Consider the following 61344-nt stretch of genomic DNA (forward strand, 5'->3'; position numbering starts at 1 on the left):
TTCAGTACCCTCGCTCACAGCGCCCCCAGTGGCCAGGAGGAGTCAGTGCCCTCGCCCATAGCACCCCCAGTGGGCGGGAAGAATCGCTACCCTCGCCCACAGCACCCCCAGTGGCCGGGAGGAGTCACTACCCTCAGTCACAGTGCCCCCAGTGGCCGGGAGGCGTCACTACCCTCAGTCACAGTGCCCCCAGTGGCCGGGAGGCGTCACTACCCTCACTCACAGTGCCCCCAGTTTTTACACAGAGGGTGGTGGGTGCCTGGAACTCACTGCCGGGGGAGGGAGTGGAAGCGGATACGATAGTGAGTTTTAAGGGCGTCTGGACAAATCCATGAATAGGATGGGAATAGAGGGATATGGTCCCTGGAAGGGTAGGGGGTTTTAGTTCAGTTGGGCAGCATGGTCGGTGCAGGCTTGGAGGGGCCGAAGGGCCTGTTCCTGGGCTGGAATTTTCTTTGTTCTTTAAGATTGGCCGGTTCTGCTGAAGGTTTTTGTTTCATCAACTTCGATGTGGAATTCACTTTCTCAGTGGGGAGCAGGTCTTTGTAGCTTTAAAGGTACATGTAATTAGTCCGTATATCTAAAAATGTACAGAAGATATACTTATAAGTTAAACTAAGAAACTTAGATGCACAGTTACAGAGTGCCCTTTGATCCTAAAGACATGTTAGATACATCCCTTTAAAGCACCAACTGTTGGAATCACAGTGCCATAAAGGACAGTTCACTGCCTCATCCGAAACAACTCATACAAGAATGAGTTTTCATGAATCTGCCTTCACAGTTTCTAATCAAAACAGAATCAGAAAGATATTAATGTCACAGCTAGCGAAAGAGTTACGGTTGGGAACTTAGTGAGAACTGACAAGGATTAATGGTGATATGATAACACCCCTCAAAATTGTAGGTCGTGATAAAAAGCTCATCATTGGACTGATAAGTAATGTACAATGTGTTTCATTATGTGGGCAATAAACAGATTTATCAGGGTTAGAATCGGACAATCTCCTGAAGGCAAGATGAGTTCACCACATCCCTTAGAGACTCAGTTAACTTCACTGACAAGGCCATAACATACTCATGGCTTTAGTAGGCCCCTTTATCAATTAAAGGATGCCCACGCGAGACTGTTTTAGTGAAGATGTTTTGTGAGGCTGCTATCAAAATAGAGTCATGATGTCTGACCAAGAGACTAGAGTAAGAAGTCTCACACCACCAGGTTAAAGTCCAACAGGTTTATTTGGTAGCAAACTCCACTAGCTTTTGGGGTTTTCCCTTTTGTCAGGTGAGTGGGGAATTCTGATCACAAACAGAGCATATAAAGGCATACACTCCGTTTACAGAATACTGATTAGAATTAGTTAGAGGAGGGGGTTATGATGAGACATTGGGGTATCCATGAGGTATTGTGATCTCAGGGTGGTTCAGTATTTTCATTCTATTTGACCAATACGTAATGTATGTCATTTGTAACACTTTGGATGGTGTCCAACTGACTGTGAGCTGCAGAATTATATAAACCAGGGCGATTTTCTTTGTCTGGCAGAGTGGTGTCTCTGACCCGTTGCATCAAGGTCTCTCCCCTTCCCAGCAAATAAGTAAAAACAATTTGTCAGTTAAGTATCTTGTGTTTGTGTTCAGGTCAAACTCAGAAGTTGGGATTTCGACAAGCCCTACTGGGATATCCTCTTTCTCCAGCACTGCAATGTTCTCCTCCATCAAGACCAATTGTATCTTTGTCTCTATTTGCTGTGTTTGTGAACCCAGCTCTCCACTCACCTGATGAAGGAGCAGCGCTCTGAAAGGTCGTGATTCCAACTAAACCTGTTGGACTTTCATCTGGTGTTGTGAGACTTCTGACTTAATCAATACCACCACCCTTTCCATTTTTCTCCCTTTCCTCTTCCTCCTGAACACTCGAGGAATGTTTAACAGCCAGCCCAGTCCTTTAAGCTCGGTCTCTTGTACTTCAGAGATATTTTTCCAGGTGGCAACAATCTTGTTTGTTACATGCCATGCACTTGCCTTCATGCACAATAATACCGATTAAGACTTCTCTCTCTCTCTCACTCCGATTACTCATCTGTTAAGTTACTACCCTTATTCTAGTGCACCTTTGTATTCCTGTCTGATATTACAGCAAGGTGGCATAGCAGTTAGCACTGCTGCCTCACAGCGCCAGATACTCAGGTTCAATTGCTGGCTTGGGTCACTGCCTCTGTGGAGCCTACACGTTCTCCCCATGTCTGTGTGGGTTTCCTCCAGGTGCTCTGGTTTCGTCCCACAGTCTGAAAGACGTGCTGGTTGGGTGGATTGGCTATGCTGACTCTTAGTATCCAAAGATGTGCAGGTTAGGTGGATTAGCTGTACTAAATTGCCCCTTAGCGTCCAAAGATGTGTAGGTTTGGTGGATTGGCTGTACTAAATTACCCCTTAGTGTCCCAAGATATGTAGGTTCGGGGGAAAGCAGGATAAACATTTAGGGTTACAGGAACAGGTTTGGGTGGGATTGCCCCTTAGTGTTAGGGGGATTACTTCGGCTTACATGGATATAGGCCTGGGTGAGATTGTGGTTGGTATGGACCCAATGGCCTCCTGCTCTGTCAGGATTCAAGGATGTTTTTAGTTTTGATTTTTCTTTTAAAGGGGCAGCACAGTGGCACACTGGTTAGCACCCAGGGACCCGGGTTCGATTCCTGGCTTGGGTCACTGTATGTGCGGAGTTTGCAAGTTCTCCCCGTGTCGGTGTGGGTTTCCTCCCACACTCCAAACGACATGCTGGTTCGGTGGATTGGCTATGCTAAAAGTGTCAGAGGAACTTGCTAGAGTAAACGTATGAGATTATGGGGATAGGACCAGGTGGGATTGTTGTCAGTGCAGGCTCAATGGACCGAATGGTCTCTCCCTGTACCGTAACGATTCTATGATTCTACAAATATGGGCAATGAGGGATGGGCAATGAATGCTGGCCACCCAGCGCTGCCCATGGCTCACAAACATGGTTAAAATTCAGGGGAAAAGGAAAGTGAAGGTGGTGGATAAGATGAAAGAACAGAAATCCTGTTGGAGAGAAGGGCAGTACTTCCTCAGGGGAGGTATTCCTGGAAGTGGCGGTGAGTTCATTGCCAAGCTGGTGAGTAGTAAACACAATCTAGATTCTTCAACCACCCCCACCTCCTCCCCCAACCCCCCCGGACACAGCCCCAACCCACATTCCTGGAAGTAAATCCGAGTATTCTGCTGGCTCCTGGGGATCAGAGCTGTGGGGAATTTGAGTTTTGGAGCGAGATGTTACATCAGGATTCTGTCCGTTCTGCTCGATGAACCTGTGTACCATGCCATGGACCTCCCTCCCCCCCCGCCACTGTGTCCCAGTGTGTTATTCCCCCACCCTCCCGTGTACCACAGCAATCCCCCCCCCTCCACGGCGTGTCTCTACGCCCCCATGTCCTATGGCGTGTTCCTATTCCCCCCCCCCGTCCCAGTGTATGTCTCCTCCCCAACAGTGTATCCCACGTGTATGTCTCCCCCTGCCACCCACTGTGTCCCACAGCGTGTATCCTCCTCCACCCCACCCTATGTCCCCTCCCTCCCCCCCGCCCCGTGTCTCACTACGTTATGCTTCCCCCCCCAATGTCCCAGTGTGTGTTCCCCATCCCCCCCCCAATGTCCCACAGTGTGTGTTCCCCATCCCCCCCCCCCAATGTCCCACAGTGTGTGTTCCCCATCCCCCCCCCCCACAGCGTGTTCCCCATCCCCCCCCCCCCCACAGTGTGTTCCCCATCCCCCCCCCAATGTCCCACAGTGTGTGTTCCCCATCCCCCCCCAATGTCCCACAGTGTGTGTTCCCCATCCCCCCCCCCCAATGTCCCACAGTGTGTGTCCCCCCTCCCCCCCGTGTCCCACAGTGTGTGTTCCCCATCCTCCCCCCCCCCCCCCCGTGTCCCACAGTGTGTGTTCCCCATCCTCCCCCCCCCCCCCCCGTGTCCCACAGTGTGTGTTCCCCATCCTCCCCCCCCCCCCCCCGTGTCCCACAGTGTGTGTTCCCCATCCTCCCCCCCCCCCCGTGTCCCACAGTGTGTGTTCCCCATCTCCCCCCCCCCCGTGTCCCACAGTGTGTGTTCCCCCACCCCCCCAATCCCACGACGTGTCCCCCTCCAGGCTGCTGTCTCACTGAACTGATCCTTCAGCTGGCCATTCACCTTCACACTGCTGCTGGCCCTCGCTGTCTGATAAACGACTGTCACACACTGGGCTAACGGTAATCGCCCCGTACTGTCAGCGGAACATACCGAGTTATCGGAACCGGGAGCCATCGGGAAACTCGGGGCTCTCCCTGATTAAGGAGTGAGAGCGCGGTAAAATGTAAATTTGCTGTAATTTTTTGAAAAACGTGTCACAGTAATGTTAACAAAAAAATCTTTTAAAAAAGTTATACAAAAAGAGAGAGAAAGAGCCAGACAGATGTGTATAGCTACCAGCGTCATGACAAAACACACAGACATACACAATCAATCTCCTGCGTCCACAGCCTGGCAACCTTGGAATTCTCATACAACTCACGGGGTCACTAGCCACTGACCAGAGCTGGAGGGGAATGCTGAAGGGGACGAGGGTTGCAAACCTAGCCCCCACTCCTCGAGGAGACGTCCATCCCAACCTCTGGGGGTCTGACTGAAACTGCAAACCATTCTGAGGAGAATGATTGGGATTTGGGGTTCAGGGTGGCTGTTTGCCTTATGGGCTGCTGAAAGAGAGTGAAAAACAGCAGCACAGTGACACAGTGGGTTAGCACTGCTGCCTCACAGCGCCAGGGACCCGGGTTCGATTCCCAGCAGCACGGTGACACAGTGGGTTAGCACTGCTGCCTCACAGCGCCAGGGACCTGGGTTCGATTCCCAGCAGCACGGTGACACAGTGGGTTAGCACTGCTGTCTCACAGCGCCAGGGACCCGGGTTCGATTCCCAGCAGCACGGTGACACAGTGGGTTAGCACTGCTGTCTCACAGCGCCAGGGACCCGGGTTCGATTCCCAGCAGCACGGTGACACAGTGGGTTAGCACTGCTGCCTCACAGCGCCAGGGACCCGGGTTCGATTCCCAGCAGCACGGTGACACAGTGGGTTAGCACTGCTGCCTCACAGCGCCAGGGACCCGGGTTCGATTCCCAGCAGCACGGTGACACAGTGGGTTAGCACTGCTGCCTCACAGCGCCAGGGACCCGGGTTTGATTCCTGGCTTGGGTCATTGTCTGTGTGGAGTCTGCACGTTCTCCCTGTGTCTGCATGGGTTTCCTCCGGGTGCTCTGGTTTCCCCCCACAGTCTGGATGATGTGCTGGTTAGATAGATTGGTCGGGGTAAATTCATAGAATCCCTATAGTGCAGAAAGAGATCATTTGGCCCATCAAGTCTGCACTGACCACAATCCCATTCAGGTCTTATCCCCATAACCCCATGCATTTATATGAGCTCGTCCCCGTAACACTAAGTGGCAATTTAGCATGACCAATCCACCTCACCCGCACACCTTTGGACAGTGGGAAGAAACTGAAGCACCCGGAGGAAACCCACACAGACACGGGGAGAACGTGCAGACTCCACCCAGACAGAAAGCAGGAATCAAATCCAGGTCGTTGGCACTGTGAGGCAGCAGTGCTAACCCACTGTGCCACCCTATTGCCCCTTAGTGTTAGGGAGATTAGCAGGGTAACTATGTGGGGTTGCAGGAATAGGGCCTGGATGGGATAAGGTGTCAGTAGGTGGACTGTGAAACTGCCCGTGTTACCCACTCACTGGAACATCGGTCAAGACACAATAATGGATTCGGCGAATCTATCCATCAATTTGGGGGGGGGGGGGTGGTGGTGGTGGTGCAGACTAACAGGAGTCTGAGGACAGCTGACTGCATTAGGAAAAGTTTGTTTAGTCTGTTCTCTACTTGTTTTAGAAAATAAACTCTTTCTCTGCCCCTCTGAGCTGGGGCAGGGTTCACAGGCACAGGGTCCTGTGTTCCCCTGGTCTTTGCAGGAATCCTCCAGCCACCTCAGGCTGAGGCAGGACAGGTTGTGTCAAAGCCCAACCCCACAGTCTCTCTCACACACTCAGACACAAGGTCAGGAACACAGACCTCATGGCACCAAGATACTGCACACCATACCTAATGGTTAGAGATTTCACACAGACAGCTGACAGACACTGAGTTAAGACTTTGTGCCCTTTCAATAACCTCCAGTCTCCATTTCACCTCCACCTTTCAAATCCATATGGCTATTTACTGGGGACTTCTGTAAATTCTAAACAGGGGCGGTTCCTGCAGGTGGAGAAGGACAGACACACAGACACGGAGGCAAGTGTCAGGGAGGGAGGGAGGAGAGAGAAAAAGGGACACGAAAGAGCAAGAGACAGAGACAGAAACAGAGTGTCTGTGAGTGTGAGACAGATAACCAGCTCCCTCATTCCCCTGCCATCAGACACTGAGTAAAGACACATTGCATAGCTAATAGAGTATGTTGATGTGATTTCTTTCCTATATTACACTATCTACAGTACGTACACACTCATAGCTGGCCCATTCCAATCACAGCGCCAACTGCAGCTTCTGGGACACTGTCCTGTCACAACTACAATGGGCCACACTCTACAACAGTGCTCACTGCACGAGAGAAGGAGACAAACAGAGAACGAGTCAGGGAGTGAGAAAGAAAGGGGCAGACAGAGAGAGAGGACAGTGGGAAGAGACATCGAGACAGACCCGTCCTCACCAGCACAGTACCCCAGTGTTTTACAGCGACAGACCCGTCCCCACCAGTACTGTACCCCAGTGTTATACAGGGACAGACCCGTCCCCACCAGTACTGTACCCCAGTGTTATACAGGGACAGACCCGTCCCCACCAGTACTGTACCCCAGTGTTATACAGTGACAGACCCGTCCCCACCAATACTGTACCCCAGTGTTATACAGTGACAGACCCGTCCCCACCAGTACTGTACCCCAGAGTCATACAGCGACAGACCCGTCCCCACCAGTACTGTACCCCAGTGTTATACAGCGACAGACCCATCCCCACCAGTACTGTACCCCAGTGTTATACAGCGACAGACCCGTCCCCACCAGTACTGTACCCCAGTGTTATACAGGGACATACCCGTCCCCACCAGTACTGTACCCCAGTGTTATACAGGGACAGACCCATCCCCACCAGTACTGTACCCCAGTGTTATACAGCGACACACCCGTCCCCACCAGTACTGTACCCCAGTGTTATACAGCGACAGACCCGTCCCCACCAGTACTGTACCCCAGTGTTATACAGGGACATACCCGTCCCCACCAGTACTGTACCCCAGTGTTATACAGGGACAGACCCGTCCCCACCAGTACTGTACCCCAGTGTTATACAGCGACAGACCCGTCCCCACCAGTACTGTACCCCAGTGTTATACGGCGACAAACCCGTCCCCACCAGTACTGTACCCCAGTGTTATACAGGGACAGACCCATCCCCACCAGTACTGTACCCCAGTGTTTTACAGCAACAGATCCGTCCCCACCAGTACTGTAACCCAGTGTTATACAGCGACAGACCCGTCCCCACCAGTACTGTACCCCAGTGTTATACAGGGACAGACCCATCCCCACCAGTACTGTACCCCAGTGTTATACAGTGACAGACCCCTCCCCACCAGTACTGTACCCCAGTGTTATACAGGGACAGACCCGTCCCCACCAGTACTGTACCCCAGTGTTATACAGAGACAGACCCGTCCCCACCAGTACTGTACCCCAGTGTTATACAGCGACAGACCCGTCCCCACCAGTACTGTACCCCAGTGTTACACAGTGACAGACCCGTCCCCACCAGTACTGTACCCCAGTGTTATACAGCGACAGACCCGTCCCCACCAGTACTGTACCCCAGTGTTATACAGCGACAGACCCGTCCCCACCAGTACTGTACCCCAGTGTTACACAGTGACAGACCCGTCCCTGCCAGTACTGTACCCCAGTGTTATACAGTGACAGACCCGTCCCCACCAGTACTGTACCCCAGTGTTATACAGCGACAGACCCGTCCCCACCAGTACTGTACCCCTCTTGCAATGGAGATCAGATCAAAGAGTCAGTGCTTCGCCGAGGAGGATCCAGAGACCAAGTTACATCAGAGAGCGTTGCTTATTGTGCTGCCCCTCCCTCGTTCCCCGCGCCCCACTCACTCATTCCTCAACTTCCCTCTGACCGCCAGCCCCACCCCCACAAACACTGTACATCATGGATCACCCCAGAATCTGCCTCTCGCAGTGACTGCACCCCCTCTCACACCCCGACAAAACCAACCCTACACCAGCTTGATTTTGTTTAAAACATTCAATATATTTCTTCTTTTCGTAAAATAGGTAAATATTCACAAATATCTTTTTTTTCTTGTTTAAAAAGGAACTAAATGGTCCTAGGAACTCTCTCCCTCTCTCTGTCTCACTAACGTTAGGTGGTCAATTTAAATCTACAGACCAGAAGTTCAATAATACACAGTATTTACACTTCTTGTGTGCCGCTCTCTGCTCCCCCGTACCCCTCCCCTCCCCCCGTCCCTCTTCCTCCCCTCCTCATCGGTAGCAGAGATCGGCGAAAGGCACCCTGGGGGTGGGAGCGAGAGACTGGAGATAATCTGCATCCCCCCCCAGTGACGAAATAACCTTCATTCACCACACCCTCTCGCTCTCAGCAGCCCTGTTAGTTCAGCCCACCGTCATCTTGTCCACAGCCAGTCCGTGTAGTCGCTGCTTTGCTACCTGTGGGTACTGAGGGGGAGGGTGGTTGGTGGGTGAGGAAGGTGGGGGGGGGGGGGGCAGGGGGTTGTGCTTCCTCCCCTCTTTCCCCACCCCTCTCTCTCGCTTGCTCCCGACGCCAGCCATTAGAGACGGAATGAGTCCTCCACCGCGGGGTCAGGTAAGAGGGTCAGGTTGGGGTCGCTGAGCATGCTCAGTCCATCCAGAGTCAGGGGCTCGATCTTGAGCTCATCGTCCAGTGGGTACTGGGAGTCCATCTCGAAGCCTGGCACGCTGGCCAGGGCGCTGGTAATCTCCTTGGAGAAGCCGGGAGGGGAGTCGCCTGCAGGGTGGGGGGAAGGAACAGAAAGACAGGTGAGTGACTGCATGGCGCGGGGACGGAGTTGACAGCTCACACAGCAGGAAGCCGGAGGGAGGGGATTCATATCCAGACGGACCTCTCTGCCGCTGTCCTGGAGTTTGGATCTGCGGACAAGCTCTCAACACCTGAGCGTCAACCCAAAAGGACAACGGCAGAGAGTAAGGGTTCAGGCCTGCGACTCCCAATGAGAATCTATCCACGAACACCACCCCCTCCCCCGATTTAAAATTATTCAGTGACCGTCCCCCCCCTCCACATCTCCACCCCCTTCTGAAGCAGAAACATAGGAACACCGGAATTAGGGGTAGAAGTGGGCAAGTTCAGCCCTTCGAGCCTGCCCCACCACTTAATCAGGTCATGGCTGCTCTCAAATCCACCTCCCTACCCTGTTCCCCATATCCCTTTAACCTGCTTTTAATGAGAAATGCCTCTACCTCCTTCAGGGGAGCTGTTTTCACTGGTGGGTGAAACTAGAACTTGGGGCATGGCCTCAAAATAAGGGGGAAGCAGATTTCGGACTGAGTTGAGGAGGAACTTCTTCACACAGTGGGTTGTGAATCTGTGGAATTCCCTGCCCAGTTGAGGCTCCCTCATTGAATGTTTTTAAGGCAGGGATAGATAGATTTTTGAACAGTAAAGGAATTAAGGGGAGTGGGCGGGTAAGTGGAACTGAGTCCATGAAAAGATCAGCCATGATCTTATTGAATGGGGGAGCAGGCTCGAGGGGCCAGCTGGCCCACTCCTGCTCCTGGTTCTTATGTTCTTCTTAAAACTATTCAATGATTCAGACTCCACCCCACTCTGGGGCAGCAGCTTCTACAAATTCACCCACCCTCTGCCAGAAGTACTTTGTCCACATCTCAGTTTTAAATCTACCGCCTCTCAGCCTATACCTGCCCACTCTTGTTCGAGATTGCCCCATAAGAGGAAACATTTAATTTGATTTATTATTGTCACATGTATTGGGATACAGTGAAAAATATTGTTTCTTGCGCGCTATATAGACAAAGCATACTGTTCATAGAGAAGGAAAGAAGAGAGTGCAGAATGTAGTGTTACAGTCACAGCGAGGGTGTAGAGAAAGATCAACTTAATGCGAGGTAGGTCCATTCAAAAGTCTGACAGCAGCAGGGAAGAAGCTGTTCTTGAGTCGGTCGGTACGGGACCTCAGACTTTTGTATCTTTTTCCCGATGGAAGAAGGTGGAAGAGAGAATGTCCGGGGTGTGTGGGGGTCCTTAATTATACTGGCTGCTTTTCCCGAGGCAGCAGGAAGTGTAGACGGAGTCAATGGATGGGAGGCTGGTTTGCGTGATGGATTGGGCTACATTCACAAACAACGCTTTGTAGTTCCTTGTGGTCTTGGGCAGAGCAGGAGCCCATACCAAGCTGTGATACAACCAGAAAGAATGCTTTCTATGGGGCATCTATAAAAGTTGGTGAGAGTCGAAGCTGACATGCCAAATTTCCTTCGACTTCTGAGAAAGTAGAGGCGTTGGTGGGGCTTTCTGAACTATAGCGTCAGCATGGGGGGGACCAGGACAAGTTGTTGGTGATCTGGACACCTAAAAACTTGAAGCTCTCAATCCTTTCCACTTTGTCCACGTTGATGTAGACAGGGGCACGTTCTCCTTTACGCTTCCTGAAGTCAATGACAATCTCTTTGTTTTGTTAACATTGAGGGAGAGATTATTGTTGCCGCACCAGCTCACCAGATTCTCTATCTCATTCCTGTCGACATTTGGTCGATGTTTACTTTATGAATCACTTTTAGTATTTTATATCCCTCGATCAGATCCCTTTCAACCTTTTAAACTCCAGTGAGTACAAGCACAAACTGTTTAATTTCTCCTCATACATCAACCCTTTCATCCCCAGAATCAATCTGGTGAATCCCCTCTGAACTGCCTCCAATACCGGCACATCCTTCCTCAGATAGAGAGACCAGAACCGGGCACACTATTCCAGACGTGCTCTCACCAACACCCTATATAAAGTCACACATCCCCAGACAACGAATTCTCCTCTCTGTCCTAAAAGGATGATCCTAACTGTAAAAAAGTACCCATGTTCTGGACAAGAGGAATCACCCTTTCCACGTCCACCTTGTTGAGATCATTCCGGATCTTCTAAACGTCAACCAGGTCACCCCCATCCTCCCCACCACTCACTCTTCTTCAACTCCAGTGGTGACAAGCCCCCAGTCTGTCCAACCTCTCCTCATAAGATAACCAGCCCATTCCAGGTACTAATCTATTAAACCATCTCCAATGGATTCCCTGTCTACATCAATGAAGTAGAAAGGGTTGAGAGCTTCAAGTTTTTAGGTGTCCAGAGAACCCCCCCCACCATGCCGACACTATAGTTAAGAAAGCCCCACCAATGCCTCTACTTTCTCAGAAGACTAAGGAAATTTGACATGTCAGCTACGACTCTCACCAACTTTTACAGATGCCCTATAGAAAGCATTCTATCTGGTTGTATCACAGCTTGGTCTGGGCTCCTGCTCTGCCCAAGACCGCAAGAAACTACAAAAGGTCATGAATGTCACCCAATCCATCACGCAAACCAGCCTTCTGTCCGCTGACTCCATCTACACTTCCCGCTGTCTCGGGAAAAGCGGCCAGTATAATTAAGGACCCCACGCATTCCGGACATTCTCTCTTCCACCTTCTTCTGTCGGGAAAAAGATACACAAGTCTGACGACACGCACTAACCAACTCAAGAACAGCTTCTTCCCTGCTGCTGTCAGATTTTTGACTGGACCTACCTCACATTAAGTTGATCTTTCTCTACACCCTGGCTGTGACTGTAACACTACAGGCATGGCAGGATGGTTAGCACTGCTGCTTCACAGCGCCAGGGACCCAGGCTCGATTCCCAGCTTGAGTCACTGTCTGTGTGGAGAGTGCACATTCTCCCCATGTCTGCGTGGGTTTCTGGCACGTGCTCCAGTTTCCTCCCACACTCCAAAGACGTGCAGGGTAGGTGGATTGGCCAGGCTAAATTGACCCTTACGGTCAGGGAGATTAGCAGGGTAAATATGAGGGATTATGGGAAAAGGGTCTGGGTGGGATTGCAGACTCGATGGGCTGAATGGCCTCCTTCTGCACTGTAGAATTCTATGATTTTAACTCTATTCCAATACATGTGACAATAATAAATCAAATCAAATACATTTACACTTTCCACAAATAAGGAGAGTAGATCTGCACAGTGTATTGGAGTTGGGGTCTCTGCCCTGGCTGTGTAGGGAGCACATACCTGTGAGGATGATGTTGGGGATGGCTCCCATTCGACTGGAATAGAACATGTTCTGCTTGTTGAGGAGCTGAGGGTCCTGTAAAGTCTCGCTGCTGTCCATTGGGCCCATCACCCCAGCCTGGGTGAAGCTGCTGTTCTCCGTGTTACCGCTGAATACATTACTGTTCAAAGTCAGATCACCGACCAGGGCCTCCATGGTGCAATGAGCAGGGGGAAGGGGGGAGAGAAAGAGTCCAATCAATGAACAGTCTGAATTTCAGACAGCAGACACACACCCGGGTACGAGGACACTCGAGACCAACACATGCAGGAGGGAGATGGATCGCTGACCCTGATCCAGGCCCTGCTGGGACAGAGGGAGGGAAAGCAGGTTGTGACTCACCTGTTGGGACAGGTCACTTGTCTGCTGACTCGATAAGTGCTGCTCAAAATAGGGATCTGCAAAGAGATTCTTGAGAATGGAGGCTTGCTGTAGAGAGATAAAACGGCCGAGCATCAATAACAGAGCCCAAGGCAACTCAATCTTCAAACCTAATCCAACCCTTCTGCCAGAACACACTCTGCACTCATTGAATACAGGAGTTGGGACGTCTTGTTGAAGTTGTACAAGACATTGATAAGGCCACACTTGGAATACTGTGTACAGTTCTGGTCACCCTATTATAGAAAGGATATTATTAAACTAGAAAGAGTGCAGAAAAGATTTACTAGGATGCTACTGGGACTTGATGGTTTGAGTTATAAGGAGAGGCTGGATAGACTGGGACTTTTCTCTGGAGTATAGGAGGCTGAGGGGTGATTTTAGAACATAGAACAGTACAGTACAGGCCTTTCAGCCCTCAATGTTGTGCCGAGCTTTGTCTGAAACCAAGATCAAGCTATCCTCCTCCCTATCATTCTGGTGTGCTCCATGTGCCTATCCAATGACCGCTCGAAAGTTCCTAAAGTGTCTGACTCCACTATCACAGCAGGCAGTCCATTCCACACCCCAACCACTCTCATAGCGGTCTATAAAATAATGAGGGGCATAGATCAGCCAGATAGTCAATATCTTTTCCCAAAGATAGGGGAGTCTAAACTAGAGGGCAAGCTGAGAGGGGAGAGATACAAAAGGGTCCAGAGGGGCAATTTTTTCACACAGAGGGTGGTGAGTGTCTGGAATGAGCTGCCAGAGGTAGTAGTAGAGGCGGGTACAATTTTGTCTTTTAAAAAGCGTTTAGACAGTTACATGGGTAAGATGGGTATAGAGATATGGGCCAAATGTGGGCAATTTGGACTAGCTTAGAGGTTAAAAACTGGGCCACATGGACAAGCTGGGCCGAAGGGCCTGTTTCCATGCTGCGAGACAAGTGCACCCCTTATCCTGCACAGACCCCTTGCCATTTCCAGAATTTTCCTGAATTAAGAGGGGACACTGCTATCCTTTAACTCCTTTGTCAGTCAGGAATCCATTCCCTTCTGCCTACACTGATTGACTCAGCCTCTGGACAACAGCTCCAAAAACTCTCAGCGCTCTGAGAAAACATTCCTTCTCATCTCAATTCTTAAATGAGACCCCCCCTACATTTTTAAACTGTGTCCCCTCATTCGAGTCTCTTCCACAAGGGACAGGCACGGTGACACAGTGGGTTAGTGCTGCTGCCTCACAGTGCCAGGGACCCAGGTTCCATTCCCGGCTCGGGTCCCTGTCTGTGCGGAGTCTGCACGCTCTCCCAGTTTCTGTGTGAGTTTCCTCCCACAGTCTGAAAGACGTGCGGGTTAGGGTGCATTGGCCGTGCTAAATTCTCCCTCAGTGTATCCAAACAGGTGATGGAGTGTGGCGACTAAGGGAATTTCACAGTAACTTCATTGCAGTGTTAATGTAAGCCTACTTGTGACACTAACAAATAAATGTCCTCGTTTCTATCTGCTAACCAATTCTTTATCAGAATGTTAATGTATCAGCCCCAGTCCCATCAGCCATATTAACCTGGTACTCTATCGAATCATCTTCGGAAATCTAGATATACTACATCTACTCGCTCCTCCTCATCACCCAAGAAAAATACAAATAAATGTGATTTTGTAACACCTATGACATTTCCCATCCATCAGTATTCGGACATCAGACATGGACTGTCTGGTTGGGATGGCTTAACCCTCAGCTTGGTCTCTGTGTCGTTCCCAGTCTCTCAGGAAACAGGCTGACCTTCCAGCATCATCCATCCTTCAGTCCAACTTTTCTCAGTTACCCATAATGATATCCCAGTCACAGGAGACAGTCAGAAACTAGTCGGCACCTTTGGCAAGGAGGGGGGGGGGTGACTGAAAATAGCAAAGTAATCACGCAGCTGGAGTCCCTTCCTCACACTGCCCGCCCCAAATCCATCACCCTCGAGTCCTACATTCCCCCCCCAACAACACATCATCAATGTAGTAACAGTACGACTCACGCTGAGGGGGCAGGCACCCGGCTGCACGCAGGGCGATGATGGCTCTGGTTGCTGTTGCTGCGGGAGAGTGTTCTTCTGAGACTGCTGGTGTTGGTAGCCCTGTTGCTGGGCTGGCTGTGACACCTGGTAGCCCTGTTGCTGGGCTGGCTGTGACGCCTGGTAGCCCTGTTGCTGGGCTGGCTGTGACGCCTGGTAGCCCTGTTGCTGGGATTGTTGGGACGCCTGGTAACCTTGTTGCTGGGATTGTTGGGATGCCTGGAAACCTTGCTGCTGGGTCGGCTGGGACGCCTGGTAACCTTGTTGCTGGGACTGTTGGTAGCCTTGCTGTGGGGCTTGCTGGGATGCTTGGTAACCTTGCTGTTGGGGTTGTTGGGACGCTGGGTAACCTTGTTGCTGTTGGGATTGTTGGGACACCGGGTAACCTTGTTGCTGGGTTTGTTGGGATGCCGGGTAACCTTGTTGCTGGGTTTGTTGGGACGCCGGGTAACCTTGTTGCTGGGTTTGTTGGGACGCCGGGTAACCTTGTTGCTGGGTTTGTTGGGACACCGGGTAACCTTGTTGCTGGGCTTGTTGGGACGCCTGGTAACCTGGTTGCTGGGCTTGTTGGGACGCCTGGTAACCTTGTTGCTGGGCTTGTTGGGACGCCTGGTAACCTTGTTGCTGGGCTTGTTGGGACGCCTGGTAACCTTGTTGCTGGGACTGTTGGTAGCTTTGCTGTTGGGACGGCTGGTAGTCTTGCTGCTGCGATGGCTGGGTCTGTTGGGACGGTTGGTAACCTTGTTGTTGGGACTGTTGATAGCCTTGCTGCTGGGTGTGCGGGTAAGCTTGTTGCTGGGACGCCTGGTAGCCTTGTTGCTGGGACTGGGGGTAAGATTGCTGTTGCTGGGATTTCTGTTGACAGAAGGGGTATGGGGGCAATCGCTGGTCCATTGAGAGATTGCTGGTATCCAGTGGAATCCCCTGCAGATATAGACGGGGCAGTTAGATTCCTCGAGCAGTGTTTTGTTTCATTCCAGTGCAGTAGGTCAGGCAGGCCACACCAACACTGTCTCAGGGTTCACATTTCATTTAACAATGCCTCCAGCCCTCTGATCCTCCTCTAACCTGCTCCATCACTTACCAGTTACAACCCTGTCCCCCTATATTCGGGATCCCTCACCACAATCTCTCTCTGCACTGAAGTCCCAAAGCTTTGACAAGGTCTCATTTTGCCTGAATGTTTGATGTCTGCCACATATTTCACAGCAGCTACGAATAACAGCCCAACGAAGGAGATTGTCATCGACTGCAGGAAGTGTAAACAAGAACATGCCCCTGTCTACATCAACGGGGACAAAGTAGAAAGGGTCAACAGATTCAAGTTTTTAGGTGTCCAGATCACCAACCACCTGTTCTGTTCCCCACCCCCCCACGCCAACACTATAGTTAAGAAAGCCCCACCAACGCCTCTACTTTCTCAGAGGACCAAGGAAATTTGGCATGTCAGCTACGACTCTCACCAACTTTTCCAGATGCCAAAACCAGAAAGAATGCTTTCTGGTTGTATCACAGCTTGGTCTGGGCTCCTACTCTGTCCAAGACCGCAAGGAACTATAAAAGGTTCTGAATGTAGCCCAATCCATCACACAAACCGGCCTCCCATCCACTGACTCTGTCTACACTTCCCACTGCCTCGGGGAAAAGCAGCCAGTATAATTAAGGACCCCCCACCCACCCCGGACATTCTCTCTTCCACCTTCTTCCGTCGGGAAAAAGATACAAAAGTCTGAGATCACGAAAACCAAGAACAGCTTCTTCCCTGCTGCTGTCAGACTTTTGAATGGACCTACCTCGCATTAAGTTGATCTTTCTCTACACCCTCGCTGTGACTGTAACACTACATTCTGCACCCTCTCCTTTCATTCTCTATGAACGGTATGCTTTGTCTGCATAGCACGCAAGGAACAATACTTTTCACTGTATCCCAATACATATGACAATAATAAATCAAACCCTTTTCCTTCTTCCCTCTGTACTCTATGAACGGTATGCTTTGTCTGTACAGCGCGCAAGAAACAATACTTTCCACTGTATCCCAATACATGTGACAATAATAAATCAAATCCTTTTCTGTACTCTACCAACAGTATGTTTGGTGTGTATCGTGTGCAAGAAACAATATTTTTCATTGTATCCATATATATGTGACAATAGTAAATCAAATCCTTTTCCTTCTCTCCTCTGTACTCTATGAATGGTATGTTTTGTCTGTACAGCACACAAGAAACAATACTTTTCACTGTATTCCAATACTTGTGACAATAATAAATCAAATTCTTTCCTGTCTTTCCTCAGTACTCTATGAACGGTATGATTTGTCTGTATAGCACGCAAGAAACAGTACTTTTCACTGTATCCCTGTACCTGTGACAATAATAAATCAAATCGAATTAAACCAATGCTTCAATTGTAGTTAGATAAAAGTGTGCTCCCATACATCCCTGCCTGGTCTCTTACCTGTGTGATGGAGGAGAGGGTGGGAGACATTGTGGGAGAGAACGGTTTGCTGTGGGGCCTCCTGGAGTCACTGCTGCTCAGTGTGAGTGGGTTGAGTGGGCCCCTCCTTCGAGGGGAGGTGCTGATGGAGCCGGGAGGCAGCGAGCTGTTGAGAGAGGAGTGCAGCGAGGAGGCACTGAGTGGAGACTGCTTGGAGAGGGTGTTCACCACCGGCTGCAGCGAGGGGTTGCTGGGCGAAGACTGTAACGAGGGGTTGCTGAGCGACGTGCGGAGGGAAGAACTGCTGAGGGAGGACTGGAGGGAGGGGTTGCTGAGGGAGGATTGCAGCGAGGAGTTGCTGAGTGACTGGGCGCTCAGTGAGGACTGCAGCGAGGGGTTGCTGAGTGAAGACTGCAGGGACATGTTACTCAGGGATCCTTGCAATGAAGAGGACAACCCTTGGAAGAAAAGAGACAAGCTCATATTAGCAAATCAAGTCTATTCCGCACTTTCACCTTGGTCATTAGATAAAACCATTTAATAGCAGCATCTGTCGTGAAATTATAAAATGATAAGAATTGTAAAAATCCATGGTTGTGTTAGAAAAGGTTGTTTTTTTGTACTGAAGTAAGTGCATTAGTACACAGACTGAAACATTATATCAGAGGCAAAAACAGCAGGATTGCTTTGGTAACAAACTCCAGGCATTTGAATCAGAACATGTTTTTGACGTTTAACCATTCAATTTGAAATAGGTATTCAAATAGCAGCAGCCTATCAGATTTGAATTTTGATAACCTGCAAATCAATCCGAACGTAAGGAATTTTGGTGTGTCATCAAGGTTACAAAAGTCACAGTTCCCAGCTCCAGACAGCCGCTACCACTGTCTGCCACATTTCTCACACACACACAGCCAGCAATCGTCTAACAGTGCAACAGCCACTTTTATGTCTTAAAAGTAAGCCTCATCGCAATTGTGTAGGTACCAACAGAAAACAGAGAAAACAAAAGACAAAAGAAAGACTATTCTGGAAGATAGCGCCTGTTGCACTTTGAGTGTGACTAAAAATTCATTTTTTTGGTTAGTAAGTGGGAGCTATACTCACCTCAACAACAGTCCATTATAATCATGTGTTATTCGGCTTGTTAATAGTTTCGTTACTCTGCTCACTGTTAACTAGATAAATAAAGTGTTCCTCGTTTATGTTTTGAAAAGAGGGGAGAGATACAAAAGGATCCAGAAGGGCAATTTTTTCACACAGAGGATGGTGGGTATCTGGAACAAGCTGCCAGAGGTGGAACGAGAGGCAGGTACAATTTTATCTTTTAAAAAGCATTTAGACAGTTACCTGGGCACGAAGGGTACAGACGGATACGGGCCAAACGCAGGCTTAAAAAAAAGGGCAACATGGACAAGTAGGGCCGAGGGGCCTGTTTCTATGCTATAAACCTTTATGTCTCTATGAGGGAGTCTGAGCTAGTTATTCTGATTTGATGACTAAACATTGCTGACGTATAGATATTATCCCTTCGCACACGCACTTTAACAGATTATGGAGGGAGATACTTCTCTTTGACTATTAGTTCTCAAAGAGGAAATCAATCTTTCTCTTCGTAACACTCCCTACTGGGCAGATCGAGAATCCCTACAGTGCAGGAGGAGGCCATTGGGCCCATGGAGCCTGCACCGGCCACAATCCCACCCAGGTCCTATCCCCTTAACCCCAGGTATTTACCCTCCTGATCCCCATGACGCTAAGGGGCAATTTAGCATGGTCAATCCACCGAACCTGCACGTCTTTGGACTGTGGGAGGAAACCGGAGCACCCGGAGGAAACCCACGCAGACACGGGGAGAAGGTGCAAACTCCACACAGACAGTGATCCAAAGCCGGGAATCGAACCCGGGTCCCTGGCGCTGTGAGGCGGCAGTGCTAACCCACTGTGTCACCGTGCTGCTGGGAATCGAACCCGGGTCCCTGGCGCTGTGAGACAGCAGTGCTAACCCACTGTGTCACCGTGCTGCTGGGAATCGAACCTGGGTCCCTGGCGCTGTGAGACAGCAGTGCTAACCCACTGTGTCACTGTGCTGCTGGGAATCGAACCCGGGTCCCTGGCGCTGTGGGACAGCAGTGCTAACCCACTGTGTCACCGTGCTACTGGGAATCGAACCCGGGTCCCTGGCGCTGTGAGACAGCAGTGCTAACCCACTGTGTCACCGTGCTGCTGGGAATCGAACCCGGGTCCCTGGCGCTGTGAGACAGCAGTGCTAACCCACTGTGTCACTGTGCTGCTGGGAATCGAACCCAGGTCCCTGGCGCTGAGAGGCAGCAGTGCTAACCCACTGTGTCACCGTGCTGGTGAGGAAGAGTCACCATTGGCAGGAGAGTCGGTAATCAGAAGGGCACAGATGGAAGATAAATAAATCTTCCCTTTTATTTTGCCAGTTATGTGTGGAGTTGTGATCTGGTACACAGTGGGCACTGGGAGCAGGTCCAATAATAACTCTTAAAAAGGGACCTGTATAAATACAGAAAGAGCAAAATATTTCACAAGAAGGTGTGGACTGAGCAATGGGAGTGGCTCAGCAGCACAGAAAGGATGGACTGAAGGGTCTCAGGATAGTCAGATGCTCTTTCCTAGGGTAAAAAAATCAAGTACTGGGGGACCATGGTTTTAAGGTGTGTGGGGAAAAGTTTAGAGGAGATTTATTTATTTGTGGGACATGGGCGTCACTGGCTGGGCCCAGCATTTATTACCCATCCCTAGTTGCCCCTTGAGAAGGTGGGGGTGAGCTGCCTTCTTGAATCGCTGCAGTCCACGTGCTGTGGGTTGACCCACAATGCCGTTAGGGAGGGAATTCCAGGATTTTGACCCAGCGACTGTGAAGGAACAGCCGATATATTTCCAAGTCAGGATTAGCGAGGCAAGTCTTTTTTTTAAACAAAGCAGGCGGTGAATGACTGGAACGTGTTACCCGGGGAGGCAGTGGGAGCAGGTACGATAGTGGAATCTAGACATGGATAGGATGGGGATGGAAGGATCCGGACTCTGGAAGCGCATACGGTTTTAGTTTAGGCATGATCGGGGCAGGCTCGGAGGGCCAAAAGGCCTGTTCCTGTGCGGTACTCAGTTTTGTTCTTTGCTTCCTGCTGTGCTTTGAGGATTTATTATTCTGAAGCTGGACAGACGGAGATGGAGAAGACACAGCCACTTACCGCCAGCTGGTTCATAGCCAGACGCCATCCCCAGGGAGCCACGGATTCCTAGGTGGGTCATAGTGGTGGTGAGATTTCCCGTACTGTTCCCCCCGCTGATGCTCGAGAAGACAGAGTCTTCGGGATCGAGGAGGGTGGGGAGTGGAGATGGGAAGTGGAGGTTTGTGAGGTCCGGGAGAGAGCCGCCCGTGTTCAGGGCACTGGGAACGTGCGAGATACTGCTGGATTGGTCCGGGGACGGGAAGATGCTGCAAAAGGAATGACCTCAGTTAATATCCGAGCATCAAAAGCTTCACTCCATCCTAATTTCACTGAATTCTACAGCAGAACACCCAACTGCCCTTTCATACAGCAATCACAGAGACCCTCCAGTACAGGAGGACATTCGGCCCATCGAAGCTGCACCAACTCTCCAACACAGCAGCCCACCCGGGCCCTCACCGAACCCCACAAATTAACCCCACTAATCCACCCTAACCTACACTTCTTTGGACACTAAGGGACAACTTAGCATGGTCAATCCACCTAACATGCACATGTTTGGAGCGTGGGAGGAAACCGGAGCACCCAGAGGAAACCCACGCAGACACGGGGAGAATGTGTGAACTCCACACAGACAGTGTCCCGAGGCTGGAATTGAACCCGGGTCCCTGGCGCTGTGAGACAGAATGTCCGTGGTATCGATGTTATGTTCTGTAAGGGGTTGGAAAAAGTATAATTCCCTCTGTGTAAAGGGGAGTGGGGCTTTTGGAATTGAATCAAAGCAGCTTCCAGCTGGTGACCAGTACACACTGCTGTCATGTAAGAAACACAGCAGTCAACTTCCACACAGATCGGGGTGGGGGGGGCTCAAAAACAGGAATGAAGCAATGACCATCAGTCTAATCGGATCTCAGAGGGTCATCCAGACGCAAACCATTCTCTTTTCACAGATGCTGCAAGGCCTGCTGAGGTTCTTCAGCATTTTCTGTTTCCTTTTCCCCCCCCGATTCCCACATCCACAGTAACTTAATCTGGATAGCAGGGATCCTTCACCCCCTGTACCTCACACTGACTCTCTGGGGAACGGGAATCGTTAGTCCCCTGTACCTCACACTGACTCTCTCTCTCTCTCTGGGGGAACAGGAATCGTTAGTCCCCTGTACCTCACACTGACTCTCTCTCTGGGGGAACGGGAATCGTTAACCCTCTGTACCTCACACTGACTCTCTCTCTGGGGGAACAGGAATCGTTAGTCCCCTGTACCTCACACTGACTCTCTCTCTCTCTGGGGAACAGGAATCGTTAGTCCCCTGTACCTCACACTGACTCTCTCTCTCTCTCTCTCTGGGGGAACAGGAATCGTTAGTCCCCTGTACCTCACACTGACTCTCTCTCTCTCTCTCTGGGGGAACGGGAATCGTTAACCCTCTGTACCTCACCGTTTGACTCAGTGAATCGAGGAGTGGGGCATTTAGCTGCACAGCCAGATAAAAACCCAGCCTGATTGCTCATTCACAGATGTGTTGATGAGCGTCTCTGTACAAGGCTTATGAACAGCTCCCCTCCGGTAGACATTAGCGAGGGTGGGGAGGGGGAACCTGTCCTACACCGATCACACAGGCCCCTCTGTACCAGTGAGGCTAAGGAGAACTCTGTACCACTGCACAGGCTCAGAGATTTGTACCTCCATGTTGAACTATGGTCAGCCAATACTAGGGACAGTGTGGGGGGAAGAGTCGGATACACTGTGCTTTACCCGCTATACAGTAACCTTCAAACCCAGCATGGTAAGGGGAACCTGTCCTAGTCTGTCCCACACTGAACACCCAAACCCAGCGGGGGGGAACCTGTCCCACACCGAACACCCAAACCCAGCGGGGGGAACCTGTCCCACACCATCACCCAAACCCAGCGGGGGGGAACCTGTGTCCCCACACTGAACACCCAAACCCAGCGGGGGAGAACCTGTCCCACACTGAACACCCAAACCCAACAGGGGGAGAACCTGTCCACACCAATCACCCAAACCCAGCGGGGGGGAACCTGTCCCACACCGAACACCCAAACCCAGCGGGGGGGAACCTGTCCCACACCGAACACCCAAACCCAGCCGGGGGGAACCTGTCCCACACCGAACACCCAAACCCAGCGGGGGGAAACCTGTCCCACACCGAACACCCAAACCCAGCGGGGGGGAACCTGTCCCACACCGAACACCCAAACCCAGCGGGGGGGAACCTGTCCCACACCGAACACCCAAACCCAGCCGGGGGGAACCTGTCCCACACCGAACACCCAAACCCAGCGGGGGGAAACCTGTCCCACACCGAACACCCAAACCCAGCGGGGGGGGAACCTGTCCCACACCGAACACCCAAACCCAGCGGGGGGGAACCTGTCCCACACCGAACACCCAAACCCAGCGGGGGGGAACCTGTCCCACACCGATCACACAGACCCCTCTGTACCAGCGAGGGTGGGGAAGGGGGAACCTGTCCCACACCGATCACACAGACCCCTCTGTACCAGTGAGGGTGGGGAAGGGGGAACCTGTCCCACACCGATCACACAGACCCCTCTGTACCAGTGAGGGTGGGGAAGGGGGAACCTGTCCCACACCGATCACACAGACCCCTCTGTACCAGCGAGGGTGGGGAGGGTCCCACACCGATCACACAGACCCCTCTGTACCAGCGAGGGTGGGGAGGGTCCCACACCGATCACACAGACCCCTCTGTACCAGTGAGGGTGGGGAGGGTCACACACCGATCACACAGACCCCTCTGTACCAGTGAGGGTGGGGAGGGTCCCACACCGATCACACAGACCCCTCTGTACCAGCGAGGGTGGGGAGGGGGAACCTGTCCCACACCGATCACACAGACCCCTCTGTACCAGTGAGGGTGGGGAAGGGGGAACCTGTCCCACACCGATCACACAGACCCCTCTGTACCAGCGAGGGTGGGGAGGGTCCCACACCGATCACACAGACCCCTCTGTACCAGTGAGGATGGGGAGAGGGAAGCTGTCCCACACCGATCACACAGACCCCTCTGTACCAGTGAGGGTGGGGAGGGTCCCACACCGATCACACACAGACCCCTCTGTACCAGTGAGGGTGGGGAAGGGGGAACCTGTCCCACACCGATCACACAGACCCCTCTGTACCAGTGAGGGTGGGGAGGGTCCCACACCGATCACACAGACCCCTCTGTACCAGTGAGGGTGGGGAGGGTCCCACACCGATCACACAGACCCCTCTGTACCAGTGAGGGTGGGGAGGGTCCCACACCGATCACACAGACCCCTCTGTACCAGTGAGGGTGGGGAGGGTCCCACACCGATCACCCAGACCCCTCTGTACCAGTGAGGATGGGGAAGGTCCCACACCAATCACCCAGACCCCTCTGTACCAGTGAGGGTGGGGAGGGTCCCACACCAATCACCCAGACCCCTCTGTACCAGCGAGGGTGGGGAGGGTCCCACACCAATCACCCAGACCCCTCTGTACCAGCGAGGGTGGGGAGGGTCCCACACCAATCACCCAGACCCCTCTGTACCAGCGAGGGTGGGGAGGGTCCCACACCAATCACCCAGACCCCTCTGTACCAGTGAGGGTGGGGAGGGTCCCACACCAATCACCCAGACCCCTCTGTACCAGTGAGGGTGGGGAGGGTCCCACACCGATCACACAGACCCCTCTGTACCAGTGAGGGTGGGGAGGGTCCCACACCAATCACCCAGACCCCTCTGTACCAGTGAGGGTGGGGAGGGTCCCACACCGATCACACAGACCCCTCTGTACCAGTGAGGGTGGGGAGGGTCCCACACCAATCACCCAGACCCCTCTGTACCAGTGAGGGTGGGGAGGGTCCCACACCGATCACACAGACCCCTCTGTACCAGTGAGGGTGGGGAGGGTCCCACACCAATCACCCAGACCCCTCTGTACCAGTGAGGGTGGGGAGGGTCCCACACCGATCACACAGACCCCTCTGTACCAGTGAGGGTGGGGAGGGTCCCACACCGATCACACAGACCCCTCTGTACCAGTGAGGGTGGGGAGGGTCCCACACCGATCACACAGACCCCTCTGTACCAGTGAGGGTGGGGAGGGTCCCACACCGATCACACAGACCCCTCTGTACCAGTGAGGGTGGGGAGGGTCCCACACCGATCACACAGACCCCTCTGTACCAGTGAGGGTGGGGAGGGTCCCACACCGATCACACAGACCCCTCTGTACCAGTGAGGGTGGGGAGGGTCCCACACCGATCACACAGACCCCTCTGTACCAGTGAGGGTGGGGAGGGTCCCACACCGATCACACAGACCCCTCTGTACCAGTGAGGGTGGGGAGGGTCCCACACCGATCACACAGACCCCTCTGTACCAGCGAGGGTGGGGAGGGTCCCATACCAATCACCCAGACCCCTCTGTACCAGTGAGGGTGGGGAGGGTCCCACACCGATCACACAGACCCCTCTGTACCAGTGAGGGTGGGGAGGGTCCCACACCGATCACACAGACCCCTCTGTACCAGTGAGGGTGGGGAGGGTCCCACACCGATCACACAGACCCCTCTGTACCAGTGAGGGTGGGGAGGGTCCCACACCGATCACCCAGACCCCTCTGTACCAGTGAGGGTGGGGAGGGGGAACCTGTCCCACACCGATCACACAGACCCCTCTGTACCAGTGAGGGTGGGGAGGGTCCCACACCGATCACACAGACCCCTCTGTACCAGTGAGGGTGGGGAAGGGGGAACCTGTCCCACACCGATCACACAGACCCCTCTGTACCAGTGAGGGTGGGGAGGGGGAACTTGTCCTAAAACAGCCATGAGGGCTATTGTTGCCCCCTCCCCCAGGAAGGGGGTGGGACAAGCAGTTTGCCGCATCTCTCGATGGTTTGACTTGCCCCTTCTTAGTCGCTCGCCTCCACAGATCGTCCTTCTGCTGGGCGGGTGGTGAGCAGGTCATGGAGTCGTCCAGAGCTTGCGAAGGCAGTGCTGCTCCATAGTCAGGGAACAGTGGCCGGACGTTGCTGCAGGGGGTGGACATATACAGAGTGTCAGCTGCCGTCCTGCTATCCGATACCCCAGCTGGACAGGTGAGAGGCCAGATACACTCCCACCCCTCTCTCCCCCCCACCTTCCATAACCACATCACCCCCCCCACCTCAACACCCTCCGACAGACCAGAATGGACCCCTGGGATGGACAAGAAGAATGTCTCACCCAGGCAGCACAGGACAGGCCTGTATCCTGCTGCTGAGCTGAGGGCAGGGTTCTCCAGGATCCCCTCCATTAGAAAGGCAGCAGCACTGGCTGGGGTTCCAGCTGCTTTTCCCCACCTGCCTGGGCAGTGTGGGTCCTCGGTGGGACACTGGGGAGCTGTGAGAGCCGGACCTGGGACAGCACCGACAGGACAGGACAGGTGACAGGGAAATGAACTGACTCAAACAGACAGCGCAACGGGAAGCACCGTTCACAAGATCCTGACACTACCCCCCCCAACTCCTCACACCGGCCAATAACTGGGCCAGAAGCCAAAACTCAGAAATCATAGAGTTCCTACAGTGTGTGAGGCCATTTGGCCCATCAGGCTATCACGGTCACAACCAGAAGCAGAAGTGGCTGGGTTACGGGGCAAGGATGTACAGATATCATACAGCAACTATGTGAACCACAACTGTTTTCATCAGGACAACCCTAACAGGACAGGAGAGGTACAGGCTGCACGAGGGCGCTCCACAACTCACAATCATCATACACTTCGCCTGCATTTATCACTAGATATAAAACTCCCTCTACACTGTCCCCCCATCAAACACTCCCAGGACAGGTACAGCACGGGGTTAGATACAGAGTAAATCACCCTCTACACTGTCCCCATCAAACACTCCCAGGACAGGTACAGCACAGGGTTAGATACAGAGTAAAGCTCCCTCTACACTGTCCCCATCAAACACTCCCAGGACAGGTACAGCACAGGGTTAGATACAGAGTAAAGCTCCCTCTACACTGTCCCCCCATCAAACACTCCCAGGACAGGTACAGCACAGGGTTAGATACAGAGTAAAGCTCCCTCTACACTGTCCCCCCATCAAACACTCCCAGGACAGGTACAGCACGGGGTTAGATACAGAGTAAAGCTCCCTCTACACTGTCCCCCCATCAAACACTCCCAGGACAGGTACAGCACGGGGTTAGATACAGAGTAAAGCTCCCTCTACACTGTCCCCCCATCAAACACTCCCAGGACAGGTACAGCATGGGGTTAGATACAGAGTAAAGCTCCCTCTACACTGTCCCCATCAAACACTCCCAGGACAGGTACAGCACGGGGTTAGATACAGAGTAAAGCTCCCTCTACACTGTCCCCCCATCAAACACTCCCAGGACAGGTACAGCACAGGGTTAGATACAGGCTATGGTAACATGTGAGTCTATCTGGTGTGAATGAAAGCTCTATTACATCTCGAATTTTGAAAAGCATCCTTTGATATGAGACTTACTTGATGCCGGGTACCTCACAGGATTTGGGTCTTGACGTCACACTCTGTACCTGCAAAACAACAGATTGGGATGAGTTTGACGCGGTCTCCGCATCAAAAAACACCTTGTCTTTTTTGACAAGGTCTAACGGACAGTGTGTCAATTCTTTCTACACAGAACCACACTGAACCTCACCTTCCTGGTATCCCACACAGCCTTGGGCAGCGGTTTCTCCTCATCTTGGATATTATCCTGGGGCGGCACAGAGAACGGCAAACCTGGAAGGCAAAGTAGGAAGAAGTTACGGGGGCTGCGCAGACAGAGGCTGTAAATCAGTCCGTTACAGAGAACGTGTGGGTCTGCGTTCATCTGCACTCCTGTTAGCATGTGGGCAGGGAGGGGCTGGGGGCCAGCAGCACGCGGGCAGGGAGGGGGCGGGCCGGGGGGGGTGGGGGCAGCAGCACGTGGGCAGGGAGAGGTTGGGCTGGTGCCGGTGGGGGGGGGCACGCAGGCAGGGAGGGGCCAGGCCGGGGGGGGGGGGGGGGGGGGGGGGGCAGCAGCACGCAGGCAGGGAGGGGCCAGGCTGGGGGGGGGGCAGCACGGAGAGTGAAAGCTTCACCCCTTACAGTTCCTGCCAAATCCAGGGGTTTGCCCTGCACAGACTCAGTCTAGACCAGGCATGCTGCAGACTCACTCACCTTTCCCATAACTGATCAGTTCCCCATCCAGTAAACCTGTTGATAAAAGGAAAATAAAGGTTAAGAATGATGGAGAAATTTTTAAAATTCATCTGTGGGACATGGGCGTCGCTGGCTGCGCCAGCATTTATTGCCCATCCCTAGTTACCCCTTGAGAAGGTGATGGTGAGCTGCCTTCTTGAATCGCTGCAGTCCACGTGCTGTGGGTTGACCCACACTGCCGTTCAGGAGGGAATTCCAGGATTTTGACCCAGTGACTGTGAAGGAATGGCCGATAGAGTTCCAAGCCAGGATGGTGAGTGGCTGGGAGGGGAACTCTTAGGGGTGGCATTCCCCATGTATCTGCTGCCCCTTGTTCTTCCAAATGGAAGTGGAATCAATGAAACAAACTGCACAGAAAGAGGCCACATTGCCCAGTGCTGTCTATCAGAAAGATTTATCCAGTTCGACTCAATCCTCTCTTTTCCCAATAGCTTTTATTTATTAGTATCACAAGTAGGCCTACACTAACACTGCAATGAATTGTGAAAATCCCCTAGTCACCACACTCTGGCACCTGTTCAGGTACACCGAGGAAGAATTTAGCACAGCCAATATACCCTAACCAGCACGTCTTTCAGACTGTGGGAGGGAACCGGAGCACCCGGAGGAAACCCACGCAGACATGGGGAGAACATGCAAACGTCGCACAGTCAGGGACCCAAGCTGGGAATCGAACCCAGGTCCCTGGCGCTGTGAGGCAGCAGTGCTAACCCACTGTGTCACCGTGCTGCTAGGAATCGAACCCGGGTCCCTGGTGCTGTGAGACAGCAGCGCTAACCCACTGTGTCACCGTGCTGCTGGGAATCGAACCCGGGTCCCTGGCACTGTGAGACAGCAGTGCTAACCCACTGTGTCACCGTGCTGCTGGGAATCGAACCCGGGTCCCTGGCGCTGTGAGGCAGCAGTGCTAACCCACTGTGTCACCGTGCTGCTGGGAATCGAACCCGGGTCCCTGGCGCTGTGAGGCAGCAGTGCTAACCCACTGTGTCACCGTGCTGCTGGGAATCGAACCCGGGTCTCTGGCGCTGTGAGGCAGCAGTGCGAACCCACAGTGTCACCGTGCTGCTGGGAATCAAACCCGGGTCCCTGGCGCTGTGAGACAGCAGTGCAAACCCACTGTGTCACCGTGCTGCTGGGAATCGAACCCGGGTCCCTGGCGCTGTGAGGCAGCAGTGTGAACCCACAGTGTCACCGTGCTGCTGGGAATCGAACCCAGGTCCCTGGCACTGTGAGACAGCAGTGTGAACCCACTGTGTCACTGTGCTGCTGGGAATCGAACCTGGGTCCCTGGCACTGTGAGACAGCAGTGCTAACCCACTGTGTCACCGTGCTGCTGGGAATCGAACCTGGGTCCCTGGCGCTGTGAGACAGCAGTGTGAACCCACTGTGTCACTGTGCTGCTGGGAATCGAACCTGGGTCCCTGGCGCTGTGAGACAGCAGTGCTAACCCACTGTGTCACCGTGCTGCTGGGAATCGAACCTGGGTCCCTGGCGCTGTGAGACAGCAGTGTGAACCCACTGTGTCACTGTGCTGCTGGGAATCGAACCTGGGTCCCTGGCGCTGTGAGACAGCAGTGTGAACCCACTGTGTCACTGTGCCGCACTGCAGAGTACAGCTTTAGTCTGTACCTAACCCCTGTGGGTCCTCAGTTTCATATTTCTATTCAGTTTATTTTTGGAAATAGCCATTCTCTCGACTGTCGCCAGATGTTCAGGAAGCCCACTGCAGGTCGAGTGAGAGAAATTCTCGCCTCAGTTACTTCCCAAAAGGGATAGAATAGACCAACATTTCACACACGGGTTACTCTGATGTCGCAACATTAATCAAGCATCACACTGTGAGGTATAATTACACAAGCAACTCAATCACAGTATCTATTCACCAAGAACCTTCCAACCTTACAGCACTGAGATGTAAAACACAGAACGCATCACTATATATTTAACCCCGTGCTGTACCTGCCCTGGGAGTGTTTGATGGGGGACAGTGTCGAGGGAGCTTTACTCTGTATCTAACCCCATGCTGTACCTGTCCTGGGAGTGTTTGATGGGGGGACAGTGTAGAGGGAGCTTTACTCTGTATCTAAACCATGCTGTACCTGTCCTGGGAGTGTTTGATGGGGGACAGTGTAGAGGGAGCTTTACTCTGTATCTAACCCCGTGCTGTACCTGTCCTGGGAGTGTTTGATGGGGGACAGTGTAGAGGGAGCTTTACTCTGTATCTAAACCATGCTGTACCTGTCCTGGGAGTGTTTGATGGGGGACAGTGTAGAGGGAGCTTTACCCTGTATCTAACCCCGTGCTGTACCTGTCCTGGGAGTGAAGGGGCTGTGTCCAGTTCCACCCAGGTCCCTGGGCAGTTCAGTTATCCCACGAACCAGGGAATGAGACAGAGCCCAGCTCTTGCTACACAGCTCAGTGTTGTGGTCTGAAAATGCATCCATTTACAGACGGAGAGTTTCCATGGAGAAACTTACCGCTTCTTTTGGTGTGGCTCAGCGCTGTCTGGCCTGGGCTGGTGAACGGACTGGCTGCATTCGGATTGGTCACACTGGTGTGAAGCGCGGAGTCAGAGTTTGTTCTGTAAAAAGAATCCAAGTAAACCGGTCAACAGAACACCAGACACAAATAGGAGGAGAGCAGACATCCCAGTGTAACCAAGAGGGAATAGTCCGTGGGAACCTGGAACAAGGGTCGGGGGGGGATCGGGGAGAGAAAGAAAGGGAGGGGGACTGACAGAGAGGGGAGTGGGGAGAAGGGGACCCAGAGGGATGGGGGGGATGTGGGAGGGGGGAAGGGGGAGGGAGGAGGGAGTGGGAAGCGGGGAGGGAGGGAGAGAAGGGGGAGAGACAGAGACACAGAGAGACGCGGAAGAGGGGGACACAGAGAGTGGGGGGGCAAAGAGTAGGGGGGGGGGGGCGGGGTGGATGGGCAAAGTGAGGAGGGGCACAGACAGAGTGACAGCCAGAGATAGAGTGTGAGAAAGAGAGAGACAGACAGAGAGAAAAGAATATTCACACAAACACCCCAGGCCCTGCCTCAGAATGGAGTACAACTAAGAGAATAACTCCATTATTCCCCTGAGGATAGTGACAGATCTGCTGCTGACGACCAGAATCTCCGCCTGGAACTAACCAAGTCCCATTTGCAGTGATGAGGGGATAAGTGCAGAGAGTAGATTTCGTACAGGAGCTCGCTATACTTTCCCCACAGAACAAGCAGCTCTGACTGGGAGCTCATGCCCCTGGAAAGCAGCAGCGTGTGGAGGTATCTCACTCCATCAGGCAGGCTGTATTCGAAACAGCCCCGGGGACAGGATGATTGAAGTGTTCCTCTACCCTGGCAATGTGCACTGTGTGCGGAGGGACTGCCGAGAAGGACAAACAGATCACCTGTTCAGGGTCGAGCTCAATCCGAAGCGATGTCCTTTCTCCATGGGGAAGTTGCACCAAGCTGGGGCGTTCCTTAACGTGGGGGAGAAAGAAATAAACTACATTAAAGACATGGTTCAAACAGGATGGAGAGACAGGCCCCGGCACAGGGGAGGAGAGGACAGAGGCTCCCATATTCACAAGAACTGAAGGCTGAGCGACAGCACAGCAACAAGAGTGTCGCAGGCTACGGGAGGCAGACACACACACACAAGGACAGGGAGAAACGTGGGGGTGGTAGAGGGGAGGGGGCGAGGGGGGCCAAGTGGAGATTAGACACTCAGCATTAAGGAAGGCAATCTCCCAAAGGCAGTGTTGATAAGGGTCACAGGGAGTGACGGTTTCAGATCTTTCCCTATTCCGTATGTCCTTGCAGTCACGAAGAATCAATCCCCCAAACCCTCTGTGTCATTCAGTGAGCAGGTGGCTCGTGTGCAAAAGGGTATCGGCTGGGGGGCAGTGCCAGGACCGCTCACGGTCAGCGCTGTGCAGGAAAGCAGTTCAGAGCCTGGTGTTAACGGGCTGAATGACCCAGAGTTTGTGTAGGGAAAGTGAGAGAATCCTTCCTGCCATGTTGCCTGCTGTGTAAAGCTGACAGGAGAATCCTGATTAAATTGTTCGGTTCTAGACAAAGTGCAGGAATGGGACTGCAATGCAATCGGATTGCTGTTTCAAAGGGCTACCCCAGGCATGATAGGCCAAATGGCCTCTTTCTGGCCTGCGTATTCTATCATACGAACACAGTTCCCATTGACCACGTGCCCAGAGAGCAGGAACAATACACTGAGCTCCCTCCTCCAGAGATGTGAGTGAAAATGAAGAGTAACAAGGTAAAGCAAGGTGCAGTAAAAGGCAGTTCACAGCCCAGAGGCAGAGAGAAAACATCCAAGGTGCAGAGATGGCAGAAGGGAGAGAGATACCAAACAGAGAGGAATGGAAAAGGTTGATGCATCCAGATCACAGTCCAGCAGGGCAGGAACTGACCAGAGACCCAACCCAAGAGTAACAAGCCAACCCAGACAGGCACAATGGCAACAGACTCAACAAGCCAGGAAAACACTCCAGAAACCCTGCGTCCAAACTTCCTCTTCGAAGACAAAGTGAGAGAGCAGACTTGCACCAGTCAAGACCATAATCACATCCAGTCTAAGGGCTGGAGAGAGAGAGGAGGAAGTGTTACAGTGACTGAGGGACCACCAGGACACAGTGACACTGTGTGGCCAGCTCCAGCCAGGTCTGCTGTTGCTGCCAGAGTGACTGCAGTCTATCTGGAGTTCTTCACAGCTGGGGCAGCAAGGAAACTATCACAAGACTGCAGCTTCCAGCTCCTCATCAGCTGGAAGGAGAGTTGGTGCAAACACCAATGTTTAGGAACTGAGCCATTGCTTCCAACAATCCACCAGATGTTACTCATCAAATACAAACCACACAACCCCCAACAACCTGCACCCACCATCTGGCAAAGAACATTCACCATTTCACATCTGCTTACGGATCTGGTCAACTTTCTAAGTATCTATGTTTAAAATATAATTTGCAGTGGAAAAATTCCACCTAAGAGTGACTGCAACCTCCCACCGGCAGCAGAGGAGCTTCATCTGGGCTTGTCCCTCTGAGAGACCTCCGTGCTTCAGGCAATTAATCCCATCACCGCAACCTGGGACAAGAGAGCAGGGAAATAGAACAGCAAACTCCTTACCTTCTCCAGCTGGTATCCGGGGGTGGAGACAAGTAGGCAGAGCTGTACGGGGAACTGTCAACGTGCACAAGATAGTCAAGGAACTTAGCTTCGGGGGCGGGGGGGGGGGGAAGTAACACTGTACCCCGAGTGGAAAGTGTACGATTTGAGTATAGGGATAGGGATGTTTTGCTGCAATTGTATAAGGCGTTGGTGAGGCCACACCTGGAATATTGTGCACAGTTTTGGTCTCCTTACGTAGGATAGAATCACATAGCACAGAAGGAGGCCATTCAGCCCATCAAGTCTGTACCAACCACAATCCCACCCAGGCCCTATTCCCATAACCCCATACATTTACCCTGCTAATCCCCCTGACACTGGGGTCAATTTAGCATGGTCAATCAGCCTAACCTATACATCTTTCGGACTGTGGGAGGAAACCGGAGCACCTGGAAGAAACCCACACAGACATAGGGAGAACGTGCAGGCTGCATACAGACAGTGACTCGAGGCTGGAATTGAACTTGGGTCCCTGGGGCTGTGAAGCAGCAGTGCTAACCACTGCTCATCTGAGGAAGGATGTCTCTGCTATAGAGGGAGCACAGCGGAAGTTTCCCAGGCTGATTCCTGGGATGGCAGGTCTGTCATATGAGGAGAGAATAAGTCAGTTAGGATTATATTCACTGGAGTTTAGAAAAGAGTGAGAGGGGATCTCATCGAAACTTATAAAATTCTAACAGGGTTAGACAGGGTGGATTCAGAAAAAATGTTCCCGATGGTGGGGGGTCCAGAACTCGGGGTCATAGTTTGACGATAAGGGGTAAACCTTTTAGAACTGAGGTAAGGAGAAATTTCTTCACCCAGAGGGTGGTGAATGTGTGGAATTCACTCCCACAGAAAGTAGCTGAGGCCAAAACATTGTGTGGTTTCAAGAAGGAATTAGATATAGCTCCTGGGGCTAAAGGGATCAAGGGATATGCGGGGTGGGGGGAAGGGGTCAGGATATTAAATTCGATGATCAGCCGTGATCGTAATGAATGGCGGAGCAGGCTGGAAGGGCTGAACGGCCTCCTCCTGCTTCCGGTTTCTATGTATTAGCTGAATGCAAAAAGACTGCGAGATGCTGTAGGACAAAGGGACATGGGGATCCTTGTTAGGAGACCCAGAAAGCTAGTGTACAGGTGCAGAAGGTGAGAGGGAAGGGGAACGGAAAGTAGGCTTTTAGTTTCAGGGGTGCATAAAAGGAGGAAGTAATGCTGCAACTGTACAAGGTAGCAGCGAGGCCACATTTCAAATACCGTGTACAGTTTTGATCCCCTTATTGAAGGGGAGTTGTATTATCACTGGAGGCAGTACAGAGTATGTTTACTAGGACGATCCTGGGTATGGAAGACATATAGGGAAAGAATAAGCTGCAAGGTCTGTACTCCTTGCAGTTCAGAAAAATTACAGGCAACATGACAAACATTTAAGATTCTGTGGATCAAAAGGGTAAATGTTGCAGGGGGGCGGGGGGGTTCTATTCTGAGTCGCAGAGTGGGCAGCACGGGGACACAATGGTTAACACTGATTAGATTTGTTTTATTATTGTCACGTGTATTGTGATACAATGAAAAATATTGTTTCCTGTGCTTGATAGGGACAAAGCATACCGTTCATAGAGAAGGAAAGGAGAGGGTGCAGAATGTAGTGTTACAGTCATAGCATAGAGAAAGATCAGCTTAATGCAAGATAGGTCCATTCAAAAATCTAACGGCAGCAGGGAAGAAGCTGTTCTTGAGTCGGTCGGTACGTGACTTCAGACTTTTGTATCTTTTTCCCGAAGGGAGAAGGTGGAAGAGAGAATGTCCGGGGTGTGTGGGGGGGTCCTTGATCATACTGGCTGCTTTTCCCCGAGGCAGTGGGAAGCGTGGACAGAGTCAGTGGATGGGTTGATGGATCGCACTGCTGCCTCACAGCGCCAGCGACCCGGGTTCAAATCCCTGCTTGGGTCAGTGTGTGTGTGGAGTTTGCACATTCTCCCCCGTGTCAGTCTGGGTCTCCAGTCTGAAAGACGTGCTGGTTAGGGTGCACTGGCTGCGCTAAGTTCTTCTTCAATGTACCCAAACAGGCACTGGAGTGGGGCGACTAGGATATTTACACAGTAACTTCATTGCAGTGTTAATGTAAGCCTCATTGTGACACTAATAAATAAGCTTCAGAATAAGGGGGTGCTCATTTAAGACAGATTTGTGGAAGAATTTCTTCACTCAGAGCAGTGGATCTTTGGAATTCTTTACCCCAGGAAGATGCGCAGGCTGACTCCTTGAACCTTTCCAAAGCTGAGGTGGTTTGTAATCAGTCCCGGGATTAAAGGTTGCAGAGATAAGACAGAGAAGCGGAACTGAGTGTTAGATTGGTCATGATCTTATCAAATGGCCCAGCAGGCTCAAAGGGCTGAATGGCCTCCTCCTGTTCCTTTCTCTAACGGTCTAATCCAGGTACACACACAGCACTGTTAGGGAGCAGGTTCCAGGACTTGGACCAGACCACAATGGAGGGACAGTCAATCTAGTCCCTGCTCCGAGTGCGAAGCTACGTGGAGGGGAACTTGTTTCCCATACTGGACTGCCCCTTGTCCTTCTAGATGGTAGAGGTGGCAGGTTTGCAAGGTGTTGTCAAAGGAGCCTTGGCGAGTCACTGCAGTGCATCTTGTAGATGGTACACACGGCCGTGCGTCGGTGGTGGAGGGAACGAGTTAAAAAGACGGAGCAGGAAAACACCGATAAAAAAGGATATCTGTCGCCTGTGAGGGGACATCAGCCTCGCTCTCTGTACCCTTTCCACCAATCCATGATGGCGGGTGCCGCGACTGGAGTCCAACGCTGAGTTGAACGGGCTCTGGAAGAGATTGAAAATTAAATCAATTGCAAACGCACACAATATTCAGCAAGGTCATTAATCATCAGAGATTCTGGCCCACAAGCCCCAGCAGGAGAAGACACTCAACCAGATATCAACGCCCACGGCGCCGACCCTCCCGCAGCGCGGCGCCCCCCTCGGCGCTGGAATGATGCTTTGATTTTGTTCTCAGGTCTGTGGAGTGAGTCTTGCAGCCCGTGATTCCATGACTTGTTGTTTAAAAGTCTAAGCAACACCTGACTTTAAATAACTGATTTGAAATTTCAACCAAATGAAGATGTGACAACTCTGTGAAGACAGTGATCCCCAACCAAAGAGAAAATGTACAAACATGCTCAGCAATCTTACAATCAGAATCCCTATGGTACAGGAGGAAGCCATTCGGCCCATCGAGTCTGCACTGACCACAATCCCACCCAGGTCCTATCCCCATAACCACATGTATTTACCCTTGCTAATCCCCCTGACACTAAGGGACAATTTAGCACGGCCAATCCACCTAACCCACACATTTTCAGGCTGTGGGAGGAAACCGGAGCACCTGAAGGAAACTCACGCAGACACGGGGAGAACGTGCAAACTCCATACAGGCAGTGACCCAAGCCGGGAATCGAACCTGGGTCCCTGGCGCTGTGAGACAGCAGTGCTAACCATTGTGCCACCGCGTTGCCCCAGCTGTGATCACCTCGCCCATGATTCCCACAGTGTGAATACCTGGAACTCGGTGGCATTGTTGGAAATGGCGTTGACGTTTGGCAGCGAGCCACCGTAGTATGGCCCTCGAGTGTGTGACAGGCGGAGCTGGTGTACCTTCTGAGCCTGCAACTGAGGCAAGAAAAACACAGGTCACATTTACATCGTCACACTGGCACAAAAATCCAGAGGTGGCACACAGATGGAAAGGAGGACAATCAGAACACCCATGGAAATTCAATCAAACCTTAGCTTCTCTTAAAGTCAGAGACACAAATTGACACATTGTACTGTCCCAGAGCAAGCACAAAGGCGCACATTCCAGCATTGGCAAACAACACAAACAGCAACATAAACTGGAAAAATACAACAATAATCAGGTAGAATGGCTGCTATAGGTCATTGAGTATCTGTACGATGGAGATAGATAGGTTCTTGATTAAAAAGGGGATCAGACGCCAAGGGGAAAAGACAGGAGAGTGGGGTTGAGAAAAATATCAGCCATGATTACATGGCGGAGCAGATTTGATGGGTAGAGTGGCCTTCGTCTGCTCCCATGTCTTACGATCCATTCAAGAAACACATCTGGCCAAGACGTAAGCACATCCAGCATTACACACACAGTGAAGGACTGTCAGCATCAAACACTCCCAGGACAGGTACAGCACAGGGTTAGATACAGAGTAAAGCTCCCTCTACACTGTCCCCATCAAACACTCCCAGGACAGGTACAGCACGGGGTTAGATACAGAGTAAAGCTCCCTCTACACTGTCCCCCCATCAAACACTCCCAGGACAGGTACAGCACGGGATTAGATACAGAGTAAAGCTCCCTCTACACTGTCCCCATCAAACACTCCCAGGACAGGTACAGCATGGGGTTAGATACAGAGTAAAGCTCCCTCTATACTGTCCCCACATCAAACACTCCCAGGACAGGTACAGCACGGGGTTAGATACAGAGTAAAGCTCCCTCTACACTGTCCCCATCAAACACTCCCGGGACAGGTACAGCACAGGGTTAGATACAGAGTAAAGCTCCCTCTATACTGTCCCCACATCAAACACTCCCAGGACAGGTACAGCACAGGGTTAGATACAGAGTAAAGCTCCCTCTACACTGTCCCCATCAAACACTCCCAGGACAGGTACAGCACGGGGTTAGATACAGAGTAAAGCTCCTTTTGTCAGTACACTGTGTGTCCAGGCATGTGCCTGTATGTGAACATGTGTCTCATTCTGTGACTCACTGCATGTGTCTCAGTGTGTGAGGGTATGTCTGTGTCCCACTCTGTGAGTGTGTTAGGCTACATGTCGCTCACTCTGTCTCACTGTGTGTGAGGATATGTGTCTCTCACTCTTTCTCTGTGTCAGGGTGTGTGTGAGGGTATGCATCTCTCACTCTGTGTCAGGATGTGTGTCACTCTGTGAGAATGTTTTTCTCTGTGTGAGGGTGTGTGTCTCTCACTCTGTCTCACCGTGTGTCTGTCTCTGTGTGAGGGTGTGTATCACTCTGTGAGTTTGTGTGTCTATCACTGTTGAGGGTGTGTGTGTGTGTCTCTCTCTCTCAATGTGAAAGGATGTGTGTGTGGGTGTGTATCAGGTTTTATCTCTCTCGCTGTGAGGGTGTGTGTCTCTCTCTGTGAAAGGATGTGTGAGGGTGTGTGTCTCTCTCTGTGAAAGGATGTGTGTGAGGGTGTGTGTCAGGTTTTGTCTCTCTCTGTGTGAGGGTGTGTGTGTGTCTCTCTCTCTGTGTGAGGGTGTGTGTGTGTCTCTCTGTGTGAGGGTGTGTGTCACTCTCTCCTCTCTCCCTGCTGTCCAGCCCCCCCCCCGGGCTGGTAGTCAGGATGCGGCCCGCAGCCTGCGCGCTAGGCCCCGGGCTGTAGTAGAGGGGGCGGGCCCGCGCAACTTCCTTCCCCCCGGGGGGGTGGGGACCGCTTACCCGCGAGTTGTTGAGCTCCATCATCACCTCCTCGAAGGCCGCCGTCTCCTCGGCCTGCTTCTGGTTGTGGAGGGCGATCTTCTCGCTGAATTTCCGCGGGTTATTGCCGGCCGCCATGTTGATGGCGCTGCCCCCGCTGTCTCTGTGTCCTCCTCTCCCCCCCACCACCGCTCCTCTCCGGCCCGGCCTGCCCCCACCCCCAGCTCCCCTCAGACCGAGCGACAACTCCGCTCCACAAAGCCGAGCGGCCGTGGGCGCCAAACAGGCCGAGAGAGCATTAATCCCGTCAAAACAAACAGGACGAAAAAAAAGCCCTGCCCGACCGCATCGCCAGGCATGCCGGGACCTGTAGTCTTTCCCGCCCTCTGAACGCATTCTGCGGATGCGCGTGTGGACTACATCTCCCGCGCCGCCGCCTGGGGCCGCTCACAACTTCCGGCATACCCCGCGCGCCGCCGCCTGGGGCCGCTCACAACTTCCGGCATACCCCGCGCGCCGCCGCCTACAAGTCCCGGAAGCCCCTGCGCCCCGATAGGAAGTGACGCCCGCATCCCAGCAAATGGCTGCTGTCAAAGGAAGTGACACCAGACCCGCCCCCGCCCACTCGCCCCTCCGCGCTGTGCCTTCTGGGTGTTGTAGTCCCCCGCCGCCCTGCTTGCCCTCTTCCCAGATGGGGAGAGACAGGTGAGAAAAACTACAACCGCTCACAACTGCTACCAGTCCACCTCAAGCTTAATCCTTCTGCACCCCTGTGATTGTAGCATGCATTTTCTCTCCCTCAACCCTCCCCCACCAACTCCCCTTCCAAAATCTGACCTGTACCTGTGGATGGCACAACGTTTAGCAGCGCTGCCTCACAGCGCCAGGGACCCAGGTTCGATTCCCGGCTTGGGTCACTGTCTGTGCATAGTCTGCACATTCTCCCCATGTCTGTGTGGGTTTCCTCCGGGTGCTCTGGTTTCCACCTATAGTCCGAAAGACATGCTGGTTAGGATGCTAAATTCTTCCTCAGCATACCCAAACAGGCGCCAGAGTGTGGCGATGAGGGGAACTTCACAGTATAGAATCATAGAAACCCTACAGTGCAGAAAGAGCCCATTGAGTCTGCATCGACCACAATCCCACCCATTCCCTACCCCCATATTCCTACATATTTACCCGCTAATCCCTCTAACCTACACATCAGAACAGTAAGGGGCAATTTTAGCATGGCCAATCAACCTAACCCACTCATCTTTGGACAGTCACTTCATTGCAGTGTTAATGTAAGCCTTACTTGTGACTAATAAATAAACTCTGATGTGGAGATGCCAGCATTGGACTGAGGTGGGCACAGTAAGAAGTCTCACAACATCAGGTTAAAGTCCAACAGATTTATTTGGTAGGACGAGCTTTTGCAGCGCTGCTTCTTCATCAGGAGAGTAGAGAGTTGAGTTCACAAACACGGCATCTATAGACAAAGACACAATTACAAAACAATGATTGAATGCAAGTTTTTCAGGATCTTGTCTGCTTTCTTGCATCTTGGTAGAAACATGATGTCACAATCCTCTCGGAGATCCTCTCCATTTCGACCATTATCCTGTAATTGTGTCTTTGTCTATACCATGCTTGTGAAGAACATAAGAACATAAGAAGCAGCAGCACTGCAAAAGCTCGTGATTGTGAGACTTCTTATTGTGACCTGAGAAAATATGTGGACCCTTGGAAGAGTGTGTAGATTTTATTTGTCTTATTATTATCACATCTATTGGGATACAAGGGAAACTATTGTGCTATACAAAGCATACTGTTCATAGAGTACATTGGGGAGAAGGAAAGTAGGGTGCAGAATATAGTGTTAGACAAGGTGTACAGAAAGATCAGCTTGAATTAGAACATAACAGCGCAGTACAGGCCCTTCGGCCCTCGGTGTTGCGCCGACCAGTGGAACCAATCTAATGACCCTCTAACCTAAACTATTTCAATGTTATCCATATGCCTATCCACTGACCATCTGAATGCCCTTAAAGTTGGCGAGTCCACAACTGCTGCAGGCAGGGCATTCCACGCCCTTACTACCCTCTGAGTAAATTAGGTATATTCAAAAGCCTGATGGCAGCAGGGAAGATGTTCTAGAGACAGTCAGTACATAATCTCAGACTTTTGTATCTTTTTCCCGACAGAAGAAGGTGGAAGAGAGAATGTCCGGAGTGCGTAGGTTCCCCGATTATGCTGACTGCTTTTCCGAGGCAGTGGGAAGTGTAGATGGAATTTAGTAGGTGGAATGTAGAACGTAGTCACTTATAAATATTCAATTCTGCAGAAAGGGTAGCAGAACTATCCTCCAAATCATTATGACTAGTCAGTGCTCTCAACACCCACTGCATTCCAGCCTCTTGGCATTGTACCTGCTCTTTCTGATTGCTGTGATTTGTTTTTTTAAAATGCAATTCTCATAAACTCATTGCCACTTTTCTATTACAATCAAAGGAGATAGCCACCCATTCTCCCTTCCTCCTTCCCTGCCTCAACCAGCCCCTCCCTCTGGTCTTCTATACTTCTCTCTGTTCTCTCAGCTAGCTCACCTGGATGAATAAAGGTTAAATAAGTCAATAAAATAAATATAGAATCCTGACAGAGCAGAAGCAGGCCATTTGGCCCATCGAGGCTGCACTAACTCTCTCCAACAGAGCATCTTATCCAGACCCTATCCCCATGTATTTGTGCCATTAATCCACCTAATCTGCACATCTTTGGACACCAAGGGGCAATTTAGCATGGCCAATCCACCCTAACCTGCACATCTTTGGACACTAAGGGACAATTTAGCATGGCCAATCCACCTAACCAGCACATCTTTGGGCACTAAGGTGCAATTTAGCATGGCCAATCCACCCTAACCTACACATCTTTGGACAGCTTAGCAATTCTCACTTACAACAACCACCTGACCAAGAATCTAAAACCACAGCAAGAGATAGGGTGGAATCCAGGAGATGACTAAGTTATTCTGAAGGTCAGTACACAGGTACAGCACAAAATTTAAAAAGACCAATGGGATATTTATTGCAAAAGGACTGGAATATAACAGTAAGGATGTATTATTGCAATTGAGGCAGTAGTTGAGGTGGGTACAATTTTGTCTTTTAAAAAGCATTTAGACAGTTACATGGGTAAGATGGGCATAGAGGGATATGGGCCAAACACGGGCAATTGGAATTAGCTTAGTGGCATGGAGAAGTTGGGCTGAAGGGCCTGTTTCCCTGCTGTAAATCTCTCTGACTCGAATACAATTCAGCTGTAAAAGAGAATTGACAGTTCTGCAATGTAACTATCAGTTTAATCCTTGGTATGAAGGGTAAACAGCTCTGAGGAAATCATATGGACTGAAAAGTGTTCTCTCTCCACAGATCAGAGCAGGCCTGCTGCATTAACCCAGCGGTTTCTGTTTTTATTCTGGATTTATTCCCGCTCAAAAAAGACAGTAGGACTAGGGGGCACAGCCTCAAGATAAAAGGGGGGCGGTTTAGAACGGAGTTGAGGAGGAACTTCTTCACTCAAAGGGTGGTGAATCTCTGGAATTCTCTGCCCGTTGAAGTGGTGGAGGCTGCCTCGCTAAATATTTTTAAGACGCGGGTTGATGGGTTTTTGATAGGAGAGGGGATTAAGGGTTATGGGGAGAGGGCGGGAAAGTGGAACTGAGCAGCGACAGATCAGCCATGATCTTATTGAATGGCGGGGCAGGCTCGAAGGGCTGGATGGCCTACTCCTGCTCCTATTTCTTATGTTCTTATTGCCAGCATCCAGCAGTATTTTGCTTTTATTATAACGTACAATATTGTTGGTTTTGTTTGCAGGTTGCATTTAAAACGTCTTGCTTGAAATGTGTATCTTTGTTAGAAAAACAGAAGTATATTTTATTAAACTATCCTGGTTGATATTTCATTGTGAGCTTTGATCCTGTGTGCATGCATGCATCATGCTCGGCCAACGGATACACTGTGCTGCTTACATGGGTGGCACGGTGGCTTAGCACTCCTGCTTCACAGTGCCAAGGAACCAGGTTCGATTCCCGACTCAGGTCACTATCTGCGTGGGTTTGCTCCCACAGTGTGAAAGACGTGCTGGTTAGGGTGCATTAATCCAAACAGGCACTGGACTGTGGCAACGAGGGAAATTTCACAGTAACTTCATTGCAGTGTTAATATGAGCCTTACTTTTGTTTAATAAATAAACTTTAACTTTACATTGTGTTTGATACATTTGATGTCCTGTATCCTTCCTTAAACAGCAACAACCCACACCTCTTTGTAAAGGTCTTTCCCTCCCATGCAACTCTGCCACTTTCTTCGGGTTGTCCTTCGACACTCTGCATCTGTGTTCTGCCTTTCACACCTTTTGATCTCTGAATGGACGCTATTAGCACCATTCTCAGCCTTTATCATCACCCTATGTCCTATTGTCCACGGGATCTTGGTCAATTACCCAACCCCAGCCCTCCCCTCACATTATAAATCTCATCCAATTTCCTTTGTCTTCAGCTCTGACAAAGGGTCATGCAAACTCAAAACATTGGCTTTATTAACAAGGGAGAAAGAACAGCACAGGAACAGGCCCTTTGGCCCTCCAAGCCTGCACCGATCACATTACCTATCTAACCACCTGCTTATATCTATTCCCCGTTTGTTCATATCCAGATGTCTTAAATGTCACTGAAGTGTCCGCCTTGACTACCACACTTCGCAATGCATTCCAGGCCCCCACCACACTGGATAAGGCTCTGGGCAAACCCCATTTGGAGAATTGTGAGCAGTTTTGGGCCCTGTATCTAAGGAAGGATGTGCCGGGCCTTGGAAAGGGTCCAGAGGAGGTTCACAATAATGATCCCTGGAATGAAGAGCTTGTCGTATGAGGAACGGGTTGAGGACTCTGGGTCTGTACTCGTTGGAGTTTAGAAGGATGAGGGCGGGGGGGGGGGATCTTATTGAAACTTACAGGATACTGCGAGGCCCTGGATAGAGTGGACGTGGAGAGGATGTTTCCACTAGTAGGAAAAACTAGAACCAGAGGGCACAACCTCAGGCTAAAGGGACGATCCTTTAAAACAGAGATGAGGAGGAATTTCTTCAGCCAGAGAGTGGGGAATCTGTGTAACTCTTTGCCACAGAGGAGGTCGGGTCATTGAGTGTCTTTAAGACAGAGATAGATAGGTTCCTGATTAATAAGGGGATCAGGGGTTATGGGGAAAAGGCAGGAGAATGGGGATGAGAAAAATATCAGCCATGATTGAATGGGGGAGCAGACTCGATGGGCTGAGTGGCCTAATTCTGCTCCGAAGTGTTACAGTCTTATAGGAGGCCATTCGGCCTATTATGCACTAACCATAATCCCACCCAGGCCCTGTTCCCGTAATATTTATCCCACTAAATCCCCCAACACTAGGGGGATACTGAGCGTGGCCAATCAACCTAACCTGCACAACTTTGGAGTGTGGGAGGAAACCGGAGCACCCGGAGGAAACTCTCACAGACACAGGGGGAACATGCAATCTCCACCCAGACTGTGACCCAAGCTGGAATTGAACCCGGGTCCTTAGCACTGTGAGGCAGCAGTGCTAACCACAGTGCCACTGCACCTTATTGGTAATAGAGCTCTGGATGATAATGAGGAGAGAGCGCCCTGTACTCGGTGTTCCAGTCTGATGGTAGTGTTTCTACTGATATCAACTCGCCCCCTCCCCGACAAACCAGGGAATAAGTTTATTTATTATTGTCACAATTAGGCTTACATTAACACTGCAATGAAGTTGCTGTGAAATTCCCCTAGCTGCCACACTCCGGCACCTGTTCAGGGACACTGAGGGAGAATTTAGCACGGCCAATCCACCCTAACCAGCACATCTTTCAGACTGTGGGAGGAAACCCATGCAGACACAGGGAGAACGTGCAGACTCCACACAGACAGCGCTTCAAGCCAGGAATCGAAACCAGATCCCTGGCTCTGTGGAGCAGCAGTGCTAACCACTGTGCTGAGCTACGTTCAGCTCTCAATTCTAGACAAAAACCACACCATATTTCTGAAGATTTTTATTTTGTCTCATTACCTACACAAAATAATGTTACATTTATACAAAAATTCTCTATGAAACTGTGACAAAAAGCAGAAATAGCTGCGTGAAAATCTTACTGGCTGATATAAAGCTGTAACTTTCATTTTATTTGAAGAATTATTTATACGTATGATTTTAAAAATAGATCACAGCTCAAACGTCTTGAGGATCGGGGATGATTGACTGTTGAGGGACAGAGGAGAACTGTAGTCTGAAAATATCCACACGGCCATTATTACGATGCGGAGTTGCCGGTGTTGGACTGGGGTGGGCACAGTAAGAAGTCTCACAACACCAGGTTAAAGTCCAATAGGTTTATTTGGAATCACGAGCTTTCTGCTCCTTCATCAGCCAAGTTCCACACACGAGGACAGTCTCGACTGGGACGTTGGGTTCATGTCACACCACCAGTAACCCTCACCGTTTTGCCTGGGTTTGCAAAGTCCTACTAACTTGTCCTGGCTGGAGCAATTCACATCTCTTTAACCTGCGATTATCCCTCTCTCCACTCGCTCTGCTTGTTCCTGTAAAGACTTAACTATCTGTAAAGACTCACATTCCAATTATTATCTTGGAATTGTGGCTGTGTCTGTACATGCCCTGTTTGTGAACACAACTCCCTCACTCACTTGATGAGGGAGCAGCGTTCCGAAAGCTCGTGCCACCAAATAAACCTGTTGGACTATCACCTGATGTTGTGAGACTTCTTATAGTGAACATTATTATGGAAGATAAAAGACACACATTCACATTTCCCAATCAATCGCCCAGGAGGGTCTCACAGCCAGGACTACTTCCTTCTATCAGTCGGGTAGCTGGAAGCCAAGTGGTTAACAGAAAGGATTGACATGGGAAAAGATCAGCTGGTTGTGAGGGTATGGTGAAAGGTAAATCAGGAATTCAGCAAGGGATCAATGCATGAAGTAGGACACCGGTGGAATCACTCTTACTGCCGTGAGGTTTGTGATTCAGGGTTGTCGCCATGTTAATTGTCTGGGGCTCTACCCTGGGATAGATGAAAAGGGGTTAGTGACGAGAATCGAGAGGAGACTCGGATTGTTTTACGAAGGGGCAGCTGCTAGTTATGGCTACTCGGGGACAATCACAGCTGTTTCTCAGAAAATACAACAAGGAGATCTCAAATCCCCCAAGAAAGCAGTTAGCCACATCAAACTGTAAACAGTTACCGGACAGTGATCAGGAGCAGGAACCCAGGCTGATTTCCCCTCTCTCTCTAACCCAGGGATCACTGGACAGTGATCAGGAGCAGGAACCCTGGCTGATTTCCCCTCTCTCTCTAACCCAGGGATCACTGGACAGTGATCAGGAGCAGGAACCCTGGCTGATTTCCCCTCTCTCTAACCCAGGGATCACTGGACAGTGATCAGGAGCAGGAACCCTGGCTGATTTCCCCTCTCTCTCTAACCCAGGGATCACTGGACAGTGATCAGGAGCAGGAACCCTGGCTGATTTCCCCTCTCTCTCTCTAATCCAGGGATCACTGGACAGTGATCAGGAGCAGGAACCCTGGCTGATTTCCCCTCTCTCTCTAACCCAGGGATCACTGGACAGTGATCAGGAGCAGGGACCCTGGCTGATTTCCCCTCTCTCTCTCTCTAACCCAGGGGTCACTGGACAGTGATCAGGAGCAGGAACCCTGGCTGATTTCCCCCCTCTCTCTAACCCAGGGATCACTGGACAGTGATCAGGAGCAGGAACCCTGGCTGATTTCCCCTCTCTCTCTCTAACCTAGGGATCACTGGGTTGCTTTTAGCAATCCCACAGGATGGTACGTGGGAGAAGTTGGACCGCCCTCCCTTCGGAATGGTGAGCTCTCCTTCCCTCCCTCCCCCCGTGACGGTGTAATATGGCCCACCTCCTCGATTCGCAGTGCTGCATGGCTTACCTTGTACCCAGAGGGAGGGAGGGAGTTGGGGGGTGCGTAGCCTGAGACAGCCCCCCATTTCTTGCCCAGAGGGGAATGCTATCAGTACAGTCATTTGGGTTGGCGGGGGGGGGGTTGCAGTGTCAGTTAGCAATGAAATGCCAGCGATGTGGCCTCTGGGACGACAGGAATCCCTCCCCCACTGTCTCAACCACCAGCCTCTGTGCAGCAACAGAGAAACTTGGGGGGGAAGGTCTGGAAACTGGAATCATCCTGGAAGGGGCCAGTCACTCTGACATCTGGTTATTCAGTGTGTGGGGGGTCAGGGGTGTGCGCGCGTGCACGGAAATAAGAACTCAAATTGGATTCGCAAGAAGGGACACCGGGATTGGTCCAGAAATACAGATGATTGAAAGTTTACTCAGTTTTTAAAATCAGGGTTTTGAGAAGGAATTAAATAACAATTTCCAGTATGTTCTCTTTGGATTGTGAGGAGGAATTAACGGGTTAGACCGTGAAACCTCTCTCACTGGTCGATAAGAGTCTCGGACTGAGGTGCAGAAGCTGGGGGGGAGGGGGGGGGGGAAACAAGACCGAGCGATGCAGGAATGAGAGGAAGGTGCAACTCTGTCCCCCGCTAGAAGCTGCAGACAGGGACAGTGCAACTCTGTCCCCCACCAGAAGCTGCAGACAGGGACAGTGCAACTCTGTCCCCCGCCAGAAGCTGCAGACAGGGACAGTGCAACTCTGTCCCCCACCAGAAGCTGCAGACAGGGACAGTGCAACTCTGTCCCCCGCCAGAAGCTGCAGACAGGGACAGTGCAACTCTGTCCCCCGCCAAAAGATGCAGATAGGGACAGTGCAACTCTGTCCCCAGCCAGAAGCTGCAGACAGGGACAGTGCCACACTGTCCCCAGCTAAAAACAGCAGACAGGGACAGTGCCACACTGTCCCCAGCTAAAAACAGCAGACAGGGACAGTGCCACACTGTCCCCAGCTAAAAACAGCAGACAGGGACAGTGCCACACTGTCCCCAGCTAAAAACAGCAGACAGGGACAGTGCAACTCTGTCCCCAGCTAAAAACAGCAGACAGGGACAGTGCCACACTGTCCCCAGCTAAAAACAGCAGACAGGGACAGTGCCACACTGTCCCCAGCTAAAAACAGCAGACAGGGACAGTGCTACACTGTCCCCAGCTAAAAACAGCAGACAGGGACAGTGCCACACTGTCCCCAGCTAAAAACAGCAGACAGGGACAGTGCCACACTGTCCCCAGCTAAAAACAGCAGACAGGGACAATGCCACACTGTCCCCAGCTAAAAACAGCAGACAGGGACAGTGCCACACTGTCCCCAGCTAAAAACAGCAGACAGGGACAGTGCCACACTGTCCCCAGCTAAAAACAGCAGACAGGGACAGTGCCACACTGTCCCCAGCTAAAAACAGCAGACAGGGACAGTGCCACACTGTCCCCAGCTAAAAACAGCAGACAGGGACAGTGCCACACTGTCCCCAGCTAAAAACAGCAGATAGGGACAGTGCCACACTGTCCCCAGCTAAAAACAGCAGATAGGGACAGTGCCACACTGTCCCCAGCCAGAAGCTGCAGATACAGACAATGCATCTCTGTCCCAGTAAAATCCACAGATAGGGACAGTGTAACTTCCTCTTGCTAAAAGCAGCAGAAACAGGGCTGAATTAATCGCTTGTGAATGGGAAATGGGTAGGTTCCAGCTTGTTAAGGGTATATAGAAGGCAGGGTGGGAGAAAAGCAGCTGAACAGGTGTTAGAGGCAGCTTTTGTAGTAATGCCTCAATGAGGAACAAAGCTGGCAGTAGCAGGAGGGCCGAGGGTGGAGGGTGGTGCGTGTGTGTGTGTGTGTGTGTGTAAACGGCCAGCTGGTCAAATTGAACAAGGTCAGCGCACGAGTAAACAATCCACTGATCCTACACTTTGATGAATAAGACCATGGTGACCAGAGTGAAGCCGAGAATCAGCATGATGACCTTGCAGAGGCGCTGGTGTGAGGAATTGAGTTCGTGAGGCAGGATTTCCATGAAGGTGATGTAGATGAAGGTTCCTGCGGCCACTCCTTCCAGCACGCAGCGGACCAGCTGGTGGCTGGAGTCCTCCGTCAGGGCGATACCCAGACCCACCCCCAGGGGGGACATGAGGGCAAAGACAAGCACACAGCAGATGATGGCTGTCCACCTCAGACGGCTCTGCACCAGTTTGAGGGTCAGACTGAAGGCGATAATACACTTGTGGACCGACAGGGCGATGCAGATTTCCACCACCTTGGAGCTGGCCTCCTGTAAGCCCACCGCCAACCCCTCAAAGACCGAGTGCAGGGAGAGAGCAAAGACCAGCACAAAGCAGCGGATGGCCGAGTGCGAGTTAAAATCCACGTGGAGGTGGGTGCCGGCCTCGTCACGCTGGCTGCCACCCTCACCCAGGCCCAGGTGGTGCTGCGAGTGCAGATTCCCACTCGATGAGCGGCCCAGCAGGGACCTGGTCTCCTCCAGGTTACTGGACTGGTCCCGGCAGGCCAACACAATCTGCTCCATGATCAGGACCAGGAAGAAGCCCATCGCCACAATAAACTCTGGCAGGGGGAACTGGAGCTGAGAGACACAGAAGAACACAACACACACAGTAAGGAGCACCGAGCTTCACTCAGACAGATCTATCAGTGGCACAAGTGGACTTACATTAACACTGCAATGAAGTTACTGTGAAAATCCCCCAGTTGCCACACTCCAGTGCCTGTTCGGGTTACACTGAGGGAGAATTTAGCACGGCCAGTGCACCCTAACCAACATGTCTTTCAGACTGGGGAGGAAACCGGAGTACCCAGAGGAAACGCACGCAGACACAGGGAGAACGTACAGACTCCACAGAGACAGTGATGCAAGCGGGGAATCGAACTTGGGCCCTTGGCACTGTGAAGCAGCAGTGCTAACCACTGTGCCACCTTAGAAGAGAGTCATAGAGGTTCACAGCATGGAAACAGGCCCTTCGGCCCAACTTGTCCATGCCGCCCTTCTTTTTAAACCATTAAGCTAGTCCCTATTGCCTACATTTAGCCCATATCCCTCTACACTCATCTTACCCATGTAACTGTCTAAATGCTTTTTAAAAGACAAAATTGTACCCGCCTCTACTACTACCTCTGGCAGCTCGTTCCAGACACTCACCATCCTGTGTGTGAAAAAATTGCCCCTCTGGACCCTTTTGTATCTCTCCCCTCTCACAGTGCCCTCTAGTTTTAGACTCCCCTGCCTTTGGGAAAAGATATTGACTATCTAGCTGATCTATGCCCCTGATTATTTTATAGACCGCTATAAGATCATCCCTCAGCCTCCTACGCTCCAGAGGAAAAACGTCCCAGTCTATCCAGAGGATAAGAACATAATGAAATGGGACAGGGATCAGATAGGCTACTCTCTATTCTGTATCGGACATTAAGTAATCCAATGTAACAGTCATGTCCTGCTCTCGGAGCGTGCATGGTGTTGTGCAACTGCTTGCAACGGGTAAGTAACTATCGGAAAGGTCAGACACAGAGCCAGCAGCAACTTTTCTTCCCAGAGACACAGAACCACAAACCACAGAGTGTTTCCCCATGACAGAACATCTGCTCAGAACTGTTACACTGGTAACTGCTCCTGCATGACCAACAGAGAGAGAGAGAGCGCGAATCCCTAGCCTCCCGCATCTCCCCAGTCTCCATGCTGGGATATGCCAGCCTTCCCACTCAGATACGATAGCCAGAGAGCACTCCCCACCCTCAACTGCTGCAAAGCCCAATACATAGTGACCCGAACGAGGAACATTGCTGATTATAGTGGCACGGCTATCTCACAGCACTAGGTATCCAGGTTCTATTCCTGACTTGGATAAGTGTCTGTACATTCACCCTGTGTCTGCGTGGGTTTCCTCCGGGTGCTCAGATTTCCTCCCACAGTCCAAAGATGTGTAGGGCAGATGGATTGGCCATGCTAAATTGCCCCTTAGGCACAACCTCAGGCTAAAGGGATGCTCATTTAAAACAGAGATGAGGAGGAATTTCTTCAGCCAGAGGGTGGGGAATCTGTGGAACTCTTTGCCACAGAGGAGGCTGGGTCACTGAGTGTCTTTAAGACAGAGACAGATAGGTTCTTGATTAATAAGGGGATCAGGGGTTATGGGGAAAAGGCAGGAGAATGGGGGATGAGAAAAATATCAGCCATGATTGAATGGCAGAGCAGACTCGATGGGCTGAGTGGCCTCATTCTGCTCCTATGTCTTATGGTCATACTGTCCCAAGATGTGCAGGTTAGATGGATAGGCCATGCTAAATTTCCCTTAGTGTCCAAAGATGTGTAGGTTAGGGTGGATTGGCCATGCTAAATTGCTCCTTAGTGTCCAAAGATGTGTAAGTTAGGTGGATTGGCCAGGCTAAATAGTCCCTTAGTGTCCCAGGATGAGGTTAGAGGGATTAGCGGGTTAAATGCACTCTCCGACACAGCGTCTTATTCCACCCGACTGCTGGTGGGATAGTGATCGATTGGGATAAGATGCTGTCGGAGAGTCGGTGCAGGTTCTACGGGCCGAGTGGCCTCCTTCTGTTCTGTAGTGATTCTGGGGAACTTTGCTGGTTATAGTTCAATAACACATTGACTGCTGGCCACAGTGAGGAACAGGAGTTGTCCATATTGCCTTGAATTGCCTCAAACACCTGGCTGATCAGCCACCTCAACTCTGAATTCCCTACACAATCGCCATATCCCTCAATTTCCTTCAGTGTACAAAGGCTGATAGCCGTGCTGTTCCCTGGCCTTGGAGAGACTAACAACCTGCTGTCCATTACAAAGCTGGCCTCTAAGTTTAGCAGGTCACAGGGAAGGTAAGGGGAATGAAAAAAATAGGGGTGTCTTGCTGAAACTGTACAAGGCACAAAAAGGCTTACGTTAACACTGCAATGAAGTTACTGTGAAAATCCTCTAGTCGCCACAGTCCAGCACCTGTTCGGGTACACGAAGGGAGAATTTAGCACGGCCAATGCACCCTAACCAGCTCTTTCAAAGTGTGGGAGGAAACCGGAGCACCCAGAGGAAACCCATGCAGACACAGGGAGAATGTGCAGACTCCACACAGACAGTGACCCAAACTGGAAATCGAACCTGGGTCCCTGGTGCTGTGAGACAGCAGTGTTAACCCACTGTGTCACCGTGCTGCTGGGAATCGAACCCAGGTCCCTGGTGCTGTGAGACAGCAGTGCTAACCCACTGTGTCACCGTGCTGCTGGGAATCGAACCCGGGTCCCTGGCGCTGTGAGACAGCAGCGCTAACCCACTGTGTCACCCATAAGACTGTACCTAGAATACAGTGAACGGTTTTGGTTCCCATATCTAACAAAAGCTATAGTGGCACTGGAGGCAGGTCAGAGAAGGTTCACTTGGGTTGTTTCTGGATAGGGAAGGATATTTTCATGGGGAGAGTTTGAGTAGGTTAATCCTGTACTCACTGGAGTTTATAAGAATGAGAGGTGGCCTCACCGAGACATATTAGATTCTCAAGAGACCGAGATGGTTTCCTCTTGTGGGAGTCGGAATCCTTTCAGTACAGTAGGAGGCCATTCAGCCCATCAAGTATGTACTGACCACAATCCCACCCAGGCCCTATTCTGTAACCCCACACATTTGCCCTACTAATCCTATAACACCAAGGGCCAATTTAGAATGGCCAATCAACCTAACCTGCACATCTTTGGACTTTGGAAGTCTAAAACCAGAGGGGCAGAATCTCAGAGCGAGGGGGGTCACCCATTAAAGACAGATTTGAGGAGGAATTTCTTCTCTCAGCGGATAGTGAATTTGTGGAATTCTTTGCCGCAGAGGGTTGTGGAGGCTGGATCATTAACTGTGTTCAGGCTCAGAGAGACAGATTATAATCAGAGGGTTATGGAGATAAAGCAGGAAAGTGGATATCAGGATTTTCACATCAGATCTTTACGATTTGATTTATTGTTGTCACGCGTATTAGTATATTGTGAAACGTATTGTTTCTTACTCACTATACAGACAAAGCATACTGTTCATAAAGGAGGAAAGGAGAGAGTGCAGAATGTAGTGTTACAGTCACAGCTAGGGTGTAGAGAAAGATCAATTTAATGTGAGGTAGGTCCACTCAAAAGTCTGACAGCAGCAGGGAAGAAGCTGTTCTTGAGTCGGTTGTTACGTGACCTCAGACTTTTGTATCTTTTTCCCGATGGAAGAAGGTGGAAGAGAGAATGTCCGGGGTGCGTGGGGGGGTCCTTAATTATGCTGGCTGTTTTTCCCGAGGCAGTGGGAAGTGTAGACAGAATCAATGCATAGAAGGATGGTTTGCGTGATGGATTGGGCTACATTCGCGACCTTTTGTAGTTCCTTGCGGTCTTGGACAGAGTAGGAGCCCATACCAAGCTGTGATACAACCAGAAAGAATGCTTTCTATGGGGCATCTGGAAAAGTTGGTGAGAGTTGTAGCTGACATGCCAAATTTCCTTAGTCCTCTGAGAAAGTAGAGGTGTCGGTGGGGCTTTATCCATAGTGCCGGGGGCGGGGGGGGAGCAGCAGCAGCTGAGATGAGTGAATGTGTGTATGATAGACGGACTGTGAAGAGGTGAGGGACTGTACTTGGGTTTTGAGGAAAAAGACAGATGAGTTGAAATTTGTGTCAGGCAGGAGGAGTTTGGAAAGACAGCGAGGAGGATATTGGAGAAAACAGGACAGCAGCCTGAGTTACAAAACAGTTGTGGTGTCAGAGAGGGAGTAAGTGTGGCAATCTTCCCAAGATTGGCAGAGCAACTGAACTGGAAATTGTATAGCTGTGGGTCACAGAGCGGAACCAGAGTGAGTGGATCTTAAGGAGGGACAGCAGGCCAGAATAGAGATCCCACAGTCGGTGGGATCAGTGATCAGGCTGCCCAATTCTGACATATCGCCAATAAAAGCTGGGCCTAACCCACAGCACCTGTCAACGTGATTCACCTCCTCTCTCGCTGTTCATTCCGACTCCAGGATTCCCCAGAGCCACCAAAATATCCACAAACAACAACAAAAACACCACCAGACTTGGCCCCAAAAAGGCAAGTCATCAACATTTCAATCATGGGTGGCTCAGTAAGTGGCAAAGAGTCACAAGACATGTTGGTGTGGGCAGAAAAACCCCTCCCAACTGGGCAGAGACTGCTGTTGAATGGGTACAGCTACAAGTCATCTGACACCATTCACAGTGACTCAGTTTGACTCATCCTATGGCTGTGTTCAGTGCCAAGGGAATGTTAGAAAGATCAGGGATATCAAACTCACACATTAATTGGGGAAATGAGTGGCACACTACTACCTCAGTGCCAGGGACCTAGGTTCGATTCCTGGCTTGGGACACTGTGCAGACTCCGCACATTCTCCCCGTGTCTGTGTGGGTTTCCTGCGGGTGCTTCGGTTCCCTCCCACAGTCTGAAAGACGTGCTGGTTAGGGTGCATTGGCCGTGCTAAATTCTCCCTCAGTGTATCCAAACAGGCGCTGGAGGGTGGTGATTAGCGGATTTTCAATAACTTCACTGCTGTCTTAATGGTGGCCTACTTGAGACAGTAGTAACTAAATGTTTGACAGATCTCATGTGTTGGTACTGGGGGGAATGGGTAAGTGTTTGACAGATCTCCTTGCCTGTTAACACTGGGGCAGGGGGATGGGTAACTCAGAATTCCTCCAGTACCAAAGGAGGTCTTTCAGCCATTCGAGTCTGCACAACCATCCAATAGAACATCCTATATTGGCCCTTTGCCCATAACCTCTCATTTACCCCACTAACCCTGGGACACTAAAGGGCAGTTTAGCATGGCCAATCCACCTAACCCACACACCTTTCGGACTGTGGGAGGAAACTGGAGCACCTGGAGGAAACCCATGCAGACACGAGGGAGAACGTGCAGACTTCGCACAGACAGTGACCAGAATGGAACCTGGGTCGCTGGCACTGTGAGTCGGTCATGTTAACGACTGTGCCACCCCTAAGCGTTGGGCAGCTTTTAAATATCAAGCCGGGGGAAGGTGTAGATGCCACTCACTGTGATTTTCATCTTGTCCAGTGCCGTAGACATGTCAGATAGGTAGTCTGGGAGCAAATCCAGCAGGCAGGTGGCGAGGAACACACCACCTGCCAGGCAGCTCAGGAGACTCAGAGCCCGGCGCTGACCTGTTCATAAAGGAGTAAGAAGCTTCAAAATCAAATCGTCACCATCTAGAAACAGGAGGAGGCCATTCGAGCCTGCTCCGCCATTCATTCCGATCATAGCTGATCATCCAACAGCCTAATCCACATCCAGCGGTGTGTCTGGCCATGTTAAAATACCCCTTAGTGTCAGGGGCATTTCAGGATGTGTTAGTGTCACAGACAGATCTATCTGTTAGTGTCATGGATACAGTGGGTGTGGGATTATTGTCAGTGCAGGCTTGACGGGCCAAATGGCCGCTTCCTGCACTGTAGAGATTCCATGATTCCCCCTTTCCCCATATCCCTCAATCCCTTTAGCCCCAAGAGGATTATATCCAATTCCTTCTTGAAATCACACAATGTTTCGGTCTCAACTACTTTCCGGGTCGCTCCCCCTCTCCCCCAACCCCCCACTGTGCTCCCCTCTCCCCGCTCCCCTGCCCCCATCTCCCCGCGTTCCCCCCTCCCCTCCCCTCGTTCCCCCCTCCCCTCCTCTCCCCCCCGCTCCCCTCTTCCCCCCCCCGCCCCCCTGCTCCCCTCCCCTCTCCCCCCCTGCTCCCCTCCCCTCTCCCCCCCTGCTCCCCTCTCCCCCCCTCCCCTGCTCCCCTCCCCTCTCCCCTCCCCCCCGGCTCCCCTCCCCTCCCTCCCCCGGCTCCCCTCCCCTCCCTCCCCCGGCTCCCCTCCCCTCCCTCCCCCGGCTCCCCTCCCCTCCCCTCCCCCCTCTCTCCCCCGCCTCCCCTCCCCTCCCCCCTCTCTCCCCCGCCTCCCCTCCCCCCCACTCTCCCCTCCCCTCCCCCCCCACTCTCCTCCCCCCCCCCACTCCCCCCCCCGCTCCCCTCCCCTCCCCTCCCCCCCCCCGCTCCGCTCCCCTCCCCTCCCCCCCCCCCCGCTCCGCTCCCCTCCCCTCCCCCCCCCCCCCCGCTCCCCTCCCCCCCCCCCTGCTCCCCTCCTCTCCCCGCTCCCCGGTACCTGGGCCTCCCGCCGCCCCACTCACGGCGGCTCTCCGGGCTACGCACAGCGGCAGGAGGCCGCACAGGGCGGTCAGTGTGAGGAGCAGCAGCAGCGCCGCCACCTTCACCTCCAGCCCGGGGCTCATCGCCAGGCCCAACCCCGGCTCCAGAGGCACCTTGCCCGGGCCCGCTTCTCCCATCCCGGCTCGGCCTCACACTCCGCACCGGGGCGGCTCGGCCTGCGGGCTGGGGGCGGGGCCCGGTAGCTGATTGATAGCAGGCTCAGCCAATGGAAACGCGGAACACGGTGATTGACGACTCTTTTCACCAATAACGACCTAGGGGAGGCGCGGGGCGGGGCCTGAGGTGAGGTGTCACCGTTATTGGGCTGCGGCGCGCGGGGCTGAGCGACAGGAGGCGTGGTCTCGTCTGGGTGGGCGGGACCTTGGGGGATGGGCGGGGGACAGCGGGAGTGGGCGGGCCCTCAGTGAGGAGGCAGAGTCTCCGTTAGAAGGCGGGGTCTCAGGGAGGAGGCGGGGTCTTGGAAGAGGGCGTGGTCTCAGTTAGAGGGCGGGCTTGTGGTTGATTTCCTTTCCCCCGGGGGGGGGGCGGGAGGGAGGTGTTGTGGGCGTGGTCCCTGCGAAAGGGCGGGGTCTGTTGGCAGTAGGCGGGGTCGCAGGGAAAGGGCTGGGCTTTAGTGGAATCCAACGGGCATTGGACGGCGTGGGCGTGGTCTGACGAATCGGGATTGTTTTGTTGCCGGAAGTGGGCGGAGTACTGCCGAAAGGGCGTGGGCTCGTGTGAGTGGGCGGGGCTTTTCTGAAGGGGCGGGGTCTCGACCAGTGGGCGGGGCCATCTCCTGCTAAATCGTCAGTGTCCTCGGCGCTGGACAACTTTCACGGCGGCCATGTTTATGCGGGGCAAAATATTTAACCGTCTACCAACATCCGACTCGTGAGGAGGAAAGGGATGCGGGATGGCGGCACTGGCGGACCCCCCCCCGGAGACAAACACCTCGAAAGTTTAAGAAACGCCTGGCACGAAATGATTGCCAAAAGTGTGGCCTTTACCCTGAAGGAAACGTTGTGCCCTTCATAAAGATGGCGTCAGGGATGAGTGGCATGTGGATCAACCAATTGGCGGAGGGGGTAAGGGGGCGTGACTTCGAACGAGCCAATGGGGTGAGAGGGGAGGCGGGACCTGTGGGTTGTGACATGCGCAGTGATGGGCAGTGGGGGGCGGGGAGGCTTGCCAGGCTGGAAGTTTTGGTGAGTTGTCAAGAGTTGGGAGGGAGAGAGAGGGGGAAGATATTGGCTGGCTTGGTGCAGCCAAGAGATTCACCACCTCCTGCTGAGGCAGGGCAATGAAGGTGCCCATTCCCCTGCCCCCTGAGTGATTAACCTGCCTGGGCTTGACAGCTGCAATGTGGCAGGCTTGTCCAGCAAGTTGGTACAGTCCAGCTCCCACACCCATTCATTGATTACAGAGGGGTAGGGCAGATCCAGGATCTCCACATCCTGCAGGGCACACACACAACGGCAAACATGGACTGACTGCGAGAGAGACAGAGACAGCTCCAGGAAAACTGCTCGGATTGGGAGGCAGGTCATTGCTGCCAACAGCTACCTGGTATTGTATAACCAACTATTTACTCATTATTATTAGCCACAAGTAAGGCTTACATTAACACCGCAGTGAATTTACTGTAAAGATGCCCTAGTCGCCACACTTCGGCGCCTGTTTGGGTTGCACCGAGGGAGAATTTAGCACGGCTAATCCACCCTAACCAGCACGTCTTTCAGACTGCGGGAGGAAACCGGAGCACCCGGAGGAAACCCACGCAGACACAGGGAGAACGTGCAAATGTACAGACCACTCCCAACTTGCAAATTCCACACAGATGCTGATCCAAACCGGGAATCAAACCCCAGGTCCCTGGCGCTGGGAAACGGCAGTGCTAAGCAAAAAGTAATAGATAAAGTTTATTTATTAGTCACAAGTGGGCTTACATTAACACTGCAGTGAAGTTACTGTGAAAATCCCTTGGTCGCCACACTCCGGCACCTGTTCAGGTACACTGAGGGAGAATTTAGCACGGCCTATCCACCCTAACCAGCATGTCTTTCAGACTGTGGGAGGACACTGGAGCACCTGAAGGAAACCCACACAGACATGGGGAGAATGTGCAGACTCCACACAGTGAGTGACCAAAATTGAGAATTGAACCTGTGTTCCTGGCACAATGAGGCAGCAGTGCTACCCACTGCGTCACCATGCCACCCTACAGACCCTCTGCAGATGTGGAAGGGTTGTGGTGAAAATAAGAGGGAGAGTTAACACTGATCTGTCTCACCCATCTCCCACACATCAGATACTCTGGGAGAAGCCAAGTTTCAACTGACTGATCAACCGATAGTTCAGCCCTGTCAGTGCACCTGTCCTGGGAGTGTTTGATGGGGGGACAGTGTAGAGGGAGCTTTACTCTGTATCTAACCCCATGCTGTACCTGTCCTGGGAGTGTTTGATGGGGGACAGTGTAGAGGGAGCTTTACTCTGTATCTAACACCGTGCTGTACCTGTCCTGGGAGTGTTTGATGGGGGACAGTGTAGAGGGAGCTTTACTCTGTATCTAACTCTGTGCTGTTCCTGGTTTCAGGTGGTGAAGAATGGACATTGAGAATCAGGAGTTTTTTGGAGCTTACTATGAAGAACAGATGGAATATTGCTGGGAAATGAATATTCTCCCCGGCACAGTGTGTATCCGGGACAGGACGATCACAGCAGCAGTCCGGAAAAACTGCTGGAAGAATGGGCAGTTCCTGGAGTCAGTGTGAGTGCGGGAGTTCACTCTCTCTCTCTCCACCTGTCTCTCTCTCTCTCCCTCTCTCCACCTGTCTCTCTCTCTCTCTCCCTCTCTCCACCTGTCTCTCTCTCTCTCTCCCTCTCTCCTCTCTCCACCTGTCTCTCCTCTCTCTCCTCTCTCCACCTGTCTCTCTCTCTCTCTCCCTCTCTCTCTCTCCTGTCTCTCTCCCTGTCTCTCTCCCTCTCTCCCTGTCTCTCTGTCTCTCTCCCTGTCTCTCTGCCTCTTCTCTCCCTCTCTCCCTCTCTCTCCTCCCTCCCCCTGTCTCTCTGTCTCTCTCCCTGTCTCTCTGTCTCTCTCCCTGTCTCCCTGTCTCTCTCCCTCTCTCTCTCCCTCCCTGTCTCCTCTGCTCTCTCTCCCTGTCTCCCTGTCTCTCTCCCTGTCTCTCTCCCTGTCTCTCTCCCTGTCTCTCTCCCTCCCTGTTGAATTATGTTGGAGTTTTGCTTCTGTGAAGGAGCTGCTGGGTTTTACTGTGGTGAAAGGCAGTTGTTATTATTGCCAGTGCTCTATCTAAATGTCTCTCTCTGTGACTGAGCAGAATCGGAACCAGACTGAGCCAGAGGATGTGTTACAGACCATGATTAACCCCAATGAGGTGTACAATAGCGCTCGGGGTAGAGTGGAAACAGTCTCGGAGACTGACAGTGGAATCTCAGATGACCAGCACCCAGAGAGTCCTCAACACAGTGACCCTGAGCGGCCCCCAGCTCCCTCTTCCAGCTGGTATACGGGGTCAGCACAGTGGGCAGCCTGAAAACAGAGGAACAGACGAACAGACCAGAGACAACAACCCCATCAGGCTGGGTCGGTGACCCCGGGACGGGGCGGGGAGGGTCGGTGACCCCGGGACGGGGCGGGGTGTCTGTGTGTGGGTGTGTGTGTGGGTGTGTATATGGGGGGCTCGGTTTGTGGGGTGGTGTGTGTGTGTGTGTGTGTGTGAGTGTGTGTGGGGGGGGTGGTGTATTTGGGGGAGTGTGTGTGTATGGGGATGTATGTGTGTGTGGGTGTGTATATGGGGGGCTCGGTTTGTGGGGTGGTGTGTGTGTGTATGTGGGGGGGTGGTGTATTTGGGGGAGTGTGTGTGTGGGTGTGTGTATGGGGATGTATGTGTGTGTGGGTGTGTGTTAAGTCCAAGCCTGTGTCTGTGTGAATACTGGGAGGAGTGTGTTGCTCTGGTGCACTCCCCCCTTGGTTGAATAGCTCTCTGAAGTGTAGAGGGTCCGATCCTGGGAGGATTCAGTGAGAGTTTGTCCTATATTGCAGGCTGGAATACACCAGTGCTGATCCCGGAAGCTTGCGTTGTCGACACAGACTGTGTAAGGAGCCCTCTCAGTGTCACTGAGAGTGAGACAGACCTCAATAACAGCCTCATGGTAAGCACAACCCCAGCACTCAGCCCAACACCACAGCACCAGACCCTGCTGCTAACCTCTCACAACACCCCCTGTCCGTCAGCCCACACTCTCCCTGTACCCCAGTGAGAGTCAGCACCTTCAGGAGAGGAGGGGGGACCCTGTACCCCAGTGAGAGTCAGCACCTTCAGGAGAGGAGGGAGACCCTGTACCCCAGTGAGAGTCAGCACCTTCAGGAGAGGAGGGAGACCCTGTACCCCAGTGAGAGTCAGCACCTTCAGGAGAGGAGGGGGGACCCTGTACCCCAGTGAGAGTCAGCACCTTCAGGAGAGGAGGGGGACCCTGTACCCCAGTGAGAGTCAGCACCTTCAGGAGAGGAGGGGGGACCCTGTACCCCAGTGAGAGTCAGCACCTTCAGGAGAGGAGGGGGGACCCTGTACCCCAGTGAGAGTCAGCACCTTCAGGAGAGGAGGGAGACCCTGTACCCCAGTGAGAGTCAGCACCTTCAGGAGAGGAGGGGGGACCCTGTACCCCAGTGAGAGTCAGCACCTTCAGGAGAGGAGGGGGGGACCCTGTACCCCAGTGAGAGTCAGCACCTTCAGGAGAGGAGGGGGACCCTGTACCCCAGTGAGAGTCAGCACCTTCAGGAGAGGAGGGGGACCCTGTACCCCAGTGAGAGTCTGCACCTTCAGGAGAGGAGGGGGGACCCTGTACCCCAGTGAGAGTCAGCACCTTCAGGAGAGGAGGGGGACCCTGTACCCCAGTGAGAGTCAGCACCTTCAGGAGAGGAGGGGGACCCTGTACCCCAGTGAGAGTCAGCACCTTCAGGAGAGGAGGGGGGACCCTGTACCCCAGTGAGAGTCAGCACCTTCAGGAGAGGAGGGAGACCCTGTACCCCAGTGAGAGTCAGCACCTTCAGGAGAGGAGGGGGGACCCTGTACCCCAGTGAGAGTCAGCACCTTCAGGAGTGGAGAGTTGTGTCAATTCCCTCGGGATGCATGAGGATGCACTGGTTAATCTTCCTCGATGAATAACGAGTTCCCCCGGTAACAGGCAATGACCTGCATGTCTGCAACTCATTACCTGAGCCTTTTGTAAGGCTGGCCCAGGACTGGGCTTGCTGAACGGTTGAGAGAGACTGGGACCAGTGCGTGTACATCAGCGTAGTTGTTATACTCCACATTCTGGAAGAAGCAATGTCCCTTTCCAGTTGGTCTCCCTGAGTCATTCCAAGCGTGGTGGTGCTGCTGATGGAATCAGACTGTCATGGGCCAGGGTGTTGGGAGCTGTCCTGGGGTTGTTGCTGACTAAACCATGTGTTACAACACCAAGATTAATCCCCTTTTTAATGAGTTCTTTCTGCAGAAGGAACTCTGCAAATGCAGACAATAAAAATATAACAAAACTTACTCCAACTTTTCAATCAAAGGAAGGGTTTAATAAAGAAACTTCATTATTCCAAACTTGGGTCCCTGTCCTGGGCCACTCCAATCTCCCACATTTCCAAACAGGTTCTTATTTATAGTGGGTCAGCTGACTGTTACATCATTCCGCAATTAG

The 61344-nt window shown here is 52.1% G+C and overlaps 2 protein-coding genes and 1 pseudogene across 6 annotated transcripts; 1 reads left to right on the forward strand and 2 right to left on the reverse strand.

Moving 5' to 3' along the window:
• Positions 1–8842: 8842 nt before the first annotated feature.
• On the reverse strand, positions 8843–38553 carry LOC145339751 (uncharacterized). 4 transcript variants are annotated; one of them, XM_080184278.1, is made up of 16 exons: positions 38407–38553; positions 36486–36596; positions 35649–35750; positions 32889–32950; positions 31151–31222; positions 30236–30339; positions 27717–27752; positions 27214–27296; positions 27039–27088; positions 25440–25565; positions 20538–20785; positions 17341–17777; positions 14845–15804; positions 12795–12881; positions 12413–12602; positions 8843–9110 (listed from the first exon to the last, which is right to left on the reverse strand). In XM_080184278.1, the coding sequence occupies exons 1-16, from the start codon at positions 38521–38523 to the stop codon at positions 8914–8916; spliced, it is 2982 nt and encodes a 993-aa protein (XP_080040404.1). In that variant the 5' UTR covers positions 38524–38553; the 3' UTR covers positions 8843–8913. The 4 variants fall into 4 exon arrangements, with proteins under 4 accessions (XP_080040404.1, XP_080040405.1, XP_080040406.1 ...); XM_080184279.1 differs by lacking the exon at positions 31151–31222; XM_080184280.1 differs by lacking the exon at positions 25440–25565.
• A 9147-nt stretch (positions 38554–47700) lies between these two features.
• Positions 47701–55774, reverse strand: LOC145339753 (zinc transporter ZIP1-like). Its single transcript, XM_080184282.1, has 3 exons — positions 55592–55774; positions 54477–54604; positions 47701–49007 (listed from the first exon to the last, which is right to left on the reverse strand). The coding sequence occupies exons 1-3, from the start codon at positions 55770–55772 to the stop codon at positions 48330–48332; spliced, it is 987 nt and encodes a 328-aa protein (XP_080040408.1). The 5' UTR covers positions 55773–55774; the 3' UTR covers positions 47701–48329.
• A 2464-nt stretch (positions 55775–58238) lies between these two features.
• LOC145339755 (cyclic AMP-responsive element-binding protein 3-like protein 4) lies at positions 58239–59805 on the forward strand (annotated as a pseudogene). The gene is made up of 3 exons (XR_013886062.1): positions 58239–58402; positions 58971–59236; positions 59696–59805. The product of XR_013886062.1 is annotated as a cyclic AMP-responsive element-binding protein 3-like protein 4 (transcript).
• The last annotated feature ends 1539 nt before the right edge of the window (positions 59806–61344 follow it).

Source organism: Carcharhinus amblyrhynchos, unplaced genomic scaffold, assembly GCF_965287045.1.
Source record: "Carcharhinus amblyrhynchos unplaced genomic scaffold, sCarAmb.v2.hapA scaffold_653, whole genome shotgun sequence".
Lineage (NCBI taxonomy): Eukaryota > Metazoa > Chordata > Chondrichthyes > Carcharhiniformes > Carcharhinidae > Carcharhinus > Carcharhinus amblyrhynchos.

What these genes read in the sequence shown, in the direction of transcription:
- LOC145339751 (XM_080184278.1), bottom strand. Translation starts at nt 38,523, where the DNA reads ATGGCGGCCGGCAATAACCCGCGGAAATTCAGCGAGAAGATCGCCCTC. An exon ending in TGTGAGGTACCCGGCATCAA is followed by an intron (nt 25,566 to 27,038) that starts GTAAGTCTCATA and finishes CACCCCCTGCAG; the next exon opens with CAACGTCCGGCCACTGTTCC. An exon ending in CAAGTGACCTGTCCCAACAG is followed by an intron (nt 12,603 to 12,794) that starts GTGAGTCACAAC and finishes TGCACCATGGAG; the next exon opens with GCCCTGGTCGGTGATCTGAC.
- LOC145339753 (XM_080184282.1), bottom strand. Translation starts at nt 55,772, where the DNA reads ATGGGAGAAGCGGGCCCGGGCAAGGTGCCTCTGGAGCCGGGGTTGGGC. An exon ending in TGGGGCGGCGGGAGGCCCAG is followed by an intron (nt 54,605 to 55,591) that starts GTACCGGGGAGC and finishes CTTTATGAACAG; the next exon opens with GTCAGCGCCGGGCTCTGAGT. An exon ending in TGGACAAGATGAAAATCACA is followed by an intron (nt 49,008 to 54,476) that starts GTGAGTGGCATC and finishes TGTGTCTCTCAG; the next exon opens with CTCCAGTTCCCCCTGCCAGA.